Raw genomic sequence first — 72,089 nt, 5'->3', positions numbered from 1 at the left:
GATGCTCCTTGAATAGCATTGCACTGACGATCCAAGACACCAGTGGAGAATCCACATCTGGTCGTGCAGTTGGGAACTCAAGGGCATTTGTCAGAAGGCTTAAACCTCATCGAACCTCAAGGGAAAGGCAAGGAAGGTGCTGACATAACAGTCAAGCCTACTAACGAGAGCAAGGACTTGTTGGAAGAGTTAACACAAGCACAGGTCAAACAACGAGAACCAGTGAGTGAGGCCATGCCTAAAACAAGAAGGTCAAGAGACAATGCCAAGGACGAGCTTTGGACTTACAAATATCGTAGAAGACCCCAAAAGAAGCCCAAGCCTTATAGACTAAGGCATCGATGGAGAGCCAATACAACGCCAAGATGGATATCCAAAGCGTTGCTACGTGCTCAAGGGTATTATGCAGGTAATCGATGGATTTGGGTATCAAAAGCCCCTGCTAAACCACCTCTATCAGCTGAAGGCCAGATTGCATTAAAAGCAACGAAGCATAGGAGGAAATCTAAGAGAAACTCCAGGTCTTAAGGCAAGAAACCAAACACGAGTGTTCGAAAGAAAGAGCCTCAGCCTAGCATGCTTAATAAGCAGATGTCATATGTAACCATTGAGCGTGCACAAAGACCACTAGTGCTCAAGGAGCTTTTGACTTCCCAAGAGGATAATGAGCACCAGAGGCACAGCGCTGCTCGTGAGAAGGCTGATTGCTCAACAAAGAAAATGGCAAAATCATCTAATAGCCACGAGCAAATCTCCTAGCCAGTGTCAAAGCCACTTAGGAGTCCCAAGTCTTGTACACCCTCTTCCCCTAAACGGACACAGGAAGCACAACAGTCGTCAAGTGCGGCTACTCAATCCCAATCTCTACCTACATCTAAGCTTCCAAATATCCAAGAGGTAGGACATGACACCACCCTTAGCTCTCAACCTAAGGATATGCCTATGCAATCCACCGTGACTAGTCAATTGATGCTCGATCTACACAAGTGAATGCTCTAAGGGCAACAAAAGACACGACCACTTCCAATCGACCTAGGGACTTGACACTGCAATCTACTAACAGTAGCGAGTCCACTGAAATAGCTGCTACTACTTCCAATCAAGGATCACAGCAATCACAACCCTTGGTCGTGAGAATGCCCCTTGTGGAACGTGTCCTTAGCAGTTCACTTGTGGAGGAGGTGCCACAACCAGCATCCTTGACAACTCCAGCACTTCCAAAGTGCTTAAAGCTTAGGTTGGAGGAGTTAAACAGAAGGGAATTGGCTGAAGTGCTAGACTCTCCAAAAAGGGAGGCAGTTGCACCCTCACAACCTAGTGAGGCTATTCAATAGGCCACGGCTATGTCCCTTGAGGAAACACTAGAGAAAGAGAATGCTGAGGCCCAACCAAGCACATCAACAGATTGACCTAATCCAGGGTCCTGAGTCATTGAGAGATGCACCTTCACTAACCAAGAAAAAGAGGAGAAAACAGCGAAAACAACAACAGTTACAGGTGGTTGTGGACCCCAAGAACATTGAGACCAAGAGCGTTAAAGAGCTGAGGAATAAAGCATCGAGACCATCCACCAATGAACCCATTGATGTCTCTCCTAATAGCGGTGAAACCTTAGACACATCCGTGTGCTTTGAAAAATCAAAGCAATTGTTACCATCAATGGTTACTTTCAACACTCAATCCACCGACAATAGAACTCACATTGACCAATCAAGAGTGGATACAACGTTGTCACAACAGGATGACAAATTCATAACAGTCACATCCAAGGAGAACCATGATGCAATAACAAAGCCTTAGAAGAAACATGGAAACTGCGAGAGATAAGAAATCCTAGTGTTGACCAATCTTGCTCATTTAGGCCTAAGCCCCTAGCTATGCTAAAGCCTAGGCAAACTCCTAGAACCTTGCATGAAATAGCAACCGAGCAAGCCCTCGTTGAACATAGAAGTGTCCAGAATGCTTAAGTGAGTTGGATGCTAAGCTCAAGGTGTTTGCACGTATCTACATCCTTGCGGACATGGGCGCATTCCCTAAGGAGCAGCTTGGAGAATACTTACCATTTTTCCTATCCTGGGAAGAGCAAGAACATCTTAACAAGCACTATGAGAGGCTCCTGCATGAATGCATGAGACTCATCTCTGACGAGGAAGCCGACAAACTACCCTTAATTGTAACATTCAATGATGTGCTCTACCAACCAAATCTCTTAGAGATAGAGCAACTAAAGTGACAATCAGATGGTCAAAGTCAATTTGAAAAACGTTGGTTTGAAAGCCACGTTGCAATGGCCGAACTAGGAGCCCAGATTATGATAGTCTCAGAGGAGCGATTGGCCAAATGGTGGTCTCAAAGAGACCCAGCCTATGTGGCACCAACTTCCTTTCAAGTGTTGACTGCCATTCGGGGTACGAACTTAGCTGGAACTAGCCAAGAGAACTCTCTGGCTGATAAGGTTCTCACTGAGAAGGAGCTACATGTTGCAAGTAGACTCGGACAAGGTACCATGATACTTGACGTTGCAAAATACCTGATGTTATTAAGAAGGCTACCACGAGTACTGGATGCATGTGCCACACTCCAGTACAATCCCGAGTTCTACAATTGGTTTTTATCCTCGTGAAGTGACATGGATTCGTAAATATGTATATAAATAAACAATGACTTTTGTGACCCTGTATAGACAATATCAACACACACAAGCAACGATAGTCAAGCGCAAGGAGAAGAGTTGGGTTTGACAGGCTAAGCTCCTCAGGTCCTCCTCTCACCACACATTTAGAAGTTGTGTGACCATTCCCACTAGGTGGAGGGCATGCAACCCTCATTACCGCCATAGGAATCCCTGACCAATATCTCTGATGATGTAGACGGGGTACTGTCCCTTTTTTATACACCTTTCCCCCTTTCCGGTCTATCCTTTCAAGGGAGCACACGGGGTGTGGCAACACCGGTTGTGCGTGCCCCCATCAGATGCTCGGGCACCAGATGCTCAAAAGAGGAGAGGGCAACTCGAGACAAGCAAGAATTTAATGCATTGTTCAAAAGCATTCTGGAAATAGTTGCGGCCAGGGACTACACCATCCGGGTCCCAGCCGACATTTTCCCCACCCAGCCTCATAGAAGCCCCTCACTAGCACAGCCTCAGTCGCCCGACCACCCAGACTCGCCCTGCCTCGTACAAATACAGTAGCCCCATGTTGAATAAAAGGCTTATCAAATGCTACCTGGCCATGAATTTTTGTCTTTAAATGGTTAAGTGCTGACATGTTCCCCAATTGTACAAACTTTTCATATCTGCGTTTAATATATTTCATGTCTTTAGCAAAAGAAAAAGGTAAATAAGCGCAGGTGATAAGTATCTAAGCCAACACCATGGAATTCAGATAAGTGATGTCTCCTGGCGTTGCACTGGTTTATTTTAGTTGTGGCATATGCTGTGCATGTACTCTCATGAAGTGACAAGTGGATGCAGGATGACGCAGGTCTTTGTGCGAAAGTGTTCAGTGTCCAAGTCACCGCAAGACCACCGGCCCTACAAAGAGCTGCAACAAAGCCACGCTGTCGAAAGCAAAAATCACCCGTGCGAGTGCCCACATCGCATGGCCCAAAGCATAGTCATGGGCTACGCTCTCTTTCTGGGTCAAGCTCTACAGTTGGCTCACAGCAGTTGTTACCTCAATTGTACCGATATCGCATGTCACAAAGAGGTTTGCAATACCTCAAGTGTATCTCCCCATCTCAACAATTGCGTCTCTAACAACGAGCCTAGGGCACAATCATCACTGTAACATCCATTTCCTGAGCCTTCGAAACTTAACATTTCCCAACCCATTGAAAGGCTGATAGCCTCAACATATTGCAATGGTTGTACTCAGGCAAGTCCAAAGAAAAAAAAAAGAAGAAAATAGAAGAGAAAGAAAGAAAAAAAAAAGAACAAGAAAAAGAAACAAAAAAAATAGAAAAGGAAAAAAGAAAAGAAATGAACGAAAAGATAAGAAACACCCACGATCATAGCACAGCACCTAGGGGTCCTCAAATTAGGTACGTCCAGTGACCTTGGTTGGCTGGCTCCATCCCTAGTCCCCTAGCCCTTTAGCATCACCCACAATTGTTCAGGGCACATCAAGGGCACGACATACCTAGGGAGCTTCTCTCGCCTATGGTTAGACCTATCACCCTGACCCATTCGCATGATTCCCTCTTGCACTCTGCCTTAATACCATTGCAATCAATTGTGGTAAGCACCGCACAAATGGCCATGAAAAGTACACCGTCCTCATCAAGCAAGTTCAATAGCTCCCAACTACCGAAAGTGTGGTGTCCTTGTGTTCAATTATGCTATGTCCTGCAATCACAACGCAAAGGATGTCTCATACACCTTCACGTGTACTTCTTCTCAACATGGACAACTTTGCTTCATCCACACATTGTTACGAGAAACCAACCTGCGATCTTCTAACTACGTAATATCTAAGTATGCACAAGCACTCACGTAATATCTGTATCAAAATATATACACAGTCTGGGTTCTCAAGTGCAGGACAATACTCTCAGCTTGCTTAGAATTCGACCTGTCTCCCAAACTAATTGAACTATGTATTGTGCACGATAGAGAAGACTAGAACTACCCCTAGGGAGAGACCACTTATGAGAGGTTTTCAAATTGCAGGTATTGAAGACTCCAACGAAAGTTCCGTTCGCTCTTTATCGACACCCAACTCTGAATTCTTATCCTTTATCATCTTGCAAGCCCACAAAGAATTGTCATGTGTAAAATCCCCAACAAACCGACACTTGTGCTGGCCATCAGTGCAATCCCCAACAAAGAATAGCCCTACCACCAACTCCAACAACCCTTCCACCAGCCACCTAGGCCACCAACATGCCCCCAAGGACCTTCCTCCACACCACCACCAACACTCCTCCACGGCAACCACAGGCGTCCTTGCCACCCACGTCTTCGGTGTATGCTAAAGCCTGCTACCTATGACGGTGAGTGCCATGGGACTGGCACTCGTCTAGGAGGGGGATAATGTTAACCCTCAAATGAACAAGGTGGAAAATCTAGAAAAGCTAAAGCAAAAGACAAAGGCCAAGGAAAAAGTGAAACGGAAGACGAAGGCGCGCCAAGAAAAATATGGAAATGCAAGAAGTATAGGAAAGTCCTAAATAAAGGAAAAAGGCACACAAGGAAAGGTGCAAGTCAATACTTTTTGTTAAAAAGCGCAAGGCTACCATGATTTATTTTAAGAGTGTCGGGCTCTCACCCGTGCAATTTGTAAATGACGGGCAGTGGAAAGGAAGCTAGGAAGATAGGAGGACAATGGGAAAAAGGGCCTAGGCCATGGACGGCCATGTAAAAAAGGGGATAAGGGGATGACCGCCCAAAAGGGATTTAGGGTTTTGTATATAAAGTTGAAAAGTGAATGAGAAGCTCATTCTTGTGTGTGGCCAAAAGTGGCTCTCCTCTTCTTCTTCTTCTTCTTCTTCTTCTTCTTCTTCTTGCTTGCTTGAGCTTGTGCTTGAGAGAGGGAGTGTGAGAGTGTGAGGGAGTGAGTGTATGAGGGTGAGGGACCGGGGAGGAGAAGCTCTCCATCTTCTCCTCTCTTTTTCTCTTCTCTTCTCTTCTCTTGTCTTGCTCGCGGCGATGGAGCTTGGAGCATGGAGCTTGAGGATGGAGCTTGCTTGAAGCTTGCACTTGGATCGTGGAGCTACTAGAGTGCGCGAGAGAGGAGGTAACTCGATCGGCATGGAAGTAAGCTCACTATACCCGTAGATATGGATGGCGCGTCGGCTATGTGAGAGGTAGCCATAAGTGCTCTGCTTGGACTGCTTGAAACAATAAGCGGTCCGTGGGTCTTGGCGATTGAGTGAAAGCTCCCACATTAGTTTCTCAAACTACCATCATGTATAGAAATAGAAGGTTGTGATTGCTTGCAAGGATTGAGCTATTTTACTCTCTAATTAGAGAGGACATAGCTAATCTAAAACATACAATGATAGTTTGGGACAACTTGTTATATGGAGGATTAAGAGGTTGAGCTTTCAAAAGGATTGAGTTGCTTGCTCGTTGAATATATGCTCCTTTTGAAACAAGCATGGTTCAGTCAAGAAGGCCAAGTTAGAATGAAAATGCATTGATGGACATAGAGAAGAAAGTACATTAGAATAGAACTTCTATTTGTTTAATATAAAATTCCTCAAATAAATTTATCCCCACTCTAGTATAAACATGGGAGAATGAATACATCCATTGCATTACTTGCTTGCAATGATTGCACATCTATGAGCTTTGCTAGTCAAATAAAAAATCTTACAAACATCACCTCAACTGCATGTGTGATCACTTCAACTAATGCATATTGTTGCCCAAAAACTTATTTTCTATTACTTTTAAGAGCCAAGGAGAAAAGGTACCTTAGGTTGCCATTGAAAATTGAGCCAAACTTGATCAACTCACGAGTCATAGAGTATGTAAATGATATCCCTTTACAATTAGGATGAAAAATCAATGCTCCAAAGGGTGTGGCTAGTCTTGGAGGTGTTCTGCACTACAACATGGACAAAAATAAGCTATCACAAAGGAATTGAAATTTTCACAACTTTTGATTCCAATGGGGTGTTCATTTGGGCTTCAAATGGCTAGGAAGATAGTCAAATACCTCAAGTTCCATATGTAGAGCTCAATATCACAATCACTTAAAAATTTGTGGCAATAATCAATCCCATTGAGAGGAAGTCAATACAGGCTTCCTGTTGGTGACACCTTGTACAATTGGCATACACCAGCTTAATTCAATTTTTCTTATGGTCCAATATGAACAAATTACTAGGTTTGAAATATTATTACAATTTGCAACAAAAGTGAGGGGATATTTAGGGGTAATAGGCTCCAAATATCAAAGCTAAGACCTATTGAGATGCAATGATGGTTCATTGCCTCACTCCATGTGATAGACTAAGAAGCTTCATCTCCAACAAGGTATGAAGGAATGACACGACTAGACTTGGATTTAATCAAAGGCCCTCTTAACAATGAATCTTGGACACAATATGTACCTCTTTTCCTCAATCATCTTTTCATGAAACCTCCTGCATGTTTAACAACATTCTCAATAGAAGATTGTTTTTCACTTTTGAACCCTTTTTTAAAAGCTTCCCCATCTAACTCAAATAGATTGGAAATGATTATTTTTCCCTTGCAAGACAACAAGGCACACTACAACTTGAAAAGGTTCATCTAATAGTATGTCATTTTTTATTTTATTTGGTAAGTTAGTACTTTCTTTTTCAATAGATTGGGGAAAATTTTAGCTTGGATAACATATAGTGGGAGAAAGGGCTTTATTGCAATCTTCTATTCAATTCTTGATGCCTTGATATGCATCCCAAAAATTCTAGCAAATTCATATTCTCGTTCTTAAAATGTTTGCATGCTCTTACTTGAGTGATGTGGCTTTAATACCCAACTACTATCCTTAAGATGTGCACATAACAAGGAAGCACCTATCCACTTTGCACGCAATGCATGCAAAGTTGTATTTAGTCTTCTAAATGGAGCATGCTCTTACTTGAGTGATGTGGCTTTAATACCCAACTACCATCCTTAGGGTGTGCACATAACAAGGAAGTACATATCCACTTTGCACTCAATGCATGCAAAGTAGTATTTAGTCTTCCAAATGGAGCATGCTACCATATTATACCTATGGTTTGATATAAAAGGTAAGAAGTTTCAATTGTACACATCGCTTGATATTCATTGTAGCCTCTCCATTGTGGAGTTCTTAAGGATTCTCCTCCCACCATTCATTAGAGTGTACACTCATGACCGCCATGCATAAGGTGAGTTTCACATGCAACCGTGCATTGTATGGAGTTTCAACTCCAAAGGATCAATCTGTGGAGACAATGTACCTACAAGCTTCATTCCAATGAGGTAATCTTTCTCAATTTTTCATTAAATCTTTCTTAATTATTATTCTTGAGCCTATTCCCATTGTTGGAAGAGATATTTAAAGTCTTGTTCCATCCTTATAAAGTCATATTCTCATGAAATGGCTTGATAGTATCATTGATCAACTCATGGACTCCATTTCAGCAAGAATACCTCCAATCTCTTATTTGTTCTCATTCATTACTAATGGATCTAGTTTTCTTCACCTTGGCACTTTATGTTCCATCGTTGAGTAAAGTGATCCATAGATGGTAAGTTGTTAGTATGATCAATGAGTCATTGACATACATAGAGGTAATCCCAGTCCTTTCATCATATTTGAGCCATTTCCTTTTTAAGAATTTCCTTATTCATCCAATTTCTTCTCCATTTGAAAGGGCTATTTCTAGCCATTGTACCTTATTTGATTAGTCTAGAGTTTCCATGTTTATATTCCCATCGAGGAAAAAGATTGGTGCCTAAGGAAGTAGTGTGACAAAAGAGAGTCTGAGGAGGTAGTATGACAAAAGAGAGGTGACCGTCCCACACCACTAAAGATCTCGAAGGGGTGCACCTCGGCCTAGGGAGGAACTTTACACCCCCCCCCCCCCCCCGCCAATGATCGAAACCCAAATTTTTGTAGATACATTGCATGAATTCTCATTGAAAAAGGTTTAGGATTGAGATTTGAAAAGAAAGTGCAAAACTTTGAGCTATACAACTTGCTATCATAATAGGACAATTTGGTGTTTACCACTTTTGGGCCAGTAAGATACTCAAAAATCGGATCAGCATTATGCCATGATGTTTTTTAATGAGATATTTCAAAAGAGCCCTCACAGTTTGGTTTAGTTTGAAGTTATTGAGGTTTTATTATCACTTTCCACTATGAATGACTCTTGGACAACTTAGATAGGGGTCACTATTCGCATTTGTTTCATCTACCTATCAAATTCCAAATCAAGAGCTCATTATATCTACGTTTGCCCACATTATAAATTTGTTTAAATCTACAGATCACTTGGATTGAACAAACATTTAGTAAGATATTGTTGTCAGATAGTCCCTCTCTACAACACTCTCTTTATATGGCCAAAAATAGGAAGAGGGTTTTTATAAATGTCATTATTAATGAAGAGGGTCAACTAAGTAATGGAGAGCCAAACTTTTCTACTGCAGCCTAAAGCAGGGCCAAGAGGTTATTGGAAATAGTACTTCAAATGGAAATGGTGGTTCTCTTCTAGCTCCTAATGACAACAATCAAGTGACTAACAAGCTTGAATATATCACATGGTTCTAACGAATATGTTTAGCTTTGCAATGATATTAGACACATGAACAAAGGGATCCTTTAGCTTTGTGGGAGCTTTCGCTCAACCGCGAAGACCCACGGACCGCTTATTGTTTCAAGCGTTCCAAGCCGAGCACTAATGGCTACCTCTCACATAGCCGACGCGCCATCCATATCTACGGGTGTAGTGAGCTTACCTCCATGCTGATCGATTTACCTCCTCTCCCGCGCACTTTGGTAGCTCCATGATCCAAGTGCAAGCTTCAAGCAAGCTCCATCCTAAAGCTCCATGCTCCAAGCTCCATCGCCGCGAGTAAGGCAAGAGAAGAGAAGAGAAGAGAAAAAGAGAGGAGAAGATGGAGAGCTTCTCCTCCTCGGTCCCTCACCCTCACACACTCACTCCCTCACACTCTCACACTCCCTCTCTCAAGCACAAGCTCAAACAAGCAAGAACAAGAAGAAGAAGAAGAAGAAGAAGAAGAGAGCCACTTTTGGCCACACACAAGAATGAGCTTCTCATTCACTTTTCAACTTTATATACAAAACCCTAAATCCCTTTTGGGCGGTCATCCCCTTATCCCCTTTTTTACATGGCCAGTTGTGGCCTAGGCCCTTTTTCCCATTGTCCTTCTATCTTCCTAGCTTTCTTTCCACCGCCCGTCTACATTTACAAATTGCACGCGGCGCTCCTTGAATTAAACCATGATGCGCTTGCGCTCTTTTGCACAAGTTTTGACTTGTGCTTTTCCTTGTGCGTCTTTGTCTTCCGTTTCTCTTTGCCTTGGCCTTTGTCTTTGTCTTTTGTTTTAGCTTTCCGGATTTTCCACCGCCTGGCACTCTTTTACAAGATTTCAGGGTGCGCCTTTGTATTTTAAAATGCACCTTTTGCATTTGCCTTGGACTTTTTAAGGTTGCCCTTGCGTTTTTGGCCTTTTCTCCTCTTCTTTCTTCAGTCAGACTACCTTTTTTTCGCCTTTGCCCTGCGTCTTTTTTATTTCATTTTGCTTTCTTCGTGTTGGGGTTAACAAGCTTAATCACACTATGAATTCTAAATTTGGTCATATTGTCAATCATATGCATTCTAAATTTGATCAGCAACAAATTAATAATTCAAAGGACAAACTAACAAATTCTCAATCCTCTAATGACCCATTGACAATGAGGCAGGTAAAACAGCCCATGATGATCAACAATCTTTTGGCAATAACCCTCACAGGCAATAGTCTTTTGGGCAGCTTCATAATAGTGGACAATACTATTATTCTAATAAAGAGTACAAGTAGAAGATCAATATTACTAACTTCAAAGGTGAAAATCCATCACCAACAAAATTGGAGGAATGGATAAATAAATTAGAGATGTAATTTACTCTTTATTCTCAAACAAATGACAAAATATACTATGAAACCCTACACCTTGAGACTTATGCGCACATACATGGTGGCATTACATGAATAAGATTGGTCAAATATTTCCATCATGGAAAGCATTCAAGAAAGCAATGGTCGAAGTCTTTGTCACTAATGGAAAAGGAGAAATTGGAGAGAACATGGTATGGTCTTTAGCAATGAGTATTATCCATTATGGGATTATTCTAACATGTTCTTAGATCTCTCCATATGTAGAAGGCATATCCAATTTAGTCAAGTTGGTTTTGGCCCAGCTCTTCCTTTGAAGGTTAGCGTATGCAACTCGCCATGGTGCATGAAGTAGTTCAACTTGCTGAACATGATAGCCACAAATATAAGAGGAAGAGGACCAATTTTCAACCTAAAATAGTGGGGGTTTCCCAGATAAATCAGGCATGAGAGAAAGGCATTATTTCAACCAACTAAAAGATGGTTTTGGGCAAGATGGAAGAGCTCGAACTCTCATGATGAGTTTTATCATCCTATGGATGGGGTTCCCTTTGACCTAGGTGTGTTTTATATAGATGATTCATTGAAGGATACATGTTATTCTATGATATACTCCATCTTTCATGATTCATGGACCAATTGCAAAGGAGAAAATGCATTAAGGCTCAAAGGGACTATAAATAGAAGAGTTTATCATGCTCTCATCGACATGGGTAGTACACATAGCTTTGTAAGTATCAAGTCTTTGAGGGGTTGAAGTTAACTCCTCTTATGAAGTGGACTTTTCATTGAGAGTACAAGTGGCCAACATGACACATGATCTTAGCAAGGAAATATGTCCACATGTTTCTATTGTCTTATCAGTGACATGCACCACTATGGTCAATCTTATTATTCTAGAGATGGACCCCATTGATATAGCACTTGGCTGTGATTGGCTCAAAATGCTTGGAAAGTTCTCTATGGACCTTGAAAATAAGAAAATAGAGTTCACTTGGAAAGGATAACAAGCAATTCTTCATGGGATTGAGAGGAAAAAAGTTGAACTAATCATCCTAAAGAAGCTCAAGAGGGAAATCAATGCAAGACTCTTCTCCCTACCAAAGTGGATGAAAATCAATAAGCTTCTTCTTCTTTAGAAGTGGATCCATGTCTATGTAATCTCTTCCAAGAGTACAAATATATATTTGAGCCTCATACTTCTTTGCCTTCAAAGCAAGAAGTGGGTTATCCAATAAAATTGGCACCAAAAATTGCCCATTAACAAGAAACCTTATATGTTGTCAGAGTACGAGAGTGAAGAGATGGGGAGAAACAAGTCAATGAGTTATTGGAAATGGGATTTATTCAGCCAAGTTAATCACCTTTCACTTCTCTCATGCTTCTAGTTAAGAAGAATGATAGATCTTTTCATATGTGCATCAATTATAGAGACCTTAACAAGAGCATCATAAAGAATACATACCTGATTCCATGCATTGATGAGATTTTTGATGAGTTAAAGGATGGCAAGGTATTCACAAAGATTGATCTAAGATTTTTCTCATCAAATAAAGATGAAAGAAGGAGATGAGTATAGAATAAGGTTGCAAACTAAATATGTCCCTACCACATCGATCCCATTTGGGCTATCAAATGCACCCACTACCTTCCAAGCTTTAATGAATAAAATATCACAACCTTTCTTATTCAAAATAGTTCTTGTCTTCTTTGATGATATACTTATCTATAGCAAGAATAAGGAAGACCATTTGTAGCATGTTAAAGAAGTATTTAATACATTGAAAAAGCATAAGCTCTTTGCCAAAGAAATTTCACGTTTATGGAAAATGAAGTGGGGTCACATAGTGGGTAAAAAGGAATCACGGTGGATCAAAAGATGGTTCAATGTGTTAAAGATTGATCTATTCCAACCAATCCAACTTCTTTGATAGGGTTTTTGTATTTCCTCATTCTATCGGCACTTCATAAAGAAGTGTATATAGTCACTCCACTATGTGATTGATTGAAGCACAAAGCCTTCTTTTCGGATATTTTGGATATTATAGCCACAAAAAGCTTTAATAAGCTAAAGTCTCTACTTATTTCAATACCTATTCTTATGTGTCTGGATTTTTCCAAGGAGTTTACCATCTTTATGGATGCTAGTGGACATGGTATTGGGGCTATTTTATACAAAGATCATGGTGTGATTGCCTACGAGAGTCGGAAGATTGATAATAAGGAAAGAGAACTCCATATATGAAAATATTATATACTTGTTATCCTTTGTAACACCATTAAGGAATGGAAAATTTATCTTTATTGAAGCCATTTCAAGATCGAGTGATCATAGAATTTGGTGTACTTTCTTTGACAATCCAACTTATCTCCAAAGCAAAGATGATGGTTAGCCACTCTTAAAGTCATGATTTAAAATCTCATGCATGATTGGAAAAGACAAGGTAGTGGCTAATGCGATTTCATGCATGTGAGCATGCTCTCTATCTACCATTTACAAAGATTGGTACATGATATCCAAGAGGATTACTTGATGGATGAGCATGCAACCATGTTGTTATAAAAATTATAACAAGCTAACAGAGAAGAATTTCCCAACTTCAAGTGGCATAATGGTCATCGATCTCCTTTGGTTCTAAATCCATGGTAGAGTGTATTTAACACACCTTAAACCATTTTTAAGCAAAAAAATCTTCAAAAGATGCACTTTTCATCTTTGATAGGACATCTTGGACTATTCAAGGCCTTTGACGAGATTCGAATGAGCTTTTATATGTTACTAGAAAGAGCTTTGGAAGGATGTCAAAAAATATGTTTCTTGATGTCTATCATGTCAATAAAATAAGGATTTCTCTCCTTTGGTTGATGGTTTATGGCAGCTTTGCCAATTCCTCATGGTAAATGGATCAACATTAGTATGGATTTAATTATGGGGCTTCCTACCACCAAGCATTGATGGAATAGCACCTTTATGGTTGTCATCTTCCCGAATCAGCCCATTTTATCCCCACCAAAGTCTAATATTTAGCTAAGCAAGTAACAGACCGATTCATGGAAGGAATGTTCAAGCTTCATGGCATACCCATGAAGATTATGTCCATCACTAGAGATACAAAGTTCATGGGTAATTTTTAGAAGAGTTTAGTCACTTCCAGGGGTACTGTTTTGACTCCAAGCATCACCTCCCACATCTTCAAATGGACGGATAAACTAAAAGGGTTAATAAATGGGTGTAAGTGTATTTGAGGCATTTTTTCCATGACAATCAATCTTCTTGGGATCAATTGCTTCATCTTGTGGAGTTTTATCATAAAATACTCTTAGTTTGATCCATTTCTTAGGGGTTAATCTATTGGGAATTGGTTTGCGTGATTATAGTTGGTTAGTTTAGAAACAATGAAAAATGTTTAATTAATAAAATAATCTAATCTAGTTACAAAAGAGTTTTGTGTGATGAAGCATTATTATCTAGAATTGTGTTAGGATTGATCCAATAACTTTGGTTGGATCATCTATAACTCTGTATTCACAATATCGATGTCATCATATGAGCATTCGTATAACACCATTTCAGGCGCTTTATGGAAATGAAGTTCAAGTGCCTTTAGCCCTATTCCATGACAATGTGAATCCTCCAGCTAGAGAAGGGCTAGAGAGGATGGAAGCACTAATGAAGCATGCAAAGACAATATTTGCAAGGCACAAGAGCGTGAAGAAGGCACTTAAGAGTTTGAAGAGGCAGATTAAGACTTTTTGAAGGTTCCCATATCTCAATATGCTTCTCTCAAGAGTGGGCACAACAAACTAGCTCATAGATTTTATGATCCATATCAAATCATCAAGAGAATTGATGATCTTGCTTATCAACTTAAATAACCCCCTTCTACATGCATTCATGATGTATTTCGTGTCTCTCAACTCAAACAATATGTAGGTCCTAATATCCAAGTTCATGAAGACTTGTCTCTTATTCATGAAGTGCAAAAAGGACTTAAGGAACCATTTCGTGATGGAATACATCATCAAATGGCGCATTTAACCTATGGAGGGGTTTACTTTCCAGATAGCTTCATATTTAGACTCTTTTCCTTGGCTTTTGCAAGAAGACTCTTAAGTCATAGAACAAGGCCAGCTTTCCTGTATTGAATTTTTATAGTGCATTTAATTGCTCTAACTTCATCAAACTTCGACTTTTATGTGTTGAATATATACCTTGTGGTGTCTATTACATATCCATATCTCATTTTCTTCAATCCCGGATCTTTATCAATACCATAGCAACCCTACTTATGATTGCAAATAGGATACAATTTTGAGTTTATGATAGTGCTTACTTCCCTTGAAGGATCCTTTTCTATTCTATGGAGTATATTCAATAATAGTCATTTATGTGATATGGCCTCTTCTAACACCAACCCTTATTGTATTCTTGTAATCTCGCTTTTGTCTCTAACCTAGTAACTAAGGTTTGATATAAAAGGTAAGAAGTTGGAATTGTACACGTCTATTGATATTCATTGTAATTTCTCCATTTTGGAGTTCTTGAGAATTCTCCTACCACCATTCATGAGGATATATACTCGTGACTACTATAGCACATGCAACAATAACATGTCACATGTGTGTCTAGATACTAGGACTAATCTTGCTCGAAGTAGAACAATCCCCAAATACCTAGGCACAATTTTTACAAACCTATTAAGTACTAAGGATCCAAAGAATATCATGCATCAACAACTACTCCTGTCCAACAAAGCACAAACCTATTATTTCCAATGAAATGGCCATATCAAGGATCAACATAACCCAATAATAAGACCAACCACCCAATCAATATATCACTTCTAGTCCACTTCTTAAGGATAGTGTACAACCTAGTGTTAACAAGGATGTGCTGTCTAAAAGAGTCCCGCAAATAAACTCTCACTAACTTTTGCAAGCCTACTACTTCATAAAAATGTGAATCTCACATTTCTAGGTGAGCTTCGCTAATAAGAAATCAACATATTATTAACGTGTCAATGTACTTATTAACATATTACCCAAATAGGCAAGTATGTTTAACATAATTGTTTGGTGGTAGTTACATGTTTATATTAACATAATCCTTGTTTGCACAACAAATTTTCTTAAGAGTTTTAAGTGTACTAAGAGATAGATATGGAAACTTGAATAGAGATTAAATGAAACTACATGTATACGACCATTTGGTTTCTAAAATTGCTCTTCATTGTTTTTTGCAAGTATAGCCATGTACGTACTTGTTTTACGTGGATCAAAACAAGATACTATAATGTCCATGTTTTCGTATAGACTAATCCGTATTTGCAGCTTTGTTGGTTTCTTGAACTTTTATACGACACAAAAGTTCACATGCCAATTAATATGCCCAAATATCATATCCTCCTACAATTGCACATCAAATGTTTCATCCAAAGTTAAACAAGAGAATGCCACGGGACCCCTACACTTTCAAAACACTCCAAATTATTTATTTCAAAGTATACACATGGGACATATTGCCCCTATTGACATCAACAAGGATTGCTTTGACTTATATTGTGGCATAGGTTTGATCTAAATGCAAAAATGACATTTTAATCTCCCTATTTTCAAACAAACTCATCCACATCCACGAATTGTTTTGGTACCTGATCCCCTTCTTTCGTCCTAAAACCTTATGCATGACATATACATCCAAATATCATGTTCTCATGTTTTTTTATTAGTAATAGGTCTTGTAATACAATCTCACCCCCACAAGCATTTACAAGGATTGCATTGTGTGTTTGCATGGCACACACACCATTTCTATCCAAGAGGACAATAGTGTAGCTATTTCCAAAAATACCCACCCAAATGTATCAATTTTTTTGGTAGTTGTTCATTAGGAAAAATGTGTCCCACACTATTACATCCAAATGTGATATTATCGAGCACTTCAACAAATTTTCTATTCTAGACTTGAGCACAAATATACCAAGAGATGAATTCACTAACCTCGATATCGATGTAATGTAGCCACTATTGTATCACTCCTATGAGCATCAACATGATTTGCATCATGTACACATGTACTAAAATTTCAAAAGCCACCCAAAAGGGCATCCTAATGTCTGCTAAAGGTACCACACTAGCGTTAAAGAAATGCCAAATTGCATGCCGTGTCTTACTGCCTTTTGCTCCATTTTCTCCTCACATAGGTTAATAGTCACTCCAAGTTCACTATGAAGGTTCAAATTCTTAACAATGTTTTGAAAACAATTTAAAACTTTATATTCTAGTTTCACCCTTACAATCAAGACAAAGAAAAGCAGTTAGACTTCAATGCAAAAGCACTCTAGTCAAAAAGGATGAGCTACTAGTTGCATCAACTTTATTTGTTAAGATAAAAAATGGATCAAACATTATGAGAGTTGGAAACCTACCACTAAAGTTTTTTCTTATGGAGCACAATGAGTGTTTATGTGAAATGGGAGTTGTAATCAGAATAAAAGAAATCCTATAAAAGAACAGAAGATGTCGGCATTCTCCGTGTAAAATGTGCAAGAAACTTCAGTTTTACTGCAATTGTTAAATGTGGGTTGCATCTCTAAGTCAGCAAGGTGCTTTGTGATCTCTCTTCTTTCAAATCACAAAGCAAGTTGTCAATCTCTTTGAACACAACATCTACTGGTTGGTTACCATCAACCTGTAAAACCATTTCACATATTAGTAGAAGTTTTAACACCACATGGATAACAACATACACACATGTGAGTGACAGTAGCATTCTTGGTGTAAAGTTAACAATCAGCAGCAGAAAGAGACTTGAGATGCCAATTTCATAAGAGATGAAATGCTCATCATAAAACACAGGTATACAAAAGCACATCACTGCAAAAATTGAGATCGAGGCTGGACACAAATGCACTACTTTATGGAAAAAAGACATGTTTAGACACAATGTTCATATGAAATGCACACAAGGAGAACATAATGTGGACATTGGAATCAATCAGAGCTTCGCTCTAACTCAGTCTACTCTTTTGAGAAATTAAATACCCAGGTTTGGAACACTTGAATAGTGAACTTGCAATTGTCTCACTCACTCGCACCAACAGACTACAGTTAAGCCAGAATGCTCTTCTCTCCCCCAGATCAGACACACACCCAAACGGCACCATGGGGAATACCTGCACCCCCACGCCCCCCTGCAGCAAACATAGGTCACCTTCACCAAATATTAGCCGAGCGAGCCAGTATGTCTGCATTCCCTGTGAATCTATATAGTTCTTTAAATAATCTGGAGTGAATCTATTGCAGTAAGGTCTAGTAAAACTGCTAACATAGAAACCATGTGATTACAGCAAGCCAGAGACCCTACAAGCCTGTGTATGCTAGATGCATGTGAGAGTAAACCTCAGTCATATCAGCAAAGTATCCAAAGTCATCAAGTTCCTAAAAAACCTTGGTGAGAATTGTGCTGCCAGAGTCGGTGGAGAAAAGCTTTAGTTTCAGAGCAGCCTAAAACTATGTGATTCCTATTGAAAAATGTCACAATTGTAGCCTCCTTCCAATAGCGTACTAAAAGAAAAAAACGAACACACTAGGGGTAAACTAGGTTTCATACCCAACTAGTATGGCATGCAATTTTACCTTTTTCAAGACATCCTTGTAAGTTGACAGCACACTGTCCACATTTTGCGAATGTGTTTTTAGGCGAAGCCTGGCCTGTTAAAAATATCATTGTAATACATTCAATATAGATGATTCAGAAAGAATAACAACGATAATCAAGTGCTCAATTTTACAGAAAATGGCTCAAAGTTAAGCCTATTAAACAATGCCAGGTGCTAACAATCAAGATACATTTGGACTACACATTGGCAGCTTACATGCACTAGCAGGCTGCATCCAGTAATAGAAAGTATTATATTTTGTGCTAAGGCTAATAGAGCTGTATGATGATCGGGGTTTCTCTAAGAGGAGAGGGGAGGATGACCATTCTTGGAAGAGTGATTTCTTTCCTTTTTCTGTGCACTTTGCTTTTTCTCATTTTTTGGCAAGAGGCAAGATGTACCGCAACCAGAACTGCTTTCCAGACTTTCATAATCAGCTTCAAACTTTAGAATGCATATCACTCCTGATGTTATGAGTGTACGTTTGTTGTGTAACTTGCTTTAGATATTTACTGATCAGATTGACCATGGCTATACTGTTTTGAACATCTGGGCAACTCCTAAGCTCTGCTTTCATCATCAGCTATAGCCAACAGTTAATGCTATGCTAGATTTTTGGCTTACAATATCCGTATCATCCATGGCCCACTCAAACGGAATACATGGTACCTCAATTACTGCTATGGAGCATGATGTAAGGCCCTTGATTGGAGTACTCTTAGACGAAAGGACCATAAAAGTCATCATGATTCCATCCACTATGCTGCTAGCTCAGACCATCCAATGAGAGATATTTTTGTCTCGTCTTCTAAAGTTTGCTTTGCTATTGCAGTTGATCATAGGGCTTTCAGGTTCTCTTCTATGATTCTAAGCCAGTTACCAAGTAGCTAGATCTACTACTTTTTTTCAAAGGTATAAATGGAAGGTGATGGAATTTACCAAAATCTATGCATATAAAGAGACTTGCTCAATCTAGAGCCTACAATGAAAAGGACAAGTTTGAAAATAGTAAAACCAAGTGTGAATTTTAGTCAAATATTGCACTGAAAAGTCAACACCCTAGACTTTTTACTCTGAGGCACCCACACACACTTGGACCTTCATTGTTGACAAGGCCACTACTGAAAGGAGCCATGATAGCAAATGGCATTCTATTGAAAGCACACAGTCTACTTTAATACAGATGCCTGAACCTAGTTCTTCCATGCATGTCAAACATGATATATGAATATGTAGGGAGCTCAAACATGTAAAAAGAAATATTCAACGCAACATAGCTGACCTGGGCCTCTGTGTCATCAAACCGTTGAGTTAACCTTCTTGCAACCTCTTCGTTCTCTGGAGGTGAAAACTTGAGATGATAAATTTTTCCTGTCACAGGATCAAGCCGCCTCCCTACAACCCTTTCAATGAGGATGTTATCCGGTACCTGCATGAAAATATCAGGTAAATATCATCAAGTTCAGACAGCCAGTTCTGAATAACTGACATCTGAATTCTTGGAGTGATTAAGCTTACAAACGCCTCCTCAAAAAAAGCCAAGAAAATAAACTTTCGCTAAACTAAGTTCCCAGATCCAAACTTGACCCTTGAGTGCTCCTTAAATACTCCAAACCAAATGATAGAAATACCAAGTTTGGGGTGCTCTGATTATGATTGCCATTACTGTAAGTATGCTGCTGCCACACTTTTGACATGTGTAGATTGATGATTTCTATCCAAGATTTCCAGAAAAGCTCCCTTTCACAGAGCACATAGAAGCTCCCTGTTACAGAGCACACAGGGAGGATGCACGAATAAGCAAAGAAAACAAGGCTGAACAAAGACATAAAATAAGCCAAACATCTGATGTCTGAATGCCCTCAGGATAATGGCCCCTGCAAATGAATGTGAAGTGCATTCCCATCATTTCTCAAAGACATTGAAGGATAAATGGAAGATGCAGACACCCAGAAAGCACATGGCCATAGATAGCCAAAGAAGCAAGTGGGTCCTACTTAAGGCAGTGAACAAAGAAAATACAACTAGGAGCCAAATAAAAGAGGTACATTGTACAAAGCTCCTAGTGATTCCCTCTGAATGGGTAATAGAACTCAAAGCAAGGGAGAACCACGCTACCACTGTTGTCAACATGGTGATGCAGGCAACCTCCCTTTGGCGTCACCTTGGTTTCTTCTCTTTGCAAGAGAAATGGGGGTGCACTGCACATGTTACCCTGCTCATTTCCTAGAGACGGGCAGTCACCACTAGGTGGGCATAACAGAGTTGCCAGGTAGCATGCAAGCAGATGTAACCCTACTTATTTCCCAGAGACTACCCAAAAACGAATGGATGCGGGCATTTAGTTTGTTCCAATGCACTTGAGCCTTTGCCAACTCCCACTTATCACTCACAGAGAGTTTGGGCTCGTCTCTTGATGAAGGACGATGAATAGCCTCCGTAACAAGCTTTGCTAAATCGTAGGACTCCAGAATGGCAAGCATCATAACACACCAAATGCGATAGTTCTCGCCGTCGAGCTTCTGATCTGATGGAAGAGCCGGTAAAACGGTCCCTGATCACCTAAAACTCTATCTCAATCTCAAAAGACATCTTCACCTAAAATGCCTGCATAAAACACAAAAAGCAGCCCCCTCAAACTGTGAAAACGTAGCCTGCTAGAGCTCTTCTTCGTTTGTCCACTCCTTCACCCACCGAAGGCGATTGAAAAGGTAAAATTTGCACTTAAGGCCCAAAACACAACCTTCTTTCTTCTCAAACAGCAAAGATCAGCAGCAACTTCAACAACTTTGCTCCTTTCTCACATGCCCACACTTGCCTTAGCCTTGTTCGAATGCACAGCCTTCCTGCTCACCCTCGAATGCCGAAAACGCAGCCTTGTGTCGCACTAAAATCTGCTCTTCAAGTAGGTCCACGTCCTTCAATGCTCTAATACCATGTCAAAGTGAAGCAGTGTGGAAGCGAATGACCAAGACTGAGAGATAGAGTGTGTTTTGCCACAAATTACAGCAACAACTTGCTAACTTACAAGTTCACGAATCATCATGCCTCCAAAGTCCGATAACCTTTGGAACCATGCGACCTTGTTGGGAAAGTTTGCAAGTCCCAACACATCAAAGAGGGTGTGCAAGTATTGTGCCAATAAGTATGCTAGGCCTTTGACTAGATTTAAGGCACATCTCATCCACATGAAGAGATTTGGAATAGGTAAATGCTCAGTAATTCCCAAACACGTTGTCGGAGGGGTTTTTGTCGAAAGGTCGAATCCACCGGGGATCAGAGGTAGAAGGAAGTAGAGATAGGAGATGGAAGAGAAGATAAAGAATACACGAGATAAACATAATAATGACAAAGCACAATGAATCAAATCAATATATATTGACAGAACCTTAAATCCTTTGTCTGGCACTACTCAGAAGCACTCTCCAGGCATTAGATCTCCTAGAGCTCCCTCATAGAACAAAAACGTGGATCAGAAATAAGAGCTCTTTTTATGTTGCTTGGAACCCAAATCTAATGGCTCTGTTGTCTTCGGAAGGGGGGTAAAACCCCAGGATACCTACTCACGGATCTTCCAGATCACTCCTTCCAGTTCAAAGTGCAGTTTTCAGCCTGTCAATAGCAATCGCGACACGCCCGATTTCGCTAATCTCTCTTTTTTGTGAAAAATCCCATAACTGGCTGAAAAAGTAACTTGTTTTTTTACATGCCATCCTAATCTAGAATCTTTTCTAACTTTTTTGGATTTTTACAATAAATAATATCAAAACCAGGCTTAAATTATCCAAAAATCTAGTATTTTTGGATAATCCATGTCACGGACACTAGCACTAATGACTCAGATCACATTGACTCTCTACATTAATAAGAAAGTCGAATGATGATGCACTCCAGAGTTTTTCACACCGTGTTCGCGTAGTGGTATGACATCCACCCCCTCTGAATCTGCACATCCTTCGGTATATGCCAAAATCCTAGTTGTCACCAGATTCTGAGTCCTCCTCATCCTCTGTAACCATATCCTTTGCTTCTTCATCTTCCATATCTTCTTGGCTAGCCCTTGTATCATGGCCACTATTTTCTTTCAGTTTTGGCAACTCATAGGCATTAGATTCCTGTCTCTTGAATAATTTGATTATTTTCCCTGCTACCGAAAGCTTTATGGGTGTCCCATCCAACTCATTTAATGCATAAGTAGCATTATCAAACACCTATCTTACCACATAGGGTCCAAACCATCTTTTGGAAACTTTACGGATGGCACTATACTAGTTGTCTCAACTGCTATCATAAACCAACACCCAATCTCCATCTTGTATGGTTCTTAGTCTCAGTCTATGTCTTTGTCAAACTGTTTCTTGTTCTGTATCCTTGCTGCCCTTAATTTTGCAATTGCTACCTCTATGTCTTCTGACCAACTGTCTAATGCGCAAGGCCAACGACTCCTCTCAATTCAACTCCTCCTCCCAAGGTAGCATACTCCATGTGACTGTCATCTCTTCTATCGGCATGATAGGTTTTTGACCATACATCAATTTAGCAGGCATATATCCTGTAACAACACTATGTGTTGTTTTGTCAGTCCACAAAGCATAAGGGAGCAATCGTGGCCACTCTTTTACATTTTCTCCACATGCTTTTGCCAATGCCTTCACAATAGGTGAATGACCTCTTTCACTTTTTCCATTTCCTTCAAGATTATAGGCTGAAGTTAAAGCAAGCTTTATCCCCAACCATGCAAAGAAATCATGAGCTTCATCTGCATCCAACTCACCCTTATCTGCTGCAATTTTTCCCACACAGCCATACCTACAAAAGATCTCTTCTAAGAGAAAAGTACACGCAGTATTTGTTGTCTTAGTACGTAGAGCTCTCCCTTCCACTTGATTAGTCAAGTCTTCACAGGCAAGCACAAGATGTCTCATTTTTCAAAGACCTGTAGGCATCGTGACTAAATCCACCACCCACTTAAAATGAAGAGACAATGGATACGTGGACTGCAGTCCATCCCAATGTCTCACGGATGAATACATTTGACATGTCATACATGTTTCCACAAAGTGAGCAACATCTTTATACATACCCTGCCACCAATATCTTTCTTTGATCTTTGCAAAAGTACCCCAAACACCTCTATGGCCAGCCCACAAGCTTTCATGAAATTCTTACATAACATTTACTTGTGAAGCTCTATCACTCAAAACTTGCAATGGCATATCCTGTTTCTTTTTAGCATGTTTCCATAAGTATCCATCTTTTAAGAAAAACCCATAGGCTTTCCTCTTTATCTTCTTAAACTCCTCATCTGGCCATTCATCTCTCTTTGTTAATGTACTGAGGTATTGACCAATTTTCAGCCTCTCCTTCATATTCGTCTTCTAGAAACACTTCTACACAAGATGCAAAACATCTTAAGTGTCTTCTCTTTGTTGTCTAAGCTGCTATTAATGCTATAGCAACACCTTGCTTTGCTAAATTCACTCTTACAACATCATTTTCAACCGCAAGAAAGTCATGTTGTTCCTCCTCATCCATCATCCCATCTTCATTCTCATAGCGTGCTCGAGATAACATGTCTGCCACTGGGTTATCTCTTCTTGCAATATGCTGAAATTCAAGGTTCAAAGATTTGATGTATGCAATCCACCGGAGCATAGCAATGTCTGGGGTAGCACAACTAGTAATCATACCCAATACCGGTAAACAATCAGTCTCAATGACTACACGAGCACCCATAAAATACTCCTTATCACATTTAAGGACTGTCACAATTTTCCATAATTCTCTTTTTTCCTGTAGGTACCTTCTCTATCGTTCAGTCAATACTTTAGCACCAAAGCGTATTGTATATCTTTCCCCTTCGTCATCATCTTGCTCAATTGCCCATCCAATTTCGATTGGGCTTGTATCAACAATAATAATAATAGACTTTCCATGTGAATAGTCAGCCTTTCTTAATGTAGGAGCAAATTTTAAGAGCTGCTTCAATTTCTTCATTGCTTTCTGATGCTTCCTCTTCCAATGGAATCTTTGTCCTTTCCTCAAGAGCTGATATAGAGCATCAGCTACATGTGCAAAGTGAGAAATCCATATCAAATAGAACACACATGAGCCCAAGAATCTACGCACCTCTGATACATTCGTGCATACATCTTGCATTCTATCAATCCCATTTATTTTTGTTGGTGATGGTCTTCGCCCATAGGGCCCACACATATAACCAACAATCAAAACCTCTTCAACTCCAAAGACAGACTTTTGTCCAAAAAGAGTTAAATGCACCTCTTCTAGACGCGTCAAAATCCTCTCACAATTCACAATATGGTCTGCAACAAACTGTCTGCATCCAAGAGCATCCATCTCTTCATTCTTTTCATCCACTGCACACCCTTTTATTGGAACATCATCCAAGAAGGGCATTACCAATTGTGGTATAAAATCCCTGAGTACCCTATTCATAGCATTTGTCATGTGTGCCACTGAGTTTGTTGCATCCTGCGGGAGAGTACACATCCAAACTAACCCTAAAGGAGTCTTCATGGTTGTGATATCCCTGCTTTTAATTGCAAGCTCAAACTAATCATATCCCAGATCGCCCAAAGAATAAATCGCTCTGCCTGCGAAAGCCTCTGTAAATTCATCAACCACAAGACCTACACCCACATTTCTTATGGTCACTTTATTGACCAGTTGCATGTCTTGAATAAATCTCAAAGCTCCATTCTTTTTGGGCACAGTAAACCAACGATTTGAGTACAAGGCTGAAGAGGGCTCTAAGATCTTCATGCGAATCTTTTCATTTAGCAAATCCATCAGCTTTGGCAAGTAAGCCTTAGGCACTGGAATAGGCCTCAAGTTCCATGGTATATGTAGCACAGCAAATATTACCATAGGAGAGACAACACTTGGATCCACACAACCTATTTCACTTGGCTGAAACGCAAATGCCTTTCCATGCCTAGCCAACATCTGCATAAAACAGTCTCTCTCAGCAGGCAAAAGAAACCCTTCTGCACCAACTTTCAATTCCTGTAATATGTCAAATGTAAATTGATGACCTATATCTTTAGGATCCCATAAGCTTGGCTGCCTTGACATTTTTTCATACAAACCCTCACTTTCTGGTGGAAGTGGCAAATCAATTGGTTTCACCTTTTTATCAACTCTCTTATACTGTCTCCACAAGTGCTTCAGCCCATTGTAATCCTTCTTGCTGAGCAAACAATGCTATAACATCATACATGTCCAAGAACATACTAACAACACTCTGTTTTCAGCCTCATTTTCTGCATGTATAGTTGCTGAAATTTCAGCCAGTGTCATTAATATTCAGCCCATAAAAGATGCCTGAAATGCCTTCATTTTCAGCTAACAGTCCCAATGCTCTCGGTTCCTTAGTAGCCTGTTTCATAGATATGCGTTCAGCCTTGCACATAGCTTCCAGAGACTTAAACCAACATGAACTGTTTGCTGTAAACTGAGAATAACCAATAGTAAATACATGCTTCATTCCATCAAGAAGCAAGTACATTCTCTGAACAGTACTACTGTAGCCCCGCATTACAACAGTGCTTGAAAATCCAGGTCTTTGAATTCCCTTGCATTTGGAGCCAAAGAAGACTCTCGAAGCATATCCCGATTTCTCCCATCCTTGCTTCTGACTCTTGCACAAGCAGAACCATCATCAAGCACCTTTGTTTCCATACGCACTCTTGTAATATAAGGTTATCCCAAAATCACTACATATGAGGAATTATCTTGAACAAAGAAGTGTTGCTCTTCTTGTACATCACCAATCGTCACTTTTACATTAGCACATGCAGCATAAAGCTCTCCCAAAGAATTATTTGCAGCCCTCATATGCTAACCATGATCAATATCCACAGGCCATACACCATTTTCATACAATCCATGCTCAATGACATTTATCTCAGACCCATGGTCAAGTAAAGCAACACAAGAAGTTTCACATTCCCCTATTTTTACTACCGTTTCAGTGGTAGCCCTAGCCCAAGGATTTTTTGTGTAATGACTTCGAAGAATAAATCCTAGAGTCTCTTCCCCATATTGTTGCATCTGTCTTACTCCACCATGCATATTGCTACAAGACAATGCATTTTCAGCCACTTTCTTCTCTTTTCCCCATGTTGTCCACTGATTAGTAGCATCTTGCATAGATAATCCAATACTTACTTCATGCTCATATTCAGCCCGAATACCAACAAACCAGTTTCCTCTTTAAATTGTAGCAATGCACTAGTGGTATCACCAAGAAACTGACGCTTCCTCTTAATTATATCAATGATCTCATCATGAAATTCTTGCTTGGCGATGCCAAGCACCTCTTCCAAGGTGAATTCCACCTGACTATTTAGGATCCGTTCTTGAAGAACCTTCTTAAGATCTATGGCTGTCTCAATGTCAAACTGCAACTTATATCTTAGCTACTTGCCCTTCTTTTTGCCCTCTTGTTTGCTATCCTGTTTTTGCTCCTGACTGACCTCTTCCATAGCATGCTCGGTAGGTGACTAATTTGTAGCTTTAGGCTGATCCACACTTCTTGTTATTCTTTTAGATGTCCCTGCATTATCTTCATCTCTCTTTCGTTTCTCTTCCACAAGTACATCCGTGTTTTATACCTTTGCTAAATACGCATACACTGAATATGCATCTTCCAGTGATTCCCAACCAGTTATGTCACGAATGTCTTGCCCTGCATGAGACATTTCACAATCAGTAACCTTTCTCTTTTCAGCTGCATGTAAAGCATGTATCCATATTTCAGCCTTTGGACCAACCATCACTTGGCCATACATTCTATCCAACTATAGACCAAAAGTAAAAGCATGTACCACCGCATAAGCATTTTGAACAGCCAAATCTTCCAACTTCTGCATACCTCCCTTTCCAAAATTCAAAGCAAGAGGCAATCCCCTTTCTTAAGCATGGATCTTGCCATCCTTCCCAAATATGAGATGTCGTGCCAAGGCATCTTGATAAGCAGCACAATCCTTTCTCTCATACTACAAACTATCACGCCACATACATCTTTTTCCAAGCTTAGGGACTACTGTCCGTCCCCTTTCCTCTTATCCTTTTTCATCCAATTTGTAACCTTCAATTGAAGATTCCGCATCCCTTTGACCAATTCATCTAAGACATCTTTCCTAACAGAGGGAACAATAGCAGGTACAACCATAGGGTTAGCTACAGAAGCGAGTGGCTTACTAGATACCTCAACTATTTTGCCCATAACACTGGGCAAGCTAGAGACATGCAATCTTTCTCTTCTTCTATGCTTTTTCATCACAAGTACAGTTACAGCTTCCTTGACATGTCTCCACTCTGTTTTAAGACCTGTCTCTGTAGTCTAATCCTCCAACAAATCATCAAGCTTCTCTTGAAGCTCAGGATCAGCTACCTGTAGAAACAATTCAATTTTCTGACTTGCAAGAACTTGCTGTTCTGCAAGATCCAACTGCTCAAATAGACTTTCAAATTCTCTTAACAATTTTGTAGCCACAAGACCCTTATTGGGTTGCAAAATCCACTCCTGAAAAGTCTTGTGCGTAATCAAACTGATATCTTCAATGTAAAATTCTTCTGAGTGTCTTCCTAAAAGCTACCCAGTCTACATCGTGCATGTATAATTCAATAATTCGCGCTTTCAATTCATGTACAGTAACACGTACAAAATACCGGCTCCATGCGAGTTGAGCCACTCCAAAGAATTCCATCTTATGAGCATAGTGTCAGAGTGCAACGGTGCGGAAGCGTAGGACTGAGAGAGAGAGAACGCAGAGAGAGAAGAGAGAGAAAGAGACAGTGGACGATGAAGATCTGCTGTATAAAGAATGCTGAATACAAAGATATGCAGATATATACACGGGCGCAGTGCGCTGGACTGCGTGTCTCCACCTCGACGATGCAACCTGCTGTTCACCTCGAAGTCCGCTGCAGTCTGCACTGTCTGCTGTCTGAAATCTGCGAACAGAGACGGAATCTGCGCGTCACCGGTCTGTAATCTGCGAGCAGAGAAGTGTACCAGACTGCTGAAAGTGCCAGGTATAAATAGCTGAAAAACCGGGGGAAAGAGGGCGCCAAAAATGGCCAGGCGGCTGCATTAAATGCAGCCGACTGCCTGCTGCAGGTCGGACTGCCACGTGGCAGTCCGACTGTGCAGTCCGACTGCAGGCAGTCCGACTGCACCAGACCTGGCCTGCTGCCCTGATCTAATCTGATCTCTAACACCCCCTCTCGGAGCCTGGGCAGGGCAGAAGCCTGAGGGATCTGGAATGTCTCCGAAGTAGAGCCTGAGGAAGCGCCTTCATAAACAAATCCGCAAGATTGTCCTCCGTCTTGCAGTACTCCACAGTGATGGTCTCATCCAGAAGCTTTTCTCGGATGAAGTGGTACTCGATCTCAATGTGCTTCGTCCGGGCATGAAAAACAGGGTTCCTTGCCAAGGCAATGCAACTCTCATTGTCACATCGCAGCAATGTAGGACGAGTCTGGGGGCACCCAAGCTCCTCCAATAATCTCCGAAGCCACACAACCTCGCATGTGGTGGAAGACGCGGCCCGATACTCCGCCTCAGTAGACGAAAGGGCTACCGTGGGCTGCTTCTTGCTACTCCATGAAATAACACCTGCACCCAAAGTAAAACAGTAACCTGTAGTAGACCGCCTGTGGTCCACATCACCGGCCCAATCCGAGTCGCTCCAACATGCAAGTACAAGATCTGACCCATCTGTCCCTGCGGGGTAATGAATCCCTAAATCAGACGTCCCCCTCAAATACCGAAGTATTCTCTGAGCAGCCTGCCAATGCACTATCTTAGGTTCACTCATGAACCCTGCCAAGAGCCCAACAGCAAAACATAGATCAACCCTGGTGTTGAGAAGCCAAATCAAAGACCCAATCAACTATCGATAGCGGGACGCATCCGCCAAAGGAGAAGCTGAATGGGAAGTGGCCTTCCAATTCGGATCCATAGGAGTAGATAGGGCCCGACAATCCTCCATCTCAAAAGACACCAAGAGCTCCTGTACATATCTCTGTTGAGAGATAAAGATCCCCCTCTGAGACTGATAAATCTCATGGCCCAAAAAGAAATGGAGTAGACCCAAATCCGTCATCTCGAACGTCCGATGTAAAGCTGACTTCGTCTCTTGGACCTGCTGTGCATCATCACCTGTGACAATCAAATCATCAACATATAAGACAAACAGCACACAACCATCCTCGGAAGTGTGAACATACAGCTGCGGATCGGCCTTGGACCGCCGATATCCCAACTAAGATTGGAGGAACGAATCAATCTTCTCGTTCCATGCACACGGAGCCTACTTGAGGCCATACAAGGCCTTCTTCAACCTGTAGACTTTCGCATCTGAAGATCCAAAGCCAGGAGGCTGCTTAACATAGATCTTCTCCTTCAAATCACCATTGAGGAAGGCCGACTTCACATCCAACTGATAAACAGGCCATCTCCTATGGCCAGCCAAAGCAAGAACAGCTCTAATGGTCGCCATACGAGCTGTGGGGGCAAAAGTATCATGACAATCAACACCTGGGCGCTGTGCAAAACCTTTAGCAACAAGGCGAGCCTTGTGCTTATCCAAAGAACCATCGCTAAGGTATTTGGTCTTGAAGACCCACTTGACTCCAATCACCTTCTTCTTCGGGGGGCGGGGCATGAGTGACCAAGTGCCATTCCTCTCAATAGCCTCCAACTCAGCTTTCATAGCTTTCTTCCATGGGGTGGACTGTAAAGCCTCCTTCACGGAGGTGGGCTCTCGATCCTGCATAACACGGGTCATCAAACAATAGTTGGAGCAAACAAGCTCCGTAGAATGTGCCTGGTGCCTCCGTGACCGCCGCGGACCATCCTGCGGTCCCCACTCCTCAGGAACCCCCTCGATCCCTGAATCACGGAGTGTGTCACGGGCCCAGCGAGGAGGAGGCTGAACCTCCCCTCGATGTTCTCCATCAGCAGAAGACTCTGGAATATCCACCGGCGGTAACTCCTCAGAGGTGTCTGGTGGAACAGTAGACTCTGTGTCAGAAACAAAATCATAATCAAAAGGCACGGGCTCCAGTGGAACTGTAGAAGGAGCCCAACTCTCCCCTGGATCTCCAAGAACGGGATGCTCCTCACCCATTGAAGTAGCCGGAATCTCCACAAACCGCACATCACGGCTAGTGTACACATCCCGCTTGACGGGATCATACAGTCGGTAGCCTTGGGACTGGGAGCTGTAGCCAACAAATACCTGTTTTCGGGAAGCTGCTTCAAATTTATCACGGTGAGCCTTGGGAATGTGAACATAGGCATCACACCCAAAGACCCGAAAGTAAGAAACATCTGGCTTCGTCCCAAAATAAGCCTCAAATGGGGTCATCCCTTCCACGGCCGAAGTAGGGGATCGATTAAGGATGTGAACTGCAGTAGCCACAGCCTCGGCCCACAGAACCTGAAGGGTCTGTCGGTGCTCCATCATGGTGCGCGCCATCTCGATCACACTGCGGTTCTTCCGTTCAAGAATACCATTATCTTGAGGAGTGTTGGTATTGGCAAACTCCTGGTGAATTCCTCTATCTGCACAAAACCGAGCAAACTCATTAGAAACAAATTCACCTCCCTTGTCGGATCGCAAGGTCTTCAACTTCCGGCCCGATCGGTTCTCCTCAAAGAGAAGCCAATCCTTGAAGTGCGAGAAAGCTTCTGACTTTAATGCCAAAAAGTAGGCCCATGTCATCCTGCTGTAGTCATCCACGATCAGCATGAAGTACGAGCTCCCACGCAAGGACTCATTCCTCATAGGGCCACATAGATCCGTAGATACTAGCTCCATCGGTGAAGTAGACCGCCGCGAAGCTGTGTGGGGAATGGCATCCCTATGCTGCTTCCCCTGAATGCAGGAGACACATGGCTGCTGGCTCACCACTATATCCGGCAACCCTCGAACAAGCTGTCCACGTGACGCTCTCCGAAGATAATCATAGTTCAGGTGACCAAACCGAGCATGCCATAACTCTGACTGTGACTGAGAGGTAAGAAGAAGAGTAGAGAGGGCGGTGGAAGACTTCAGTTTGTAAATGCCGTTCTCCTCATATCCGGATGAGAGAACCTTCCTCGATCCACGATCAAGGACTCGCACCGTAGTACTGTCAAACTCCACCAAAAGGCCAAGGGAGCAAATCTTATGAACTGAAAGAAGATGGTACCCTAATCCTGGTACATGCAAAACCTCTGAGGTATGGGTACCACCTCGTCCATCGGGAATAAGCTGCATCTTACCCCGACCTGCAATAGAAACTGAAGAGCTGTCTCCAATGAGAATCTGCCCATGCGACGGTCGCAACTGGGCAACACCATCTGATGAAGGAGTCATGTGCCGTGAGACACCACTATCAACAATCCACTCTCGAGCCTGGGGAGCCGCCATCGCAGCATCAAAAGCATTCGGTGAAGCGTCCTCAATGACAGCTAGATGAAGAAATGCAGCTGATGATGGTGCAGCCACCGCTCCAGAATCCTTGGTGTCCTTCTTCTTGGTGTCCTTCGTGTCTTTGTCAGGGCAATCCTTCTTCCAATGGCCAGTCTTTCCACAAATATGGCATGTGTCCTTCTCCTTGTCCTTCTTGGACTTGTTATCCCCCTTCTTCTTCTTTTGGTCCTTCCCCTTCTTTTGAGAGGCTTGACCTGTCAACGCCTCCGACTTGGAAGCATTCTGTCCCTTTAACTGTTCCTCTTGGTCCAAGACCATAGGAACCAACTCTTCCCACCGAAGAGTAGACTCTCGCCCCGAAGCAATAAGGACAGAGTAAAATGTACCGAATCGTGGCAGCAACTGGGACAATAGTATGATCGCCATGTCTTCGGAGGAAATCGGCTTCCCCGCATTCTGAACCTGCATCTGAAGCTGCCTTAGCTTGTTAATGTGCTCCCGCAGCAAAGAAGACTTATTTACGGACAAGGTCCGCATCTATACCTCCAAAGAAACCCGCTTCATAAGGGTCATCCGATTGTACATCTGATCAAGCTCCAGCCATATCTCCCGAGCCACCGTCAAGTGCTCGATGTGAGCGATCATGGCTGTAGTGCATGATAGAAAGAGAAAGGATCGAATCCTGGCATTCAGTTTGTCCCAATGAGACTGGGCCTTGGCCAACTCCGCACAAGCATCGGAAGAGAGTTTGAACTCATCTCTTACCGAGGGCCGGTCAATCTCCTCCTGTACCAACTCCGCCAAATCATAGGACTCAAGGATGGCCAACATCATGACGCACCAAATGCGGTAGTTGTCGCCGTCGAGCTTTTGATCTGCAGGAAGAGCCGGTAAGACAGGCACCTTCCTGTCCATAATGGCCTGGAACTCCAAGTCAATCTCTGTAGACATCTTCACCCGCAATGCCTTCACAAACGCAAAAGCAGCCCCCTCTGACTGGGAAAACTCAGCCTGCTAAGGCTCTTCCGCGTCCTGAAGCTTCTTCACCCGCCGAAGGCGATGAAAAAGCAAAACCTGCACTTATAGGCTGAAAACTCAAACTTCCTCCGCGTCAAACAGCAGTAAACAGCAGCAAATCCACCACCTGTACTCCTTTCCTGTGCGCCCACACTCGTTTCAGCCTTGTTCCAAGGCGCAGCCCTCCTGTCTGCCCTTAAACGCAAAAAACGCAAATTTGTGTCGCGATGGAAACTCCTCTTCAGGTTGATTCTGCGCTCAATCAGCCCTCAAACACTGCTCTGATACCATGTCAGAGTGCAGCGGTGCGGAAGCGTAGGACTGAGAGAGAGAGAACGCAAAGAGAGAAGAGAGAGAAAGAGACAGTGGACGATGAAGATCTGTTGTATAAAGAATGCTGAATACAAAGATATGCAGATATATACACGGGCGCAGTGCGCTGGACTGAGTGTCTCCACCTCGACGATGCAACCTGCTGTTCACCTCGAAGTCCGCTGCAGTCTGCAGTGTTGTCACAACTCTATAGAAACAGAATTTGTATCCTTTTTCATTAATTTGTCTATATAATGATTTATTAAATTTATTTCCTTTGCACTAATTAGATATAAAGAAAAGTGTATTGGAGCTGGCCACTGATGAGTGGTCACAGGTTATGGTGGACCCACGCGGTGGGTTAGAGAAAAGATAGTTCACACTTCCACCTATATGGCCCGATTGGGTGCCTGTGACTAGAACTCACGCATATCAGGGTTAGACTCGCACACAGAAAGGATTGATGCCTTGAAGTGTGGGCTAGATCCACCAGAACAGACAGTTACAATCAACAAGATGGCATGATCATGAAATGCTTGTATAATGTGCATGTGTGGGCTGAAAGCTTGAAATGCACATTTCTTTGCATAGGAAAGTCACATGAAGATTCGGATACCATTTTTGCGATGTACACGGAAAAAGCTTTCATATGATATCTATATTAGGAGATCCCTAAATTTTAGGAGATCCCTAAATTTTAGGAGGTCCCTAAATTTTAGGAGCCTCGAATTAGCCTAAAAATGCTAGTCCTAAAAAATAGGGATGTCATTCTAAAAATAGTAAGTTCTGTACTCTGATTGTGCTAACTAAATTTGGTTGTTTCTATTCTTGACAGTATTCAACCCAAAAAGGAAGGCCATAGAGAAGAGACAAGTGTCAAGACACTTGTCACACAAGTTTCCAAGTGTCCCACCACTTGTCACATCTCATGACATGTGGATGGACACTTGTCTTGTGCTACTCCACTTTCCCCTTTTGTACTAGCTCTCCCCTCTCCTATAAATAAGAGCTCGTTTTTCTTCATTCATCATCATTTTTCTTTGCTGTAAACTCATGTACAGCACCCATAGATAGCCAGAAACTGGCCCCATCCATCCCCATCATCATCCCCCACTTCTCCATTATCAAATTCCTCCATATTCCCTCTTCTATCACTGTTGTTTTACAGGACAACAAGCCTGTAAATTCATTACATCACCTCCTTCTCGAGCTCTTTCTTCCATTTTAGCAACAAGAAGCAAGCCCTATCCATGTAAGGCTAATCAACGATGGAGAAAGGCTGATTTCCCCTCTTTCTTCTCTCATACTGTAAAGAAATCAGTTCTTATCATTGCATAATAGATAATGCATGTGTGTTTGTACATCTTTGCATGATCTTGTGAGAGTGTGAATTACTTCTCCTCACTCTCAGGTTGATTGTAACTGAGCTCTTCCCTAAGGGACTTGGGTTGAGCAGAAATACATTCTTTCGGGGGGGGTTGCCCATCTTCAACCCTCAATCTTGTTTCCATTACTTTTACATTTTCATGGCTGTAATTTTGTGAGTAATTTTCATTTTCAGCTTTAAGTGTTCATTCTCTTTTATATTAAATCTCGAAAACAAACGAATATCATAATTGTTAAGCATACTACGTTGTTCGGGGCGTTTACAGTGGTATCAGAGCTTTGGCTCGGTCCTCACCCCCAACACTGGTAGTGCTTACAATTATAAGTTTGTTTGTTTTCAGCCCTTGCATTGAGTGCTTGAGCTTTTTTTTTTTCTTAAGATTCTCAATGGATCAGTCGAGTGCTATCCTTCAAGCCATTCAAAGTCTTAGAGAGGAGAATCAGCAAATTCGTGAGCAACTTCTCAAACTAGAAAAAGTTGAGAATCCCAAAGAATTCAAGGAAAGAAGCCCATCTACTTCAAGGAGACAAAGCCATACCAATGAAAGGAGCCGAACAAGAAGTCCAACTACTTCTAAGAGGCAGTCCCATTCTACTTCAAGACAAAGAAAGAGATCGCGTCGAAGCTCATCCTCTTCTTCAAAGTCATCTGGCGCCTATTCTGATGGATCCTCTTCTAGTAACGAAGAGTCACACCCTTCTCGTGGAAGACCTCATCATCGTCAAAGGCGTCGACATTCTTCACCCTCGTCTCCATCTTCATCCCCATCAAGCACTTCATCATCTTCAACCTCAAGATCCGAGCACGGACGAAGGCATAAAAAGAAGAAGAAGACTAAGTCACTATCTCAACTTGAAAAGAAGATCAAGCTCAGTATGTATGATGATTCCCGAAATCCTGATCTTCTTCTGAAGTTTATTCGTCAATTTCAAATTTTGTATGGTCGTGACAAGTATAAAGAAAAAGAAAAGATTAAGTTTGCAGCTTTACATTTAACCGACTTAGCCCATACTTGGTGGACGGGGTTGGAATATGATCATGCTGCCCCAAAATCATGGCGGTCCTTTATTCGCATGATACAAAGCCAATTTCTTCTTGTTCATTTCAAAAGAGATGTAAAAATGGAATGGGATCGGCTTTGGCAAAGGAAAAATGAGTCACTTGGTGACTATACCAAGAGATTTTGGGAGCTACTTTTGAAGGTCCAACATTTCAAGAAGATCAGCAGTTTGGAAAAGCTTAGGAAGTTTCAAGGAGGTTTGCATTTTAAACTTCGTACTGCTCTTAATCATTATCATTGTTCTAGTCTCAAGGAACTTATTGACCATGCTGAGACATGGGAAATGGAGCACAATGGCAACAAATCATTCCAAAAGAATGATAACAAGAGAGTAGCTGACGATGAGGAGTATTCAGCCCCAAATGAAGGACAAAAACAGCAGCAAAAGCATCCATCAAATCAAAAGAAGATGAAGCCCTATGCACCTCCTAATGCTCCTCAATTTCACTCCAATCTATACCCACAAGCAAAGCAACTTTCCGAAAAAGAAAAGCAACGCTTCATGAAAGAAAGGAAGTGTTTTAAATGTGGACAAACAGGCCACATAGCGAAGCAATGTCCAAACAAGGGACAAAGCAAGGTTTCTGACAACAAGCCTAAGTCGCCAGTGAAAATCAATGCTATCAGTGATGTAGTTGCAAACACAACTCACACTCCAGAGACGCGCAAATTATTAAAAGCTTGGGGACAGTTGCAAGGTAAGCAAGCACTATTCTTGATAGATCTTGGGGCGAATGAAAATATCATTTCCTTGCAATTAGCTAAAGAGCTTGGATTAAAGAATGAAGAGATGGACACTCCGGCAAAAGTTCGCCAAGCTTTAAATGCTAATGAAGGTGACACAGTGAAGACTGTGATACCCTACATTGGCAAGCTCAAGTTTCAAATTCAAGGCTACAGTGACGAAGATACCTTCTGTATTGGAGACCTTGATGGTTGCGATATGATTCTTGGCATGCCCTGGAATCATAGAATAGATTCAACCATCTTCTCTCAGAAAAAGAAGGTAGAACTCACCAACAAAGGCAAGAAGTACGAGATCCAAGCTGGAGTTTCTGGAGACACCATACCTATGGTAAGCCATATGCAAGTCTCTAGAGCAATTAAGGATTGTGTTCAATGTTGTCTGCTTTATGTCACTGATGTAAAAGATAATATGAATGCTGAAAATCAAGAGCAACTTCAGCTCTTGGAAAAGTATAAAGATTGTTTTTCGGAAGATCTTCCTTATCAGCTTCCCCCAGAAAGGCCAGAAGACCATCATATTGATATTATCCCGGGCAGTTCTCCTCCTAATATAGCACCATACCGTGTGAGTCGTCCTCAACAAGAAGAAATCAGAAAGCAAGTCGAAGACCTACTCAACCGTGGGCTAATTAGGCCAAGTAGCTCACCATTTTGTTCACCGGTTCTTCTTGTTCAAAAGAAAGATGGCACATTCAGAATGTGCATTGATTATCGAGCCCTCAACAAAATCACTGTGAAGAATCGGTTTCCTATTCCCAAAATTGACGAAATTTTGGATCGTCTAGGAGGCTCAAAGGTTTTCAGTCGCATTGATCTAAAGAGTGGTTATCATCAAATTAGGGTAATACCACAAGATGTACACAAAACTGCTTTCCGCACTTCATACGGTCTTTATGAATTCTTGATGGTTCCTTTCGGATTAACCAATGCACGAGCCACCTTTAATCGAATGATGGAGCGCATCTTTAGAGAGCATCGACAATATGTCGGTACTTTCTTTGATGATAATCTTGTCTTTAGCAAGAATGAAGAGGAGCATCCTCAACACTTGGAAATTGTTCTACAATTACTTCAACAAAATCAACTCTTGGTAAATGGTAAAAAGAGTGAATTTTTCATGCATAAAATAAATTACCTTGGGCATGTCATCTCTTCTGAAGGGATTCAGATGGATCCTGAAAAGATCAGGATAATCCAAGAATGGCCTCATCTTCATGATGCACATGAGGTGCGATCGTTTCTTGGCTTATGTTCTTATTACCGCCGCTTCATCAAGAATTTTGCACATATGGCTTCTCCACTTCATGACCTTACAAAGAAGAAGATCTCTTTCCAATGGAAGGAAAAAGAGAAGGCAGCCTTCACAAGGCTGAAAACAGCTCTTACTTCTGGACATGTTCTTATCATTCCAGATCTGGTAAAACCATTTGTGGTGGAAGCAGATGCTTGCGGTGATTGTATTGGTGCAGTGCTAAATCAAGAAGGCCATGACATAGCCTTTGAAAGCCGCCGTCTAAATGATGTGGAGAAAAGGTATGACATTTATGAAAAGCAGCTCTTAGCAGTGGTTCATGCTTTAAAGATATGGAAACATTATCTTTTAGGCAATGAATTCCTTATTAAAACTGATCATCAAAGCTTGAAGTATTTCAAGACTCAAAAGCATTTGCAGGAGAAACATACAAGATGGGAAAATTTCTTGTCTATGTTTCATTTTCAAATTATGTACACTCCAGGGAAACAAAATGTAGTTGCTGATGCACTTTCTAGAGTGCCTCGCATTGCAACTATTACAGTGGCTCATCATGAAGATTTTCAAACGATGAAGAATACTTATGATGAAGATACTGATTTTGCAACAATTTGGTCAAATTTACAGCAAGGAGGTTCTCATCCAGATTATTCCATCAAAGACGGTTACCTTCTCATGAACAATCGCCTTTGTGTCACTCTTCCTGTTCGACAAAAGGTGCTTAAAGAAAGTCATGAACCCCCTTATGCAGGGCATAGAGGGAGGGCAGCCACTCTAAGTGCAATTGAGCGCTACTTTTATTGGCCAACATTACGAAGAGATACACATAACTTCATTGAGGCTTGTCTGGTATGCCAAAGATCCAAATATGATAGGCAGAAGATTCCAGGATTGTTGCAACCTCTTCCAGTGCCCAAAGATCCATGGGAATCGATCACAATGGATTTCATCTCAGGTATTCCAAGAACACCTCAAGGTCATGATATGATTTGGGTCATAATTGATAGATTCAGCAAACAATCACATTTTATTCCATGTCATAAAACATTGAAATCCGCACAAGCTGCAAGACTTTTCATTCAACATATCTTCAGATTACATGGTATGCCTTCTGAGATCATTTCAGATAGAGACTCCAAATTCACAAGTAACTTTTGGCGTGCTTTATTTGAGAATTTGGGAACCACTTTAAAGTTCTCCTCAGCTTTTCATCCTCAAACTGACGGCCAAACAGAGGTGATGAATCTCACTCTTTTGGATATGTTGAAAGCTTATGTTAGTGAACATAAGTCACAATGGGAGAAATATCTTCCATTATTGGAGTTTGCTTACAACAATACAGTGCACTCATCCACAGGGAAAGCTCCAAATGAAATAGTACAGGGTAAAGTGATTCCTCCTCCAATTATTCGCACTAAAGATAAGATTTTTGCTGCTGATGAGTTTGCTTCAGATTTAAAAACAACAATGGATCAAGTTCGAGCCACTATCAAAGTTGCCCAAGAGCGACAAAAGAAGCAAGCAGATAAACGAAGAAGACCTTTGGCTTTTGAAAAAGGTCAATATGTCTTGCTAAAGTTTGATAAAAGCAGGCTCAAACAAGGTTCTGGTCAAAATTCATCTTTTCCAAAGCTCTCCAGTAGATACTTTGGACCCTTCAAAGTGATTGAGAAAATAAATGAAGTTTCTTATCGACTTGAGCTTCCTGCTCATTGGAAAATACACAACGCTTTTCATGTAAGTTTGCTAAAACCTTACATAGGACCAGAACCAAAGGAACCCATTACTGAAGATCCCCCAGAAGTTGAAGAAACAGAGCAACTCTTGGAACCTGAAAAGATTTTGTTTCTCAAGGATCGAACCACGAGAAGTGGCCTTGTGACACGAAAATTCTTACTAAAATTCAAGAATCTACCTACAACAGATGCACAGTGGGTAGATGAAAAATTCATGAAGGATTACCCAAATATTCTACAGCAATATCAAGAAGCTTTTCAGCTGAGGACAGCTGAATAAAAGCCAGAGGGCTGTCACAACTCTATAGAAACAGAATTTGTATCCTTTTTCATTAATTTGTCTATATAATGATTTATTAAATTTATTTCCTTTGCACTAATTAGATATAAAGAAAAGTGCATTGGAGCTGGCCACTGATGAGTGGTCACAGGTTATGGTGGACCCACGCGGTGGGTTAGAGAAAAGATAGTTCACACTTCCACCTATATGGCCCGATTGGGTGCCTGTGACTAGAACTCACGCATATCAGGGTTAGACTCGCACACCGAAAGGATTGATGCCTTGAAGTGTGGGCTAGATCCACCAGAACAAACAGTTACAATCGACAAGATAGCATGATCATGAAATGCTTGTATAATGTGCATGTGTGGGCTGAAAGCTTGAAATGCACATTTCTTTGCATAGGAAAGTCACATGAAGATTCGGATACCATTTTTGCGATGTACACGGAAAAAGCTTTTATATGATACCTATATTAGGGGGGTCCCTAAATTTTAGGAGATCCCTAAATTTTAGAAGCCTCGAATTAGCCTAAAAATGCTAGTCCTAAAAAATAGGGATGTCATTCTAAAAATAGTAAGTTCTGTACTCTGATTGTGCTTACTAAATTTGGTTGTTTCTATTCTTGACAGTATTCAACCCAAAAAGGAAGGCCATAGAGAAGAGACAAGTGTCAAGACACTTGTCACACAAGTTTCCAAGTGTCCCACCACTTGTCACATCTCATGACATGTGGATGGACACTTGTCTTGTGCTACTCCACTTTCCCCTTTTGTACTAGCTCTCCCCTCTCCTATAAATAAGAGCTCGTTTTTCTTCATTCATCATCATTTTTCTTTGCTGTAAACTCATGTACAGCACCCATAGATAGCCAGAAACTGACCCCATCCATCCCCATCATCATCCCCCACTTCTCCATTATCAAATTCCTCCATATTCCCTCTTCTATCACTGTTGTTTTACAGGACAACAAGCCTGTAAATTCATTACATCACCTCCTTCTCGAGCTCTTTCTTCCATTTTAGCAACAAGAAGCAAGCCCTATCCATGTAAGGCTGATCAACGATGGAGAAAGGCTGATTTCCCCTCTTTCTTCTCTCATACTGTAAAGAAATCAGTTCTTATCATTGCATAATAGATAATGCATGTGTGTTTGTACATCTTTGCATGATCTTGTGAGAGTGAGAATTACTTCTCCTCACTCTCAGGTTGATTGTAACTGAGCTCTTCCCTAAGGGACTTGGATTGAGCAGAAATACATTCCTTCGGGGGGGGTTGCCCAGCTTCAACCTTCAATCTTGTTTCCATTACTTTTACATTTTCATGGCTGTAATTTTGTGAGTAATTTTCATTTTCAGCTTTAAGTGTTCATTCTCTTTTATATTAAATCTCGAAAACAAGCGAATATCATAATTGTTAAGCATACTACGTTGTTCGGGGCGTTTACAACTGTCTGCTGTCTGAAATCTACGGAATCTGCGCGTCACCTGTCTGTAATCTGCGAGCAGAGAAGTGTACCAGACTGCTGAAAGTGCCAGGTATAAATAGCTGAAAAACCGGGGGAAAGAGGGCGCCAGAAATGGCCAGGCGGCTGCATTAAATGCAGCCGACTGCCTGCTGCAGGTCGGGCTGCCACGTGGCAGTCCGACTGCACCAGACCTGGCCTGCTGCCCTGATCTGATCTGATCTCTAACACATAGATATGTACATATATAGATACATTCCTACCATTGAATAACTTCACCTCACGCTCAATTACTTACAAAGCATTCATCACAACACTTTCTGTTTGAGCAGAAGCTTGCATCACCTGTTGTTGTTGTTGTACCTGCATAAGCATATTCATCTGTTGCAAAACATCACTGAAGATTGTGTTCAAAGGTTCTCCCATCTTTTCTTCTTCTGACAACCTTTCACATCAGGTTCACCAATGTCGGAGGAATTTTTGTCGAAAGGTCGAATCCACCGGGGATTAGAGGTAGAAGGAAGTAGAGATAGAAGATGGAAGAGAAGATAAAGAATACACAAGAGGTAAACACAATAATGACAAAGCACAATGAATCAAATCAATATGTATTGACAGAACCTGAAATCCTTTGTCTGGCACTACTCAAAAGCACTCTCCAAGCATTAGATCTCCTAGAGCTCCCTCGTAGAACAAAAACGTGGATCAAAAATAACAACTCCTTCTCTATTGCTCGGAACCCAAATCTGTGTTGGGGTAAAAGGCCTCTGGGCCTATCCGTGTATATTATGACCGCCCATTCTTTATTCATATATAATATGATAGTGCAATAAGGCTATCAGTTCAGTTGGACAGCACCTACATTATATGTGCTTTTCTCTCCCGCATCTTCCTCTTCTCCTTCTCCATTGCCATTGCATCCCCTTCAACTGATATTAGAGAGGGTCTTCAAGAGCTCATCCCGGCCTTCCACACGAGATATGAGATCTTCATTCTCACTCAGTTTTCAGCTCAACACGGTTTTCATAGGTTGTGGGCAGCCATAGCTCACACCTCTTGGAGCTTCCTTCACCCGGATCTTGCTTCCAACCTATCAAGGCTTGCTAAGGCTTGGTGTAGGCCTTCTTTGGCCCCCATTTGTGCCCCCTTTGGGCCCCATTGTTGACACGTGGGACAGTAGACCCCCCCTAGCCAACACACGTTTTTTTTGCGCCTGTTTCAAAATCCGACCCAAAAATCACTCTTTTTGTCATATCTCGGGCATTCGGAACCTGATTCAGGCAAGGTAAGAGCCTAAATTGGGGTTTTGGCACGCTCCGGACGCAATGGTGATGTCGGATTTGCCAAATTCTGATGACAGAATATTCTGCAACAGATTTCAGGTCTAAGACAGCATGTATTTGTATGCCTATGGCTTATGTGATGCTTCTATTGATGTCTATTGATACCGGATCACTTGTGGATGTTATGCCTCTTATGTAAGACGCATTTGGAGCTGATTTAGCTCAGCCATTGCTGTTTTGAACAATCCCAGATTTGTCCAAAACAGGGCAGCCACCTGTTACTTCAATTTTATGCTTACGGGTCTTGGCATTTGATGCTCGATTATGCCCGGCTGGTGCCTATACATACGGGAATGTATGCCTATGGTTTGCCTATGGATTTGAGCTTGGATTAAGCACTAATTTGCTCAGTTTACAGAGGTTATATGCTACTGGAAACTTCAGGGCTGAAGCTATTTATGCTACAGTTGGGTTATGCCTATTGGTCACGGGGTGCTCCCGGCTACTCGGTATGATGTCATGATGTATTTGGACTATGCCACATGTCTTGTTTATGCTCCAAAATGCTTTTGAGCTAAGATTAGAGCTCGATTTGGGTTTGACTATCACTTCTTTGCAGCTGGCATTTCATCTATGACATGGTTTATGCCTAGGCTACCCAGTACGAGTTATGATGTCTTGGTGAATGCTTTATGCTTTGGCTATGGATGGCAATTGTTTGAGCTCGTTTCAACATTCATTTGAGTATTCCCTTGAGCAGTTGGACATTGACTTGGCTTTTTCCGTTACGACTTGGCTTTTCTATTACGACCTTGGATGCTATATGGGATTTGATGCTCCAATTATGGATCTTGGCTATTACTTGGATACACTTACAGGAATTGAGCAGTGAACTGCTCCCTTGTTTTGGCAGTTGCCTATTGAGCTGTGATTGCTCGTTTGCATTTGATATGCGGGATACTTACTAACCAGTGGACTTGGATAGTGCTTGGGATTTACAGTTATGGCTTTCTTGCTCCTCTGTTATCTAGCTTCTATGCTAGTTGGGCTCCTGTTGCCCGTTCATGTTAGAGAGCAGATGCTATGTATGCTTACCCATCTATGCACATGGTCTATTGTTGTATACCTTACAGAGCCACTTATTTGGATGTTGTTGTATAGATGTTTAGGCTTCACCTAGAGCTTGACTCTTGCAGGATGCTTTGTCACTTGTCGGTCTTTACTTGACTTGGATGTTCCTTGGTGGCATGATGTACTGCAGAGCTATGCGTATGTATATTGTTATGGGCTGATTTCATGGCTGAATATCATATGCTCTTATGACAGATGTCTTATGCTTTACTGTACTGTGATTGGTTGTCATGCAGTTGGCTACGACTCTTCTTCATGTGGGAGCTTTTGCATCCTTGATTGATGCCTTTATGTCCTCCCATCCATTGAGGTTTCATGAGCATTTGCAGCATGCTTCTACCACTAATGTACTAGCAGATGATTGTCTTTATGAGCAGGTTTCCTATGTTGGGACAGCCCTCGACTGCTTGAGCTCCGTGGATGCTATGGATAGCCCTATTCATGATGACTTGGATTTCTTGTCATTTTCTACAGGTTCTTCTACTTCAGATGTTGTTTGCTTCCATTGTGGGAAGCTTGGGCATGTTCAAAGAAAATGCTTTAGACGGATTAGAGAGCAGCAGAGACAGAGACGGACTCGACATGAGCAGAGAGTCAGCGATGTAGCAAGTATTACCACTCTTTCTAGTGGTGAGGTACATGCAGTTACCCATGATGATGCAGTTGAGCATGTCCTCCTGTCATCTAGTTTCCCTACAGCTTACTTGCTCAATGATCAGGCCCATGCCTTTGATTGGCTTTTCGACTCTATGGCATCTTGTCATGTTACCCCTCATAGAGCATGGTTCTCTTCTTACAAGGAGGTTGATGGATGTATTGATCTAGGCCTTGAGCAGACTTATGCTATTGTTGATACAGGGAACATACGCCTAGCTTTGCCTAATGGGACTTCTCTTATGCTCAGGGATGTTCTACATGTTCCCATGCTCAGTAAGAGCCTGATTTCTGCCAGTCAGTTGCATGATGCAGGTTACTATGTTTCTCTTCAGGATAGGTCATGGAAGATCTGTCATAGTTGCTTGGTTTTGGCCAGAGATTCTCGAGTTGGTTCTCATTACCCAGTGCATGTCTCTCATGTGAGAGATTCTATGGTTGCAGTTATCCGAATACCACATGCATTGTTATGGCATTATCGCCTAGACAATATGCACCACAGAGAGATGAAGATCTTGTCTCGATCAGACTCATTGATGCCTCCTATGTCACTTACAGATCTTGATGCTTGCCCTGATTGTACTCTTGGTCCTTGCAGAGCCCCCTTGGCTTATAGCGATCGTATGAGGCATGCTCCTCTAGATCTTGTCGATTGTGCAGTATATGGACCTATGCCTTTCCAGTCATTTGGTGGAGCGTCGTACTTTGTGACCTTTGTTGATTATGCTACCCATTGTGTTTGGGCTTTTCCCTTGGTGCAGATTGAGGATGCTGCAGTTATGCTTGACAAGTTTATGGATTCTGCTGGTAGCAGGCCTAGGTGCTTGCAAATGGATTATGAGAGTCATGCTCTCTCTCCCAGCTTTCGAACCTCTTGTCAGCAGTATGGCATTGATTTCTTGTGCCCACGGTATTATGGGATTGCTCATGGCATGTGTCTGACCTTACAGGCAAAGGTTGCTTCTATGCTTACCACAGCTGGGTTGTCTTATGGCTTTTGGGCTGAGGCCCTTATGACAGCAGTCTATTTGGTTAACAGCACGCCGTGCTTGACCTTGGATGGTATTACACCCCATGAAGCATGGAGTGGCATGCAACCCTCCTATGATTACTTGAGGATGTTTGGTTGCCAAGCATCTGTACGTATACCACATGAGCCTATGTCACGTAGATGTATCCTCCTTGGTTATGGAGATGGTGACTTTAAGGCCTACAGATTATGGGATTTGGATGCCCAGCAGGTCATATGCAACCGTCATGCTGTCTTCTATGAGACGCAGACACCTCTTAGCCCTCTTGATGAGCGTTCAGTACGCTTTATGGCTGATTTTACAGCAGCTACAGTGCCATTACAGCAAGCTTTTTATGCTGAAAATGAGGCACTTATTGGCCCACATGATGTAGCTATGCATAGCAGTCAAGGTCAGGATGTTGGTGGTCAGTTGCTAGACCCCTTGCAGGCTCATGAGAGTCGTTTTCTTGTAGTTTTGCAGGCTAGACAGCCAGCCATATGTCAGTCTTCCACTTCGTTGAGGCCACATGTAGTCTTGAGACCCTGTTGGACGAATGTCTGGGATGTTGGCCCTCTTTCAGTGATTGACTCTGGAGAGATTGATTGCTCTCTGCTGTCTTATATGCGCCACGCTAATGCTATGCGCGACTCTGATGCTTTACAGCCGTGCACTGATGAGTTGTACTTGCTTCATGAGAAGCATTCTTGGATTACTTCGTTGTATGGAGCTACGGGATCGCTTATCTCCTGGATGTCATGGACTCGGGGATGCTTGACTCTTCTTCTGCAGAGGTTCCCGACACTTCTTGCACAACTCGCTTTCTGATTGGGCATTGGGTGAGATGTTATGATTCCTCACCTTGTCTTTTTTCTTTTCTTTTCTTTGTTTTCACTCCCTAGCCACATTGGCCTTTTAGTGGGAGGTTGTTGGGGTAAAAGGCTTCTGGGCCTACCCGTGTATACTGCGACCGCCCATTCTTTATTCATATATAATATGATAGTACAATAAGGCTATCAGTTCAGTTGGACAGCACTTACATTGTGTGTGCTCTTCTCTCCTGCATCTTCCTCTTCTCCTTCTCCACTGCCATTGCATCCCCTTCAATCTGATGGCTCCGTTAGCTTCGAAAGGGGGGTAAAACCTCAGGATACCTACTCACGGATCTCGCAGATCACTCCTTCCAGTTCAAAGTGTGGTTTTCAGCCTGTCAACAGCGATCGCGATGAGCACGATTTTGCCAATCTCTCTTTTTTATGAAAAATCCCATAACTAGCTGAAAAAACAACTTGCTTTTTACATGCCATCCTAATCTAGAAGCTTTTCTAACTTTTTTGGATTTTTACAATAAATAATATCAAAAACACACTTAAATTATCCAAAAATCTAGTATTTTTGGATAATCCATGCCACGAACACTAGCACTAATGACTCATCACATTGACTCTCTACATTAATAAGAAAGTTGGATGATAATGCACTCCACAGTTTTTCACACCGTGTCCGCGTAGTGGCACGACAACATCTATGAGCCACTCAAGGCTTGGAAGGCTAAGCAGCTAGACCTAGATTTGGATGTAATGGAAGACCTTGAACATCTCAAGGAGCCTTCCCTTGACATTGGCATGGAACTGGCTGAAATGCAAAGCCAAGGCTTTAGCTTTGGAGTAGGCAAAGGCAGTCACCGTAATGTGGTAGGTGAGAATTTGGGCAATGCATCAAGAGAAAAAACAATAGCCCTTCCTTTGTTGAGAAGGTAAAGTGTAAAAGCTAGGTTTCAAAAGCAAGCAATGAAGGAGGCCACAACAGAGTTGACCAAGCTATTCATCCAATGTGCCTTGTCTTTCAACATTGTGCACACAACTCGTTGAAAGAAAGTTATGCAAGCAATCTCTTGTATAGGATGTAAATGGATGGGCCTTCTTATGAAGCTCTTCACAAAACTGAGCTTCAAAAGGAAAAGGCAATTGTGACTACAAAGTTGGAGCATCTCAAGGTCACATGGATAAAACATGGTTGCATGGTTAGATGTACATAGATGAAATGTCTACAATATTCTTATCTCCTCTTGCAAAGGAGCCATGTTTATTCAGGCCATTGTTGCATCAATGGCAAGGACAATGGTGATAGGAAAATTCATTATGCATCACATTCGTAAGGCTATCTAGGAGATACGTCCCCAGAATGTTGTGCAGTGTGGTGACTATTAATGGCTCAAACTGTGTCTCAATGGACAGGATGCTAGAAGATCAATTTCTAAAGATTATTTTGGACTCCTTGGGCAACACATTGCTTAAATTTAATGAGGACATTAAGAACTTACCTTATGTATCCAAGATTTTTTGTATTGTGACAAGCATGGTCAATTTGGTCATGAAAAGACCAAAGGCCCTGAGCATATACATGGCAAACATTGACTTGAAGCTCCTAAAGCCATCCCAAACTCAATTTGCATATATGTTCATTGTTGTGGAGAGGCTGATCAAAGTATACCAAGGACTCCTACATATTGTGGTTAGTCGCGAATGGGCTGAATGGGAAGATAGGAAAAAGCCAAAGTCTCTTACATTTACATACATGGTATTAGGGAATGATTGGTGGATTAATGCACAAGCACTTGTGAAGGCATTGCAACCCACCTATAGTGTCCTTCGTATCATTGCTATGGAGAGCAATACACTGGGACTTTTGAATGAGTTTATGGACAAGATTGGTAAAGCCCTAACACTAATAATATTGTGGAGACGTATTGCTATTAGGATTTTCTCACACAATTATAGTTCTAGTCCTTATGGAGAACTAGAGTACATGGGCTTTGTTTTATACCAAGAAGAGAAACAAGCTCTTTACTCCATGTTGTATAAGGAGCTTATAATGCCTATTCGAGCTACAAGATCAGCAGCTCGTATTATAATGCAACTAGCAGAAGTACCGTTGCACCTACTAATGAGGATCTACTTAAGAGCTCTGACTCTAACAATGAGAGTGACAAGGATAAGGAGGAGGAGATTGAAAACAGTGAGGACATTCAACATGAGTCCTAACTCATGATACAATCTCTAGGACTGGGATTGAGTTTTAGTGGTTTCCCTAATCATTTATGTATTGAATATATGACATGGTTCATGAGGCTTGGGACTTGTTTGATGCTTTGTTACTTCTAAAATCTATTCATATTTGCTACTTTTATCCTTGCTTCAAATTCATATTTAATGTTTCCTTTTAAATATTGTATTGAGTATCATTGATAATGATATTCATAGTCACAAATTGAAAATGTGATGTAGAAATGGCTAGTAACGCCTATTTTCTTAAAGATTCGACATTGTTTACATGTTTGTAGTATACAATTTAATCATTGGTTGTGTAGATAATGGATAGGTAGGATTATTTCTTTGAGTAATTCATGTATATGGATTTTATAACCCATATTTTTTACTAAATATGCAAAAAAAGGTTTTTCAGTCAAAAAAATTTAATATTGTTGGAAACTTATTTGAAATTCATTTCCTACCTTCCTATTTTCAAAACTCTTGGCTACTATGTGCCTGCCTCCACCATTTGGCTATACGAATGCAAAGAACCTAAAAAGATAGCATGAGTTTATGGTTGAATATCCCCCCAATATGGTGTGTGGCCATACAATTGGAATGTTGAATGGTGATGCAAAAAATGGTGTGAATGCAGATGTGGATGCAACATAAGCAATGGGTAGGATGAGTGAATCAAAAATTGTGGTGTAGATAAAATAGAAGTGAATGAAAATTCATTTTTAGAAGATTGGAAATTAAACAGCAATGTTTGAAACGATCATGTACCAACTTCATTCTAACTTTGAGACACAAGACTTCAAGGAAAACTTGAAGAAGGAAAATTTGAGTTTTCCTTATACGAATATGTTCTTGTGTTTATATAAAAGTATCTATCCTCTTCAAGACTTAGACTATTATGAATAGATTGAAAAGTATCTTCTTCTTGAATATTACCAACATCTTGAATGGAAGTAGAAACATAAGAAATGGAAACAAAAGTAAATAAATATTGTGTACCTGATGCCAGAGTGGAAGGAGGGGATGTGAATAAAGGTTTGTACACAATGTCTATCTCTCCAATGGGATCGTCAATCCCATATGGACGTTCTGTCCTTCCAACAAAATCAATAGACATGTGTGCAGAATCTCATGACGAATCAACAATGTTACCTTCCAATTGTTGTTGGGCTCCATGCATAAGAATCAAATCATATTCAACCCATGAAAACCCATAGGTTATGTAGACTTCATGATAGTCTTATGTCTCTCCTCCAATGTCAAAACCTTACTAGGCAAGTTGTAAGCCCGCTCCTGCTCGGCTCTCAGCATAGAACATTCTAGAGACTAAAGCAGTGAAGTAGTATTTGAAGTCATCTTCCCTTTGATTGTTCTTGTTTTTTATATCGAGCTTTTCAATCAAGGACCTAGGTTTCTTCAAAGAATACCTAGCTCTAATACCATATTAAAAAAATACTCGAACACAGAATACAAATACAATCGTACGACAAAGCACAAACTGATAAAAGAACTCGTTAGGATTAGCGTAACTCAGAGACAATGAACATCAAAGATGAATGAATGAATACAATGATCAATGCACCAAACACTATATGTAAGGTAAATAATGAACCTTGAACTCTTGTGTCTCTAAAGGACCCAAGCAAAGAGTATCACAAGGACATGTATTTTTAATGCTTAGCTTTGGCATTATTAAGTTGTGTACATGTGAGATACACATGTGAAATGCAAATTAGTTGACAGTGAGACCTAGGTGAGCCCAATGATCAACAAGTCAAATTAGCAAAAGTTGTAATAAGTTATGCCTTATAGGTACTAGGTGGTACCCGATGTCAAGACTTGGCCTAAAACATTTCATTAGCCATTAGTATCAATAGTGACGCTAGGAAATTTGCATTAATTAATTAATGTCAATTCTGGGTTGATGAGCACTCAAGTTCACTTGGGTGATAAATTAGCCTAGCCAATTTAATCGTTGGTCAATCATATTATTTTTGTCTCTTGCATTCACAGCATCACATATTTTCATATTCATCACTATGTTACTCATTCTTTCTTTAATTCTATTTTGTTTTGCTTTGAAGCATCTCACTATGAAGCTTTGTTTTGCAGATTCTACTCTCTTTTACAAGGTTATATATTTCAACCTAGGACTAATATGCAAGTTTACACCAGTCCTTTCTAAGCTAGAGACATGGGTTGCTCACCATCCTTTGCGGTATCATCTTCCTTGGAGACTTGCTCTTTTAGTACAAAGCTTCCCCTCCCAAGGCCAATCTTATGACATCTCTCAACATTATCAGAGGAGTAGTAGCTTCTCCCTCGCTCCTCCAACTGAGGTGCCTAATCCTCATCCTTCTTCATGATTCTCAACACCACACAAAGATCGACATCAAGTCTCTTCCTCCTTCAACATCAATATCCATGGTTTGGGGGGGATACTACCCTTCCTTGGTATTCTACAAGTTTTCACACTTATCTTCGCATCCGCCTACCCTCCTTGCCGTACCTACCCTTTGCACTGCATGATCATCATCATCCTTATAAAAGGTTACTCATGAAAGTGAACAATTTTCCCACAAAGGACATTGTCCAAGTGGCACCTTGCTACATGCACACTCTCACCATGTAGTATTACTCTATGCATCTCATTATGCAAAGCACCTCTGAGTGGATCTTGAGCTATCTCCGCCAATAGTTCCATTGTCACCGGACTTTCCCTTGTCACCAATGCCCTTGACAGGAGGTTGGGATAGTCTTCTACTTTGTGATGTTGGATCTAACCATCCCTTTCTTTTCCGTTGTGGGCATAGATACTCCCAATTTAAAAAAAGTTCAAAGTGGTTCCATCACCTTTGTAGGTCTTGATACATCAAAAGGCAACCAATAAGCTGTTAGAATATTAGAATGTACTTATATGAACATGTACTTAGAGAATATCTAGGAAGACAATATCTAGATATTTAGAAGAACTAGATAAGATGGATCTAGAACATGTGGAGAATACTTCACTAAGAAGACCTACCATATCCACGCCTTTATTGTATATATATGTGTACTCTCAACTATTGCAATGCAAGAATGTAAGCAAGTGAGCAATATAAGTGTGTGATTCATTCTCTATGTCATTGTCTCATTGTCTCTCTCTTTGTCTCACCATCACTTTCACTACATGGTATCAGAGCACACCAAGCTCCTGAGGACCTAGGTTATTAGCTTCTAGCTTTTGTCTACTCAATTAATCCTTAGCTTTATTTCTTGCATGCAATCCAAATCAATTGCTCTATGTGTACATGCACCTTGTCTTCATTATCTTTATCTCATTTTATCCTATCCACCTACTTGTCTATTTTTATCATTTTCACCTACTCTTATCTTCTTCACTATCACCTCTCCTTAAGAGAGAGAAAGATATTTGTCCTCTTTATCATTATTGTCATCCTTATCTCATCTTATCTCCTCTCTTCACCTATCTAACCCTTTGGTCCTTTGCCATATTAAGGCCTAAACCCCTTCTCTCTCACCCTCATTTGTAGCCCACCCATCCATTACCCATTAAAGTGATCTCACACACACAATACATTTAATTCTCACCCAACCTTATCCTCAAAGAAAAAAAATTTCTAGCCACACATTTTCAATCCTTTCTCAAACTAACCTCATCCTCTTATCCTTGAGACATTGAGCTATCCATGCCACATGTACTTCACTCATTTCTAATCTAGCTCAAGCCTTTATATTACCTCCCATTTTCCTTCACTTTTATTGATCCTTATCCACAAATCTTATCTCTAATCTTATCCTCACTTATATAGACTACCTTATTACTTTGTGCCAACACACATACGTTTCACATAGTTTCCTAGCTCCTTACCCTTGCCACATGTTTATTCTCACCTCTTTTTTTAAACTTTGAATGTTCTTCCTTATCAAAAGTCTTTGTCACAAGTTATTTCTATCACATCATGCAAGATGTATGTTCCATCCTTCTATCATCATTAAGTCCATTATTCACTCTCTCTTGTCAACTAATGGAATACATAGAAAATTCTTTGATGGAAAATCCCAATTCTGTACCCCGTGAAGGCCCCTCATATCCATCTCTCTATAATGAATCTTTCATTTCGTGCTCTCATGCTCTCAACTCATCCATTCTAGCATGTTCTAGCTCTCCCAGTGACTCTTAATACTACAATGTTTGTTATCCCTATCAGGCTCTCCTCTCGCATCCTAAAATAGAGGACTCTATCTCAGTTGGAAAAACATTTAAAGAAGGGAATGTCCTTCACACCCTATATCTCAAGGGTTGGAAGGCATTCTCTGTGACCTCTCTATTGAATTGTATTCTTCAACACATTTGGATGGTACTTTAGTGGCAAGAAGATGGCAAAATCTCGTCATTCTATCAGTTAACAATGTGGAAATGCCTTCCGTTCCTCATAAACTCTTATTGGATATTTCCACCAACCTTCAAGGTCACTCCCTCATCAGGTACATTGCTCCCGGTTCTCTTACATCTCTATGTTCTATCCTATTTCCTTACATTTATCACTCAGCATCTAGTCTTTATCTAAACTCTGCTTCAATCTCAAGATCACATCTTGGTCCTTATCTCATACTCTCTCTATGGCCTCAATATCCTCATATTCTAATGGTCACACACACACTCCACTTCACCTATGTGCCACTCTCTTGAACAAATGCAATTGCACACTCTTGGCTTCCTCCTACACATTCGGGATTCTCAAATGTTTCCAAGTGCACATAAAAATCTTATCTCCTTAAGTTTCTCATTTTCACGTCACTATTTCTCAATGTGCAATCGTGAATCCCTACACATGATGTTATCCTACCATCACATTCCATCCACACTATATTTATTTATGTCCCATCAATCCTAATCTATCAAATCATCAATTCTTTCTATCCTATTATATCGTACCTTTCTCTTGTAATCATCTTGCTCTAATTGTATATCCAAATCTCAATCATTAGTCTACCTTACATGGCAACAACCTTTTTCAACAATCACAAGTACTCTCTCTTTCAATTTTCTCTCAGTATCATCATGAAGTGGTATACCTCTTACCTTACCCAAATCATCATCTACAAATTGTATATTTCTCAAATTGGTCAACTATCTTGGCCTTTCAAAGGAAGGAAAAAGAATGGATAAAGTACAAAGAAATACTTGTGCATATTTGCACAAACTACTTTGTATGGATAAAAGAACACACTGACACTAAATATGCTATTACTAAAGATGTTATGCTCAACTCTTGGAGTCCTCTCAAAGATAATATGCTTGAAATTGCTTATCAATCACTTGCTATTTTACACTTCCGTATTCATCAACAACCTTCCCAAAGATCATGTCATAAGCACCTTATCAATCTCTATCTTACTATAGTATCTAGTAACATTGGGATCATATTTCCATCTACAAACATATGCTTTCACTATTATTTCACTCCATAACTATCAAGCTCCAATTGAAATACATCATCTATCTACATGATGAGCCCATCTCTTATCAAGTCTATCATGAAGCAAACTATGGCAATCAATTCTTCATCAAGGCATCTATCAACCAAAGCCCAAATATCTTCATCATCAACTTACATCCCTTAAATCATTGCAAGCAAAGATTGATACATATCTTATGTAGCAACAAAGACAAGGTCTCATGCTATAGTCATCATTGTAATCTTACTTCTCTTGTAGCCAAAATGATTGGCAGAAAGTCTTTGTACTGCAAAAGAAAATCCTATTTTCTTTTAAGAAGGGAAGAATAATGTTAGAAGATATTATTAACCTTTTCTAGAGAGGGAATGCTAGAATATTAAAATGTACTCATATGAACATGTACTTAGAGAATATCTAGGAAGACAATATCTAGATATTTAGGAGAACTAGATAAGATGGATCTAGAACATGTGAAGGATACTTCACTAAGAAGACCTACCATATCCACACCTTTATTGTATATATATGTGTACTCTCATCTATTGCAATGCAAAAGTGTAAGCAAGTGAGCAATACAAGTGTGTGGTTCATTCTCTATCTCATTGTCTCTCTCTTTCTCTCACCATCACTTTCACTACACAAGCACCCTTTGTCCGATGCATTGGCCTCTATAGGGTGACCCTTTGGACTCTAGAGATAAGATAACCATCGCCTCTATAGTCTTGGTGGGTCCTTGGGAGCCACCATGCACTGTTGGCCTAATGCCCTAGCTACTTTGGGGTGGGATGCTTTGAGATATTCTAGGCTGAGCTACTCTTGCCATCCCTTTTTGGTTCCAATTTTAGGCCTTAAAGGTCATGTTAACCTAAAAAAGATCCATAAATATTAAATCTTCATTAGCTCATCAAAACAGCCCCAAAACTCAAAGATTACCAAATTTTGTGTCCCATAAGCCAAAACCCTAATTTTGGGAGGATCTGCATCTATAAATAGAAGCAGTCCACTCCACTCGATTCATTCCTTCTCTTGCAGGTCATCACTCTTCTTGCAAGTTTTCAACCATCAGCCTTCTAACATTCATTGTCCATCTCCAAGCGTCTACTACCACACTCTCTCCAGCCCAAGAACCTTGTTCTCAGCTGTTGCTCTGCTGTTTGGAGCTCATGCACAACTGCATTTTCAGCCAGCCTGCTGTCACTAGCTGCTGCCCCATCTTTTCTGCTTGATCAGCTGCATTCTCTGCATCAGGAAGCCGACCTGCATGAGCAAACACCTCTACTGCTATCATCTAACTTTCCTCAGCCTCCAATGATCAGCTGCCCGTTCATGTGGTTGATTACATTGCTACATTTTTCAGATTCAACCTCCAAACTGCTGCATTTTGGTTTCTAGCCCACTACCCTTCCACTTTCAACATCATCTTAGCTCCAACTAGTGGTTACAGACCTCAGGACCCATCTTTGGCGGACATCACTCTCTGACTACTCCCATTGCTCTACCTTTGAGCATATGTACACTCTTCATTTATTTGCAACATTCATTCATTCACTTCAAAATTCTCTTTCTTCTCTACTTGGGTTTTGTGTTTTTGCATTTGTTGCCTTCTTGTCTGAGTTCTTCTATTTTTGTCGTATTCACACATTGTGTTTTCTCAGTGCAAACACTTGCATCACTTCACACACCTTTGAGTTCTACTATTCTATCATTGTGTTTTGTGGTACACTTTGTATTTATCTCCTATGCTCAAGTGTTTCTTTACAAATACCACATATACTATAAATACTTGGTATGACCATCATGAGCCTCCACTAGATATCTCCCTCTTAGACTATCTAAAACCCTAATTTACAACAGCAATTTGGGCCAAAAGTCTGGAGTAGCTATGAATTGTGAATTTACAGCCGATCTGAAGAATGAACGCATTTTCATTTGCTTTGACCTTCATGCGAGAGTCCAGGGATTGATTTGCCCAAATATGTAGCCAAAAGAAAGGGCAATTGTTCCTTGTTGCTGCTGATCATTTATGACGACCATTTGTACTTAAAATTGAAGGAGATCGGTCCATATCTCAGTGTACTTCAACTTAGAGCAATAAAAGTAAAGAAGTACCACAAGGGGTGCCAGTTGTTGGGGTCAATCAAGTGCTTGCTGTTCAAGATTAATCAGTAAAGTGTATAATTTCAAATATGTGAATTTGTTGCTTGCTTTAACTTGTGCTGAATCAGGTCATCTACCACCCTATCCAAAGGAAGGTTGGTTTCAGTCATCACTTTTAAGTTTCAACACATAAAGGACCTTTTCATCATCAGGACTTCATTTATTTTGCTAATTTGCACATTAGACAGGTATTAGCCCAATTTTTTTATCAAATTATAGATGCCAGCAAAACTAGCAACAATCATTTGACACAATGACGTGAAACAACCTTCCCATCTCCACCAATCCTCCACACTTTCTGTGGTCAATGTACCGCACTAAACATCAGTGCCCAAGTCCTACCGGTGCTACCACACAAGTAGCAGACCTTAAGATATGTTGCATCACAAGTAGCATTCCATACTAGACGTTCCAAGAGCACAAACAGCCAATCTTGGTTTTCTGTCTGCTGCTCATGCCTGCAAGCTACACGTTTCATTAGCATCGGCCAGGTCTATCTAGAACATGGAAGTTGCCAGTACTCTGTAAGACAGGTTTATTGTCTGGACCTGCTGTCACTGTAGATTAAATGACATTCAGAACCATAGCACAGTCTCATTGTCAGGAGTGATTGTTCTAATAAATCAATCATCTCTCTGACAATAAGGTAAAAGCTATGTGCTCTAAGATATTCGCTCTGCTCCAACCCTATTCAGTGATTGGAAGCAGATAAACCTTGGTTGCAGGCTCTTGGTGGTGATAGTGAGACCTGATGTATAGTATGCGCAATATCTCATCTCCTCAAAGCATAATTCACCAACCTCAATCATCCAGGTTCAGCTAGTGCATTGCAGTTGTACAGTAAGCAACATGCTACATACTACAATTCAGCACCATTGTCCACAGTTTGGCTTGTCAGTACCTGAGAGCAGCCCCAAGACCGTTTGATCTATTTCTGTCTGAATAGTTTGGCATATATCCTCAGTCATCGTCGATTACTTCATTGAATAATGAAGTCATGCCTAGGCCATAAAGTTAGCCAATAAGCTTGTAGTTCATAATCATCATCTCAAAACCTCCAGTCTGATTTTTGAAAGCAATGTGACATTTTTCATGTGCCTAGCAATACATTACGGTGTCATGTGTAAGTTGTAACTGTTTAACCTTGCTGACTTTTTAATTCTTAACAGACACCTGTAAAACGAGGGGCCACAAATTAGTATAGCCTACAGAATTTCACAGAAATCTGAGGAGAAAGACATACATCTAACAAAATGAAGACATCTGGTCTAATGCCGATTGCTTCTATGGCCTGAGCTTGAGATAGACTTCTTGGGTAGCCATCCAACAGCCATCCTCGAGCCTTTACATCAGACTGGCTTAGCCTTTCTCTGACCATCTGCAAAAACCCATTCCCAGATAGCATAATTTCAGAATTAAGCATGGCATCAGCCTCTTAGAATGTGTTTGATGTTTAACAACTTCTTACATTGACAACTATCTCATTTGGTACCAGCTCTCCCTTGGTCATGTACTCTTTGGCAATTTTACCATTGGGCGTCCCAGCTGCTACTTCCGCTCTTAGCAGGTCTCCTACTGAGATATGGACAAGGCCATGCTGCCAAAAGGCTGAACTATCATTCAATTTCTACACATTTCAAATGCAAGGTGAAGGAAAAAGAGCTCTGCTTCCCAACCTGTTTTACTATCCTTTCACACTGGGTTCCTTTACCAGAAGCAGGGGCACCCGATATCATCACTTTCAGAGTCTCCTTGTGATCAGTGGCTGCTGCTGCGATCTGATCAAGTCATGAGATGTGTCTTACATCACAGCATAGTAGGTTACAATTGTCCTGATGAATACAAGACTGCCTCTACCTAAGTTCTCCTACATAAATACATCATGATCAATACAAGACATTACAACTGCATATGTGTATCTAAGTTCTCCCAAATAAATACATTGTGATTGATACAGGAAATTACAGTAGCTCTGAGATTACAACTGCACATGTGCAGCTAAGTTTTACCATGTAGATACATTGTGATCATCAACAGACCGTATTGCAATCACGAGGACTTGTTGTCATTTTCCCACGTGGGAAAAGGGGCTCTTTTCCCTTCTTCTCGGATAGTGTTCAACATCATGAGCTTTTGTTCGAGAGGAACTGCATACCCCAAGCCGGCAGTTCCCCTGCCCCCAACCGCATCTAGCTAGGTATGCAATCTCTCTCCTGCAAAAGCAGCCGGCCTGCCCCCACCCGCACCCGGCTAGGTCTGAAGTCCCTCCCCCGTGAAAGCTCACGATGTATGTTGTTGTAATTCACAATGTGAGAATTATAGTGGGGATTTGTCTACAACTTATTGTGTTAATAGGACTGACAACACATAGATATATAATACGATGATCAAACACGATACGTACAACGAGGGGTTGTGAGCTGCGAAATCCATTGGAGGTCCTGCAGATGGCGAAATTGGGTTCCTTGAGGGAGATTGAAAGTGCAGGTGATGAGGGGGAAACATGGGAATTGAGGTTGTCGGGAGCAAGGGAGAAGGAAATTTTTGAGGACGGGCAGTATTTGGTTGTGGGCGATGAGGAGGAGGTGTGAGATGGAAGGGCAGAGGACAGAGCAGCCATCTTGAGTGATCCTGGTTGGCTGACGAGTCCAGAGTCATAAGATCGTGAGAAAGAGACGAAAGACTTTGGTGCCCTTCGGCTCTAGCCTTCCAGGATGCTGTCTTCTCTCTCTCTGGTCGCATCAACATGCATGGGAATCATGGGCATATAGCATCTTTACTCTCCTCTCAAACGAGGGAAACCCATTCAATCAAGTAAAACATGAAAGGCTACCACCTTTAACACAAAAATTTTGAGATTTTTCCAATATAAGACGAATACCCAAGAGTCCCTACGGGCAGACGTCACACCACCAAATATTAGATCAAATAGCATGCAAGAGTTATGATAGTATTTTTCCAATGTGCATACAAGATGGTTCACAAGATGAATGAACAATAGAGCTTAATCCTTAGGACCCTCCTTCTCCTTAGTGGCACTACAAAGAAAGAGGACCGAGTCTTCAAGTGGACAATAGCTTGGACTTATGCAAACAAGCCATGTGAATGTAGGGTTTCCAACCAAGTGATGCACCTAGAAGGATAGGATAGCTCATAAGCTGAATGAACAATAGAGCTTGATTGCATTCAAACCCTCCTCCTCCTCATACACCCTACCAAAGATGAGGACCAACCAAGTATTCAAGTGGCAATAACTCAAACTTCACAAACACACCATATGAACATAACATATACTAGCATTCTGCACGCGTCGCAACTTTGCTGCCTCGAAACGACAAGCGAAGTTGTCGTGCTATCGCACGGTGCTCAACAATCCATTTCTCATATTTCTCTCTCCTCTTTTCCCTCTCTGTTTCTAATTTTTTTCTTTACTCTCTTTCTCTTTATCCCCCCCCCCCAAATTCACAGTGTCTAATTTTCTCTCTCTCTCTCTCTCTTTCTCTGCCTTCTATTTTAGTTTATTTTTTCTCCTCTCCTGGTTCTTTCTCTCTTTCTCTCCTTTTTTTTCTCTCCTCGCTTTTCTTCTCCCTCTCTCTCTCTCTCTCCTTTTATTCTCCCCCCTCTCTCCTCCCTTTTCCTTCTCTCTCCCTCTCCTCTTTTTTCCTTTTTTTCTTCTTCTTCTCTCTCTCTCCACTCTCTTTTTTAATTTTTTCTCTCTCTCTCTCTCCTTTTCTTCTCTTTGCATTTTTCTTCTCTCTCTCTCTCCTCTCTTTTCCTTCTCTCTCTCTCTATTTTTTATTCTCTTTTTAAATTTTATCTTTTCTCTCTACATGCTCTCCCTCTCTCTCTCTCTCTTCTTCTTCTTTCACTTTCTTCCCCACCTAAGTCTCTTTTAAAGTATGTAAATTTTTTTTTCCCTATATATAATTCTCTCTCTTTATGTTTATATTCTCTCTCTTCTTCTCCTCTCTCTCCTTTTATTCTCTCTCTCTTTCTCTCCGCTCCCTTTCCTTCTCCTCCCCTTTCTCCTATTTTTCCTTTTTTTCTTCTCTCCCTCTCTCTCTTTTAAATTTTATCTTTTTCTTCTCCCGTTCTCTCTTTTAAATTCTCTCTCTCTCTCTCTCTCTCTCTCTCTCTCTCTCTCTCTCTCTCTCTCTCTCTCTCTCTCTCTCTCTCTCTCTCTCTCTCTCTCTCTCTCTCTCTTTAAAAAAAAATTAAAAACTTTTCTCTTTTCTCTTTCCCCCATCTCTCTTCCTCTTTTCCTCTTTCTTATTATTCTCTCTCTCTCCACTTTTCTTCTCTCCCCCCTCTCCTCTCTTTTCCTTCTCTCTCCTCTTTTTTCCCTTTTTTCTTCTTCTCTTTTTAAATTTTTTCTCTTTCTTTTAAAATTCATCTTTCCTCTCTTTATAATTCCGTGTTTAAATTATATCTTCTTCTTCTTTCTCTCTCCTTTTCTTCTCTCTCTCTCTCCCCTTTTCTTCTCCCCCTCTCTTCTCTCTTTTCTTTTTTTCATCTCTCTTTCTCTCTCTCTCTCTCTCTCTCTCTCTCTCTCTCTCTCTCTCTCTCTCTCAAATTTTATATTTCCTCTCTCTATAATTCTCTCTCTCTTCCCCCTCTCTCTCCCTCCCTCTCTTCTTCTTCTCTCTCTCTCTCTCTCTCTCTCTCTCTCTCTCTCTCTCTCTCTCTCTCCCTTTTTTCCTCTCTCTTTCTCTTTTAAGTTTTTTCTCTCACCCTCTTTTCTCTCTATATATTTTTTATTCTCTCTATTTTTCCCTTTTATCTCTTTCCCTTTTTCTCCCCCTATTTTCTCTCTCTTTCAAATTATATATTTCCTCTATGTCTCTCTCTCTAAGTCAAAAACTATATTAAAAAAGGTTTAATTTAAAAAAGTCTATTCTCTTTTCTCTTTCCCCCTCTCTCCGTCTTTTTCTATTTCTTCTTCTTCTTTTTTTATCCTTCTCCTTCTCCTTCTTCTTCTTCTATCTCCCTCTCAAAGTGTGTGAAAAACTATGTCCAAAAAACTTTAAATTAAAAAAGTTTTTAAAAATATTTAATTAAAAAAAGTTTAAATTAAAAATTTAATTTAATTGTGAGAGATAGAAAAAATAAGCTAGGCCTTACACATGAGAGAGAGGGGGAAGGGAGAGAAGAAAAATGTTTAATTTAAAAAATATTATTCTCTTTCCCCTTTTCCCCCCTCCCCTCTCTATCTTCTTCTTCTTCTTCTTCTTCTTCTTCTTCTTCTCTCTCTCTCTCTCTCTCTCTCTCTCTCTCTCTCTCTCTCTCTCTCTCTCTATCAAAGTGTGTGAAAAACTATGTTCGAAAAACTTTAAATTAAAAAAAGCTTTTAAAATTATTTACTTAAAAGAAAATTTCAATCTAACTAACAAAGAGAGAGAGAGATAAACTTTTGATTTAAAAAGAAGTTTGATTTAATTAAATGAGAGTAAAAAGTTTAATCTAACTAAGAGAGAGAGAGAGAGGGGGGGAACTTTTGATTTAAAAAGAAGTTTGATTTAATTAAAGGAGAGAGAGAGAGAGAGAGAGAGAGAACCTAGGCCCTACACATGAGAGAGAGAGGGGGGAGTGTAAGGGCTTTGTAGCTATACCATTCCGTTGCTACCGATTGCACCTATATAGGGAGTAGTAGTGACTCAAAGCCCTGCCTTGTTTCCACTCTACGTGTGATTCCCTACACCCAGTGGTGAACCCTCTTATGTGCGGCGTCACGAGGGTGTAGTCTTGGGATGTGTCTATGTTGTCCCGCTTTTTGGATTGAATAATACAAGAGTATACCTTGAGCTCATATATCGTGTTACCTTTCTGTGCCGTGTTGAGTGCGTAACGAGTGCAGGTTATCACACTTGGTATCAGAGCAACTCTTGCTCGGAGTGAAAGAGTGCTCACGGAAGCAGGAGGAAAGATCCAATGCCCCGAAGAGATCGAAGTCATAACGACCCACGTCGCGACGCCCCGCGTCGCCCCACGTCGCGTCGCCCCACGTCGCGACGCCCCCCTACACGTCGCCCCGGTGTGACGCCCCAACCTCGACATCCCACCGTCTGAAGACGTGATGCGGCTTCCCCGCGGCGCGACCCACACCACCACAGGCGAAACGCGGCTTCCCCGCGTCGACACCACCACCACCCACATGGAGGACGAAAGGGAGAACGTCACCCTCCCAACACTGGAGGAGAGGAAGAAGAGTAGGGGGCAAGAATGGAGAGTGGCCCAAGAGGAGAAGGTGGCCGGACTAGAAAGACAATTAGATGGTATGTCAGGCATGCTGGAGTCAATATGGAGGAACATGCAGATGAAGGAAGAGGAGGAAGAAAGGAGAAAGAAACTAGAAGTGGAGCAGGGCTATAGAGAATGGGTGATACAACAACAAGAAGAGGAGAAAGACACAAAATGCAAGAGGAGATAGATAGAATGGGTAGAGAAGAGACATCTAGGAGGGCGCAAGATACGAGGAAAGAGAAGGAGAAAGTAGTAGAGTTAGGCAGCAAAAAGAAAGACAAGAAGAAAGACAAGAAACACCACCGTAAAGAGGAGGAAGATAGTGATAGTTCAGAAGACGACTATGGAAAATTCAAGATGCCCCAACCAGCCAAATACAAGGGAGAGAGAGATGGGTTGGTTCTGAAGAAATGGATTGCAGAGGTAGACAGATACTTGAAGTATTCACGCATAACAGAAGACAGGAAGGCGGAGGTGGCAGCCATTTACTTGGAGGAGGATGCTGCCAGTTGGTACCTGCTGGAACAAGAGCGGGGCCACACCATCTTTTCATGGGAAGAACTGCAGGAAGAATTAAAGGACTACTTCATTCCAAAGATGGAAAAGTTCAAAGTGAGAGATGAATGGAGGAACCTCAAGCAAACACAGGGAAAGATGAAAGAGTATGTCAGCAAGTATAGGCAAATCATGCTACAGCTACCAAACATGGATACAGACACTAAACTACATGGATTTTTGTTTGGAATGCAAGAATGGGCTAGAAGAGATGTGGAGAGACAGGAACCAACAAGCTTAGCACAGGCCATGAGAATGGCCGAAAGACTGGTGGACCTGGAAGGTAGAAGAACAACACAAGGGAATCAAAACAGGTTCAACAACAATTTCAGCAACACCGTCAACAACAACAACTCATGGAACCAGAGGCCCAATGCTCCTAGAGGGGCATTCACAGATACAAGGAGCCAAAACACCACAACCACCACGGCCGTATCACAAACCACATTAGTACCAAGAGAAGCAGCAGGAAGATGGGGAAACAATCACTATAGGCCAACGCCTAGCACATCATATGGGCCCGCAGGATCAAATACATCATGGTGGAGACTCCCAGGCCCTTCCACCGGCATCAGATGCTTCAAATGTGGGGGTCCACACTACCAAAACAGATGCCCAATAGAAGATACAACTTCATCGAGTGGATCAAGGGTGAATGCAACTTGTGCATATGGAGGAGAAGAACTACAACCACTGCGTATCTAGGAAATTCCAAATGGGAGTGAAGAAAGCATGGACCACCTAAGGGTAGGGTTAGTTAGTGCCCGACCCCAATGCATGGCAGCCAGGGTAGCGGCAGTCCACCATCTATACGTCAAAGGCCGAGTGGGCGAAGGAAACCAACCTATCATGGTGGACACATGAGCAACACACAACTTCATGACACCAGGGTGTGCAGCAAAACATGGATTGAAACTATCAAAGGCTCCAGAAGGATTAACAGTAACATTCGCACAAGGAGAAGCCAAGGAAGTAAAACAAGTCTTTGCAGTCCAAGTGGAAGCCGACAAGTGGAAAGCGAAACTCAACTTCTTAGTAATCCCCATGGACGATTTTGAAGTGATATTGGGCTTAGAATTCTATGACAAGTATGTCATTGCAATGTTTGGTAAAGGTGTGAATGAAATGATGCTAGATATGCAAGGAGAAGGCGTCAGAGTGCCATGTGAAAGAATGCAGCTACCTGGCAGGACCCCAATCAAGGTGCAAATGAAGGAGAATAAGCCAGGAGTATCATGCCAAACAGTAAAACCAACTGCAAACCAACCAAAGGGCCAGACCCAAAAAGCACCGGTCCAAGGGACCATTATCAGGCCACGTATCATGACCTGCAGTGCAAAGCAAGTCGAAAAATCAGTCAAGCAAGGAGATATGGTCTATCTGTGTATGATCCGACCAATTGAAGAAGAAGAAAATGGCAAGAAACCTAAACAACAGAATAGAAACACAGAGGTGGCAGAAATACTTGAAGAATTCGAAGATGTAATGCCAGCCGAGCTACCCAAGGGTCTACCACCCAGGCGAGATGTGGATCACAAAATTGAGCTGATTCCAGGGTCTGCCCCACCAGCCCGAGCTCCCTATCGCATGAACCACACTGAGCTCATGGAATTGAAGAAGCAACTACATGAACTAGAAGAACAAGGATTCATCCGCCCTAGCAAATCCCTTTTTGGTGCCCAGTGTTGTTTGTGAAGAAGAAGGATGGGGGACTTGGACTCTGTGTAGATTATAGGGCTCTTAACAAAATCACCATAAAAAACAAATACCCTATGCCCCTAGTGGAAGACCTCTTAGATAGACTGCACGGGGCCAAGTACTTCAGTCGGATTGATCTTAGATCAGGATACCACCAAATCCGCATAGCCGAAGAAGATATCCCAAAAACAGCCTTCCGTACTCGATATGGTAGTTTTGAGTGGTTAGTCTTAGGGTTCAGCCTTAGCAATGGGCCAGGCACATTTTGTGGCCTCATGGATGGAATTTTTAGACTGGAGATAGATATCTTTGTCATTATCTACATAGATGACCTCCTAGTCTACAGCAAGACCTTAGAAGAGAACAAGCAGCACTTACGCCGAGTTTTTGAGAAACTGCGGCAGCATCAGTTATACGCCAAGCCGAAAAAATGTGAGTTCGCAGTGAAAGAATTGGAGTTCTTAGGCTTTATTGTAGGAGCAGATGGAATCAAAGTGGACCCTAAGAAAGTGGAAGCTGTCCAAAGATGGCCTGTACTGAAAACTGTAAGAGAAGTGCGGGAGTTCCTCGGCTTCACAGTATTTTGTCGGAGGTTCATCAAAGATTACAGCCTCATCACTGCCCCCCTCTCCCACCTCACCAAAGATCACTCTTTTACATGGGGGAACGTGCAACAGGAAGCCTTTGAGCAGATGAAGAAGTGCATGAGCCAAACCCCCGTTCTAAGGGTGCCGAATTTCACCAAACCCTTCATTAGGGCCAAAAACGCTTCAAAAAATGCACTTTTGTTAATCACGGGATTAAGGAAAGGGCCAAAGAGAGTTCGCCACGTGTGCAAGAATATGGTATTCTTGTCTCCTCTTTTTAGAGATAGTGGAGTCCATTTCGTGATTCTCTCTTCTTTTTTAGCCAAACCCCCTAAAGTCTGACATGTTTTGGAGTCCCAAAGACGTTATTTACTTACAAATCTGACAAAATACGTGACAGAGATGTGATGAAATTAATAATGAGTTTTTTGAAAGTCGGGAGATCTTTCAATATTGTTTTTGGCACCCAATACATACTCATTTGTGTTCTTGGCGCTACTTTTTAGTTCACTCACCCCTCTTTGAGCTTCTTTCTCTGCGCTTTCATTCTTTTCATGGCTTCCTCCAGGTGCCCTTCTCGTTTAATACACTCTTGCACAGTCTATAGAGCCAGGGAGCAGATGGAAATTGGGAGCCCAAAACCTTTGCTGTAAACGATTGGGTTACCATGCTGCCATCTTGCAAGGGCTCTCATGAGGTGAAAAGAAGAAAACGAGATGATATAAAACATCACTGGAAGGGGCGTATCATTGCCTTCAAAATTATGCCCGAAGGCTGGTTTGTCAAGGTGCAACATGTTTACATGGCCAAGGATATGCACTTGCCTCCAAACAAACGTGTTCCCCAACAAACACATTGTAAGTTATTAGTTGAATAACGTATATAATTCTTTTCCATTTATGCAAGTTCTAATAAATGGTTCGTCATTGTAGATATCTTTCCGTCAACAAGTATTGAATGGCAACCTGTGGAAAGCCTAAGTGGGACTTTCCATGCCATTCATAAGGTATTGGCAGACATTATTTATGCCGATCAAACTGTGTCTTTTTTTAGTGAATGCAAGGTTTTTATATATTATGCACAGTATATGGTTCCCTCTAAAGCGGATAGGTATGGAAATATCGAAGATTTGCCATTGCCAAGTCTTTCATCTCTAAACTGGGAGATTCCTGACAAGGTAACGGTGCAGAGTTTCAAATTCTCGGGATATTAAAAAGTCCATGACAGCTGGAAGGATCTCAAGAAGAATACGTTTATCATGGTTTGTACCCCTCCATATCTTCGTGGCTTGCTTCAAAACAACAAATTTACAAAGAACGAAGGTATCCTGGCTAAGTAGAAACTTTTCGGAAGAGGATTTGGACAACACTATAGGGACGCTTTGGAAATCTAGAGAGTGCGACCATAAGGGTGATATCTTGAGGTGCAGTGCATGCCCTCAATCCTTGGCTTTGGCTTACAGTATCCCTTGCCAAACTCTTGCTTTGGGCTTTGATTACAGGAGATACAAACTAAGATTGGGTATTTGGGTTCCCTTGGATTCCGATACAGATTGCACACCATATAAACTTGCGGTGCACGTTTTGCCGCATGAAGAAGTAAAGAAGGTGAATGTTACTTCCAATTGGAGTCTGAAAGATGTGAGGGATACCTTGGAATTGCTAGACAAATACATTCCCTAGATATAAGTTCAAAGTGAATGGCGTAACAATTGGTAAAAGAGCCGAGCGCTCTTTCTCTTGTACGAGTTGTTTGTCTCCCACAATTGTGAGTTTTGAGCCTTGAGAATGAAAACTTTGCAGGAATTTATCTTAATAGACTGTCCTTAAGATATTTTTTAGTGGGAACTCATAAGCTATCATGAAGCAAGTTGCCTTTCGAATGTATATAAATAAAATGTAAATTACATTCAATTTATAAGTGAAAAATTTCATTACACCATGAGGTACAAAATTTTCATATAAATGTACAAAGCCAAAATAATAAGGCTCGTGTATGCTTATGTTTGCTCTTTTGATTCTTTATCTGCTGCCTTCTCCTTTGTTGGCTTTGTGGCTTCTTTATCGATTTCTTCAAAGATGTTTTTTCTCACAGGGCCTTTCTTTGATTGTTGAAAGAATTTCACCTTTACAGGTAGTCTCTTTTCTTGGGGCTTAAGAGGGGATGGATCAAATTTCAGAGGAGAAACCATTGGCATTCCTTTTTTTTTAGACTCTGTAGCAGTGGTCCCATTGCCTTTGCCCTTGCCCTTGCCATTGCCATTGCCCTTACCCTTTCCCTTGCCCTTTCCCTTGCTTGTGCCCTTGGCCATTGAAGTTTTGGAAGGAAGAGGGGAATCAGGATCATATGGTGTGATTGCCTTGTCCAGAATCAGCTCAATGCATCTCTCTCTTATCCACCAAACATATGAATCAGGATAGTCTCTACACTGTAAGAATAAATGTTATAAGTTAGTGAAAAGAAATCATGATAAGGGTTACACAAATATCAAATGAAATTAACTTACATTCACTCCTTCTATTTGTAACAACTTTGAATCCACTGTTCTGCAAATATTTGAGATAACTCTCCATCCACAAGAATGCACATCGCTTTGCAATGGAACTTCTTGTAGAAGAAACGTATAAGGCCTTTGAGGATCAGCAAGATCCTCATATGTAGTATCCAAAAATTTAGAAACAAGTCTACCAGCATTGCAAAAGGAAGCTTTGTAAGTTCAAAATATTTTTTGTAAATAAAATCAAAGTAAGTAATTTTCTTTCAACATACATTCGTGCTTGGCCATGAACACCGCTGAGAGAGTTTATAAAGATAATTTCTCTAGTAAGACAATTAATATAGATGAGACTCCAATGCCCTCTGCAAATTCAAAATAGAGGTGAGTAGAAGGGTGAAAGCAAATGAATATAAATTTTCCTCTATAGAAAAGAAAAATACCTTTCTACATAAGGGAAAAAGATGTGGTAATTTGTCACACTATCGAAGGTACGAAAAAATGGTGAAATATTAGACCCAGATTTTGCAAATAGTTCCACAGAGAGAAGTGGATCAACAATATATATGGTTCTACGGATATCGAGAGTGAGAGAGGAGACCAATGCCCTGCAGTCAATAGCAAAAGCTATTCAATACAAATTACATCTAAAATATACTTGAACCTATAAGACTTACCTTACGCAAAAAAAAACAAAAAATATAAGCCTTACCTTATGCAAAAAAAAACAACGGAGTCAGATAGTTGGACATCCCTTTTTTCCAACATGGGCTTGTCCTCGGGAGATATACTAAGATATTCCTCCTCAGGTTCCGCAGAAACATTCACAAGTATCTGCCCATACACTTTGCCCATTCTCTCGTTGTTGACGGGAGCAAGTGATGTAGCTTTCCTCTTGTAAACTTCGTCTTCAGTTTCCAACACCTCCTGATTTTTTTCACTCAAGAAAGACTCTTGCTGGGTGGCACCCCTTGTAGAGTAAAGGTGAGTTACATCCTCAACCTTTAGCTTTTTCCCTTTCCTGGACAATTTCGGGGGAATGTTAAGGATTTCAAGGGCTTTTTGATCGTTGGAAGGCAAGGGCCTCAGCACTTTATCGAACCTATACCTGATTCTGCTGATGATGCTGAAATCCTTATTCATAAGGGTAATTCTATGAGCATGGGCAGCAGCAATGTAAGCATCGTTCATAAAATCAATAACAAAATCCTCTGCGGCCTCTTGTAGAGCAAGAATGGCTGAGAGTTGCTACTTCTTATTTAGACCAGAGACAGTTGCCACTTGAGACAATCTATCAGAGATCTCTTTAATGACTCTTATAAAAGCAGCCTTTGGAATGACATGCTGTGTAGCTCTCTGGGCTTTCCTAATCTCACTAAAACACCTCTGTATATAGAAGAACCGAGACTTCCTCTTTCTCTTTTGTGGCTTGGGAGGTTTAGTGGCTTCAGCAGATGTAGGCTCAGGTGCAATTGCAGGGGATGAATCTTTCACAGGGCAAGTCTCACCCTTTGCTTCTTCAACTTCAGGAGAAGAAACATTCACTGCACTGAAATTCTTTAACTCCATGGAAGATGTTAGGCCAACACCTGGTGTAGGGGGGATTTTTGTGGTAAAATGCTCTAGGGCCTGTGATGGCCCAGCTTCAGCAAAATTTGAAGAGGGCTCCTCCTCAGATTCATCAAATTGTAATTTTCTTCTACCCCCACTGTCCTTCCTATCCAGATACACTCTTCTTGCAGTTTGCTTTGTCCTTGCCATACAAAGAAGCAAATAGAAGAACCAGAAGGACAAAAAGTGATATAGCAAAATTCTATAAAAGCAACAGGCCTTATACGGCGCGAGAAGGGACGAGAAGAGAAATGCTGATATGGTGCGATATAAAGAATACGAAGAGTATGGAAGCGCGCCCTCGCTCCGTATTGGAGAGAACAAGAAGAGAAATGCCGAAATGGCGCGATAGGAGGAATACGAAGACTATGAAAGCACGCCCTCGCTCCGTATTGGAGAGGACAATCGCGTCGTATCAAAGACGAGAGGAGAGATGCTGATATGGCACGATATAAAGAATATGAAGACTACGTAAACACGCCCTCACTCCGTATTTGAGATGACAGAAGGCCGATATGACGCAAGGGGGAGGTTACGAAAGCTTCGGACAAATGTCCTCGCTGCGTATCGGCACACCTACTTTAGACCACCGACCCAAAGAAATCAACAAAGAGACACACTCGTTCGAAAGTAAGGATGATGACCGATACGACGCGAGAGAATAGAAACGCAGAAGATGCAAGACTTGGATCGCACCGTATCGGCAAGCAAGGTGGAAGAGCTCGAGAAATGTAAAGTGTACACGTAGGCAAAATAACCCCTTATATACCCACATCAATCATGACACGTGTTTGATGCTGATTGTGCCACGTGTTCGCGCATATCGTGCATATGCTACATGTCGACTAATGATCGGTCCACGTGTTTGCCACGTGTTTGTCGGCCACGTGTTGGCCAACGGCTACTACCACGTGTCGAAGCCCAACGGATAGTGCCAGGTGTCAAGATTGTGGGAGAGAAGGAAGGAGTCTCACTTGTAGCTTTCTTGCTTGCACAATGGGGGAATACACACAAGGATGGAGGCTGAAAACAGTTTTCCTCTTCTTAGTTGTGTAAGCCAAAAGAACTCTCATACAAGGAAATAGAAGAACCCTATATATGGGTCTCAAACCAAACTCAACTAACTAAGGTGGCATACTAACCAAGCCACGAACTAGAGTAGATAAGGATAGCTATTATGTAGCTATTATTCATGGGCAATGTACCAACCGCGTCTACAACTGACAAGTCGGTGACATAAATGCACAACGGTCACCCTGGCATATCACGAGTGGAGCTCGATATCTCAACACTCCCCCTCGAGCTCAATCCCAATTCCTGCACACCAAGTAGGTCTCTGAACTTGCGCAGCTTCTCTGCGCCCAATGCCTTCGTGAATATGTCAGCTACCTGATCCTCTGTGCTGATATAAACTAGATCAATAAGACCTAGTAAAACCCTCTCTCGCACATAGTGATAATGCACCTCAATGTGCTTTGTTCTAGCATGATAGACTGGGTTATTTGCCAAGTGTATACTACTCATGTTGTCACAATAAATGACAACTGGTCCATCTGTAGACTGATGCATATCATAAAGTAGCTTATGCAACCAAGCTACCTCACATGCAGCCATTGCTGCACCCCTGTACTCAGCCTCTGTGCTCAACAAGGCAACTGTAGGCTGTTTCTTGCTGCTCCAAGTGACTGCAGCACTCCCAAAAGAGAACACATATCCACTGGTAGATCGTCTATTAGAAATACTACTAGCCCAATCAGCATCAGTGTATCCATGCAACTGTATCTGAACCCCAGTCTCATAAAATAGTCCATACTGTAATGTGGACTTCACATACCTGAGTATACGTCTAGCCGCATCCAAATGTGGTTTCCTTGGAGCCTGCATAAACTGACTTACCAATCCAACAGCATAGCTCAAATCTGGCCTGGTAATAGTCATATAAATCAAACTTCCTACTATGCGTCTGTACATAGTAGGGTCTTCTAGAAGCTCACCTGTATCTGTGCTCAGCTTCACATTCTGCTCCAAAGGAACTGAAATAGGCTTACAGCCTGTCATCCCATATTTGGACAGCATGTCCAATCCATACTGCCTCTGCAAGAGCTGTATCCCACTTGGTGATCTAATCACCTCAATACCCAAGAAATAATGCAGCTCTCCCAAATCTTTCATTTCAAACTTCTACTTCAATAGCATTTTCACATGAAGGATATCTTCATCACTGTCACCTGTCACAATCAAATCATCAACATAAATCACAAGTAGCATAATACCTTTCTCTGTTTTTCTCACATAAAGTGAGAAATCTGCCTTGGAAATCTGAAAGTCAATAGTGACAAGATACTGTCCTATCTTGTCAGACCATGCTCTAGGTGCTTGCTTCAAGCCATACAAGGCTTTCTTCAACCTACAAACAAACTCAGGATGAACAGCATGCACATAACCTGGTGGTTGCTCCATATAGACCTTTTCTTGCAAATCACCATGCAAGAAGGCATTCTTTACATCCATCTGAGGTAAATACCATCCCTTTGATGCAGCCATAGCAATGACTGCTCTTACGGTTGCCATCCTTGCAACCGGACTGAATGTTTCTTCATAGTCAATGCCATATGTTTGTGCATACCCCTTGACTACTAATCTTGCCTTGTATCTGTTCACAGAACCATTGCATTGTGCTTCACCTTATAAACCCACTTACAGCCAATTGCATTCTTACCTTTAGGCAAAGGTACTAACTCCCATGTAGCATTTGCTTCCAAGGCATCCATTTCTTCATCCATGGCTTTCTCCCATTTTTCTTTTCCCATGGCTTGCTCAAAAGAAGTGGGTTCTGGTTCCTGTATCACGTTGACCATATATGCATAGTGAATGGCTGTAAATCCATCATATTTCAGCCTATCCACAGGATACCTAGCTCTCGTAGACCTGCGCAAAATAGGTTCACTCGCAGGTACTCTCAAAACATCCCTGGTCTTCCTTACTCCAGGTATAACAATAGAAGGAATACCCAACTCATCATCAATGCTCTGTTCTGAGCCACTGGATTCACCATCCACAAAAGAGTGACCTGCATTCACATCAAACATGGGCTGATCTACCTTCTCTTTTCCTTTTCGTGATACCTGCATACCACTATCTGCATTGCTTTGAGAAGATTCTCCTGATCTCAATCTGCCTGTCCATGGTGAAGA

At 41.4% G+C, this 72,089-nt stretch overlaps 1 protein-coding gene across 1 annotated transcript; it reads right to left on the bottom strand.

The window, feature by feature from the left end:
- Positions 1–16,932: 16,932 nt before the first annotated feature.
- AMK2 (adenosine monophosphate kinase) lies at positions 16,933–58,512 on the bottom strand. The gene is made up of 7 exons (XM_087671566.1): positions 58,115–58,512; positions 57,387–57,488; positions 57,179–57,307; positions 56,954–57,088; positions 19,532–19,678; positions 18,227–18,301; positions 16,933–17,279 (listed from the first exon to the last, which is right to left on the bottom strand). The coding sequence occupies exons 1-7, from the start codon at positions 58,328–58,330 to the stop codon at positions 17,181–17,183; spliced, it is 903 nt and encodes a 300-aa protein (XP_087527692.1). The 5' UTR covers positions 58,331–58,512; the 3' UTR covers positions 16,933–17,180.
- Positions 58,513–72,089: the final 13,577 nt, after the last annotated feature.

This window comes from Lygodium microphyllum, chromosome 3 (genome assembly GCF_053477565.2).
Source record: "Lygodium microphyllum isolate KBCC chromosome 3, Lygodium_microphyllum_v1.1.10, whole genome shotgun sequence".
Classification (NCBI taxonomy): Eukaryota; Viridiplantae; Streptophyta; class Polypodiopsida; order Schizaeales; family Lygodiaceae; genus Lygodium; species Lygodium microphyllum.
Note: the sequence above shows the minus strand (reverse complement) of the source record. Positions and strands in the feature narration are given on the sequence as shown.

Bases quoted from the DNA above. Each gene is read 5' to 3' on its own strand.
- AMK2 (XM_087671566.1), bottom strand. From the start codon at position 58,330: ATGGCTGCTCTGTCCTCTGCCCTTCCATCTCACACCTCCTCCTCATCG. The intron at 18,302-19,531 runs GTCAGCTATGTT...TATTTTTAACAG, and splicing joins TTGATGACACAGAGGCCCAG to GCCAGGCTTCGCCTAAAAAC. The intron at 17,280-18,226 runs GTAAAATTGCAT...ATGGTTTTACAG, and splicing joins ACAAGGATGTCTTGAAAAAG to GTTGATGGTAACCAACCAGT.